The sequence below is a fragment of the Pelobates fuscus genome, chromosome 5, assembly GCF_036172605.1.
Source record: "Pelobates fuscus isolate aPelFus1 chromosome 5, aPelFus1.pri, whole genome shotgun sequence".
Taxonomy (NCBI): domain Eukaryota; kingdom Metazoa; phylum Chordata; class Amphibia; order Anura; family Pelobatidae; genus Pelobates; species Pelobates fuscus.
Window position 1 is genome coordinate 155,599,578 of NC_086321.1, and position 72,089 is coordinate 155,671,666.

The following is a 72,089-nucleotide window of genomic DNA, read 5'->3' on the forward strand; positions in this document are numbered from 1 at the left end:
ACAAAATTGATAAAATGAATGGAGCATTTTAGTTACGAAGAAAGGTTAAAAAAATTTAATTCTCTTTAGTTTGGAAAAATGGGGACTCAGAGGGGATATGATAACATTATACAAATATATTTGGGGCCAGTACAAACCATTATCTGGAAATCTATTCATAAACAGGGTTATACATCGGACACGAGGTCACACATTTAGGCTGGAAGAAAGGAGATTTCATTGAAGGCAAAGAAAATGTTTTTTTTTGTTTTTTTATTCTTTATTTTAGTCGTGCATAGAATGACACACAAGTTTGCAGTGACATTTCATGAGATTACATTTGACATGAGTAAACTATGTGAGCAGTATGAGATGTCAGAAATACTGCACTTTTTTTTTTTATTAATAAGAATAAGATAAGGACACCAAAAACACAATTCTATTAGGTCAGGTATAGAGAGAAGTCAGAGTGCTGTGGAATTGCAGATAGATTCAACGGGTAAGTAATTGCCACCAGGTAGTTGGAGTTAACTGTGGCAGGTTAATTAGGGCCCCCTTTACAAAAGTAGCCAGGATAAATCATGAGTGGTGACAACATTGCCAGGGTTTGGATTTGGCTACCTGCCATTGAAGACAAAGATGCTAAATATAAATGAAGTCTAGTGTCACCAGAAGCCCAGAGTAGCAAAGTCTATCGCATATCATGGAGTACCGCATTTCGAGTACTGGCATCATAGCTGCAGAGACTTAATGATACTGTCACGGAGCTGTTCAGCCGATGCCAGTGGATGGAGGAACATGAACACATTCAAGTGAGAGTCCACCGAGTTGTGTAGGGGCGCCCCACCAACTGAGAGCGCCGATGAGTGCCTGCTTTGTGTTTCCGTGGGTCCAACTGTACACAGCCTGGGTAACAGGGTTGTGGGACCGTCTTGCTACACGTGGTAGGCCTTTAAGAATGGGCACCTTGTGGCGGCGTGATATGCGGTTGCAGATTCGCCTCTTTCTGGAGCGCCGTACTGGTGCGCGGTGGTGGGGTGCATTGGTAAGCCTTTTGCAGGGTCTAATCGGCTCCGGCCCCTGTGATTTGTTCCTCACTGCCTGTAAGGCGCTTGCGGGGCGACGCGTAGGCTCAGCTCGATCCTGGCTGCACAGTGTCTAGCTCTGCTTGCCCGGACTTTCAGGTGGGGTATTTACTGCTCGGTTGTAGATCCTGCTCCAGGGCGGCTGTGTTCAGTCTCGTGGGATGTTTCCCATGCTGTCGGCCATCTTGGTGAGTGGGTCCCGGGTTTCCACGTGTCAGAGAACGGGAAGGGCTGGGAGGGTAGGCCAAGAGCACACTGGTGAGGACCGGGATAACCCCCGCGGTGCAAAGGGGGGGGAGAGAAGGCCCGAGTAAGGCTGGAAGCAAGTTTCCGCAGGGGGTCAGCCGCCCCCCTGCCTCTAGGTTTCCAACAGGCCGCAGTCTGTCCAGTACGGTCCGCTGCCAACAGATCCCAGTAAGCTCGAACCAGTCACTCAGAGAGAGGAATCTCAGGTAAAATAGTAGGTTTTCAGGCTGAATTTGAGTGAGTCTGCCAGAATATCAGCATTTTTGCAGGCTGAATCTGAGGAGATCCAGCCATGTGTGACCTGCTCTGTTGGCTGCCAGGCCCCACCCCCAAAAATGTTTTTTTTTATAGTAAGAGCAATAAGGATATGGAATTCTCTGCCTGAATAGGTGGTTTTATCATAGTCCATACAGATGTTTAAACAGCAATTGGATAAATACTTGCAAAAACATAACATACAGGGATATAATTTCTAATTAGTAGGGTAATAGCTGCTTGATCCAATGAGATATCTGACTGCTATTTTGGGGTCAAGAAGGAATTTTGTCCTAGTTTGTTGCAAAATTGGAAACGCTTCAGACTGTTTTTTTTTTTTTTTTTGCCTTCTTTTGGATCAACAGCAAAAACATATGTGAGGAAGGCTGAACTTGATGAAAGTCTCTTTTCAGCTATGTAACTATATAAGGCCTATTAAAATATATTTAAATTAAAATTAGAGGTTGAATAAATTGCTTTCAAATTTAGTTAGAAATGCAATGTTTGTGACTAGCTTACTCTTGTGGGTGTATAGCTTCCAATTTTGCCATATGAAATGCCACTGTAAACTCAGGCCTTTAAGATTTCGATTGACACTGTAATGTCACAGCATTATTCAGAACCGTTCATAGCCACTCCAATTTAAATGTCACTGTTAGGATTGGGGAATAAGGTTTTGTGGGTTTTGGGAATGTAATTGCCTGCACTCCTAGCCAAGTGAAACCTCATTAAAAGTTATAGGAGTTATCATCCACAGGCATCTCCACTGTCCACGAGGGTTAACGGAATGCAGTAATGGTAGGAATACATGTCCTATGGGGATTTAGTTGAAGATGCTGGACATCCTCATGCAAATAATTGTTCAGTGTCGTTTCACAGAGTTAAGCTCCATGAAAGCTAGGGACTGCCTCTAGTAGCTGTCTGGTAGAGAGCCACTAAAGGCAGTCTTGACACTGCAATAAAAAAAATTTAGTTTCTCTAAAACTGCAGTGTTTTCACCTGCGGAGTTATGACACAGGGAAACTGCACCCAGACCACTTAAATTATATGAAGTAGTCCTGTTGCCTATTGTGGCCCTTTAATGAGTGGACTTCTGTATCTCCCCACTGTTTAGATTAAAACCTGAAAAGAAGCATGTTCATTAACCCATGTTATACCGTGATTTCTATGCTATAACATTATAGCATTACTATAATGATGCTTGCCGAGATTTATAAAGGGATACTATAGGCAGCCACAGCACACAGCACTTCATCTCATTTGGTCTGGGTGCAGTGTCCCTGTTCTCATAACCCTGTTTTGGAGAAACTGCAATGTTTACATTAACGGAGCAAGACTGCCGTCATATTTAAAGGGACATCTAATTGAAGTTCTTATTGTGGCTGCAGTCCTGCCCTCCCCTATCCTACACCCCAAAACCCAACATTAAACTAAATAGAAAGTTTGGAAGAATGGCTTCAAGCCACGCCTCCAAGCCCTCTGGGTATGAGAGCTGGGAATTATTCCGTAACATACAGCGTCATCACGTCATGATTTGCCATATGTATTCAATGATTCTCTATGGAGGAATTGTAAGTGAATGCCATGCATGCGCCTATGTTCCCTAGTGCTCCTCTATGAGCACTAGGGAACTCTATGAGGCTCTTTGGATTGGCCTGTCATCTCGAGGATGACGCAGTCCGAAGAGGTGAGTAATTAGTTTCTTATTTTTTTAATTTTCTTTTCTTTGTTTCCCTTTTTTTTAATGTACAGATGGGGGGTGAGGGGGGGGGGTTAAATGTGTAAGGATACAATATATGTATTCCTATCGCTACAGTGTTCCTTTAACATTCTAACAGCAGCAGCTTATATCAGGGAATAAAGGAGTTAGTACTTATTAAGGGAGGGCTATGGGGGAGGGGCAATCACTGAATGGGTCACTTCTTTTGTAGCCAAAGGGTCAGAGTTGAAGCTGTGCCCAGCAGGATATCTACAAGAAACTTCCCTATGCAGTGAACATGTGAGAAGGTTGGGATGGAAGATGGCCATTAAAGGGGGAGGGGTGTTTTATTGACTTCCTTCTCCTCTGAAACTTTTAGATGGCTTTACGTTCCTTTACATGCTATATGATGTTAGGTGTGTGTATGAATTGCCAGGAACGTAGTACCACCAAAAAGCAAGTGATGTGCCACTCTATGAAAAGATGCATGCCAATCTGTGACCATCTGCCAGTGTTCACATTCTATACAATAGTTAATCTTTTTCGCAGTATTTGAGGTTTAGCGCTTCCTAAGGTTGGTATGTAATCATTCAACATGCACCCTGCAGTGTCATATACAAACACATCTATGTGTATGAAGCATCCTAGCTAGCGATTTGCTTGGAGTCATTAGAGGTTTTGCATCAGAATGTGAGTGGACAAAGTGATATACAAGGTTCTTCCTATTTTCATACCAAAATGCCTTTATACATAATGTGACTAGCCTGGAGATGTCTAGGTTTACTGAGTGATAGCTCCAGGCTACATTCACTTATAGACAGCAAAAGGAAATGTTGAGATAAAGACCATTATTAAAGTGTATTCAATGTCATTGAATACAGCCCTCCCTCTCTATCCGTAACTGCAGCTTGAATATGAGTGACCTTTAACCCTTTAAATGCCAGTTAGATACACGGTGCTTTGGTACTCCCAATTATCTTTGGCATGTAACTGCAAGTGATTTACAAATGAATGACTTTACATAGATACATTTGGCAAAATGACAAGACATAATAAAAAATATCCCGTTCATTTTTGCTACTTTAATAGACACAAATACATAATAGTGCACCTAGTATAGGGATAAAATAACAAGTACTTTTAAAGATTAATATTTAGAAAAGTCCCCTCCCGGGAGCTTGTGAATTTCATCAGCTGCTGGAAGAAAATACATTCATCACGGAATGCCTTAGGGGCTTTTTTTTAACAAATTGCTTTTTGTCTGCAGCATATGACTCCTACATACTTAATGGCAACACTTTTCATGTGTTGTTAACCAGAATGTAGACGTGAAATGTGTCCAAAAAAGTATGGTGACTGCAGCAACCTTATGTTTATGGCATATATTTATGCTTCATGGTGTTGCCTCTAAAATTATGCTAACTCTCAAATGCCAAGATGTAATTCTGACAACATAGTGTCATCCTCAGTTGTGTAAAGTACTACATAACCAGAGACTAGCACAATATCCAAAAGAAGTGCCTATCATCTTTGCTTTCTGTTATGTATTTTAGTAAGGTACAGCATGTGCTAAAGGGTTTAGAGAGTGAGGGCTTCCCCTAACTGTAGTACAGTACATCTGTCTTAATACATCTTTCTGTATTCTGATACAGCTGTCATTATGTTTTATAATGTGGCTACTATTACTTTTATCCTGTTTATTGTTACCTACACCAGTCTCTGTGCCTGTTAAATCCATTTACATCATTATTTCTTCTAACATCTACATAAACTTTTTTATTACTAGACTTTAATTTATCAGAATGCTTTTCTTCAGAAAATTCAGCCCAAACGAATTACATCCATGCTTTGATTCAGTTCATCTGAATTTCTTTTGAAAACAAAATTGAACTGCTTTCATTTTTATCCTCTTACTCATTGCCAGAAAGTGAGAATTTCAAAATGGAAGCAGGTTCGTTCCCCAAACCCCTGAGTCATAAATTAACACATAAAAGCCTATGGGGACCGATAAGAACTCCATATTAGTATAAGGGAGGTTTAGATGCAGGAGTTGTGGGTAGGGACATATCTTCTAAATTGTTAGCAGTCAGTGACTGCTTGCTGTCATTAAAGACTGATGACTGGACAGCTATTGCTGTCCAATCACTAATACAATAAAGTCTCAATAAATAATAATGTGGGGGATATTTAATAAAAGGAGGGGGGGGGCTAGTGTCCACCAGCCCTCCCCCCATCCCCTCCTGCATTTTGTGTGGTGGTTGGCACTCTATTTATAATAATGTGGGGGACTACCTAATGTCACTCCTAGTGAGCGGTTGTACAATAAACTAAGTTCCCCTTTAAGAATACAATTTATACTTACCATCAAATAAATGATAATAATAAAAAATAGTGGGTGGACCCTTCTCTTTATTAGTTATTTGTATTCTTTATTGTATAGTGAATGGGCAGCAATATCTGGCCACTTGCTAGTCTTTATGACAGTAAGATTGAAACCTGCTTTATGGTTCTAAAGATGTCATATTGGAATTTATTTTAACTTAAGTTCCCCTGAACTGAGCGTCCATAATTCATTTCACAAGGGGGGTTGGAAGTGGCAGGGAGCTCTGCTACTTCTATGTTTAAATAATCTAATTGCAATGAGGAAACTGGCAGCTTCAGTCTCGATCACTTTATTTTTCAGTCATTTTTGCCAAATTGCTATTGCAATTAATTCATTTGTGTTTCCCATTCAGGAACTAATTGCGCAAAATTCTGACAAATTCACATTCATACAAAACTAATGCCCAACTACTTCTCTTCGCTTCATCTTCTGTGTCAGTGTCTGTCTCTGAATTAGTCCCTGTGTTACTGCTGACTAGGTGATTTTCTATCAGTAATACCTGTACTTGTCTCTGTATATGGCCTGTTACTGCTACCTGTGTCATATTCTATCAGTGATACCATTGTCTGTCTCTACATTACTTGTATTACTGCTACCTACATCATATCCTGTAAGTGATACTGGTGTCTGTCTATTCATTACTGACTCTGTTATTGCTGCCTGTAACTTCTTTCACAAATATCTTCCCCTATTTCTGCGTTATTCCATTTTGCTGTGCCCTACACTATCTTCTCTCATAAAACCCCTGCATTACTCCCTGTTTGAACTACCTACATCATATACTGTCTGTGTCACCAGCATCTGTCTGTGCATTAGTGTTACTGCTACCTACATCATTTCTGTTACCAATACCTCCACCTTCCTTTTTCCACTGTGAACTTTATCTGCACTCAAATGCAGCTATTTGAATCAACTTCTGTCACTCTAATCAGCTGCTTGTTCTTGCTCACTTTTTTGCACCGCTCCTCCCCCTGCCCCCCCCCCCCCCCCCCCCCCCCATTATTATTTTTACCATCTCTTGTTGTACCTCCTACAAATATCAGTCTCGGTTTCTACTTTCTTTGGCTGCTTTGAAAATGCTCCAGTTTCTGTCTCTCAATAGTACATCCTTTTTACCTTTTTTCTCCTGCTTCTGTCTCGCTAAAAGCCCTCTGTGTTTCTTGGCAGTGTCTCTTTTATTTTCTTTCTTCAGTGTGCCATCTTACTTTTTGTTTCTTGTAACACTTAAAGTGAAACCTGACTCTCTGGTAATCCAGAAACCTGAATTATCAGGTGTCCCTGCTTTCATGGGGCAGCCCCTCTCCCTCCTCCTATCCACATCTGGGTGCTGTGCCCATGGGGGTCCCCTGGCTCACACGAAGCTGGCTGCTAACAGATGGGCGCTTGGATCAGCTTTCGAAATCCTGAATTATTTATTAGGAACAAAATAGTTGGGTCTGTGAACAGGGCCCTCCTTCCACTACCCTTTGTCTCTATAAAGTGCAATTGAGTGGCAGAGTTTCTAATTACAGGTTAGGCAGCACAGTACCTCCTCCCCATCACAGTGAGTTATTTATACACCTGAATTAAGGTGACGCAGCTTCTGCTGGAAGAAGTGGATTTAATTCACCTTTTAGAAAAGGCTGCATTCACTCAAACCTCGTGACCCAGTTTAGATTCAGAGACAGCCAGGCCCAAGAGGAGGGGCAAAAAGAGGGAGCTAGATGATAGAAACAGAGAAGGGGAGGGGTATATGGGTAGGTTGCATGTTATGAACTTATTTTATAAACCTATTTACTTACAAGTGAGCCCTTTTTATGTCTTAAGTGCCACAGTTGATAATATTAATTATTAAGTATATATTAGGTATGTAAAATGGGGACATTACCTTACAAGTGATAACCATTATATTTAACTCTTAAGTTGCCATAATAATGCAGTGCTTTGAAGGCCCATCAAACAACAAAATCAGTGTAAGGCTCCTGGCTGCTCTCTCTGGATGTAGTAGTACTGGATGTAGTTGCCACATCTTACCCAAGAATTCAGCAGGGACAAACTAATATTTGGAAGGACAAGTGAGATACTGGATGGCTTAGGACAGTAGATAGCACACCATAAATAATATCCTATACTGCTGTGTCATTCAGAGGACACCTGGGTTTGAGGCAAAGTCAGGCCCCAAAAGGATGGTAAGGAGAGGAACCTATAGATCACAGTGTTTTGATATCCCTGGAAGCGGCCTCTGCAGTTCTTGCAGAGTGAATGATAGATGGGAGGCGCTGGGCTATGGCTCTGGGTCTCTTTCCCAGCTCCTGTTTGCTGTCCGCTCCCATTGATCAGGCATGTGGAAACATTCCGCCTCCTGTACTCCCATTGTCAGACTCATGTTGCCAGGCTGCAGCTGCCCTCAATAACTTCACCACAACCCCCACTTCTTAGGGCACCAACATGTGCCATGAACCCATGTATATCACCTAAGTGATGGATATACTACATCATAATCAGTATAACCATAACCACACAATGTCACAATCCAGTACGCATTTATCAGGAATCAAAACATTAAATTATAACAGAGTTATTAGTACATGTGGGTGTTCTAAAGGTTTTAGGTAAATTCCAGGGCCTTATGTTGGATGACTCAGTCTAGCGGGCATGTGTTTTCATGATGTGAGCTATGAAGTGTTGGACCGGGGTCTTAGTTGGAGTGCTTTCTGGGGGGCTGTTGAATGTTCCCTGAGCCTGAAGGACACTGGAAGTGCTGAGCTCAGCTGATTAGCATAACAATCCCTGCAGATCCTCTTCATCCTGCACTAACGCTGGGCTTTTCAATCCAATTTCCAACCTCCTTCTTTAGCTGATTACATCAACTGGGAGGAGGGGTCTGACCTTAAATTGATGCAGCATCTCCACAAGCAGTATATAGGTCACCGTGAGATAGATGGAAACGGCTTTTAACAGAGGGGACTAGTACAGCACATAGTGATACTGAGAAGCTGTTTGTGTAATGGGGAGGGAGGGGGGGGAGACAGGAAGAACTGATTGTGTACATAAAATAGACAGAGGAAAGGGCTTAAGGCCTTTGCGTGACCAGGTTACCCTGATTCTTGAGCCCCTATTAGTTCTGTGTTCCTTTTGACTACTGAATCTGAAATTTAAGTGGAGGGTGCAATACAAACCTAATGTGTTCCTTACTCCAACACTTATTGTCTAATAAACAGGTTGTAAATAAAATGACTATGACACTGTTGACATTCATAGCATAAATGCTCTTTAACAAAAGGTCCTTGGATCAGTATTGTTAAGTTTTAAGATTTTTGGCTCTTGAGAAAATCCTAAATCCTGACACTTTAGACCCAGCTCCCCCACCTGTGACTCAATGAATTCTTGTGAATGCGTCTCTGCTTCCCACATGAGCTCACAAAGCCCTCCCTGCTCTTGTTGGCTGGAATAAAAGCTTCTATTCAGACCCTCCCTGTAATCTCGGCAGGTCCCTCTCACCCTCTGGAATTCTTATGCGAGGCACGAGTTAAATTCAGCCATCTAGGCTTATAGAGAGCTGGGAAGAAAGCAGCATGTTTAGAGTGACCTGTTAACAGGGCATCCAGCAAACCTCTTCTAGTGACAGTGTCTCCTAGACAGAGTGTTCCAATACAGAAAGAAGGCCTCAGTGTTGGGAAATAAAAGGCTCCCATAAGGATGGGAGGCACTATGGAAGACAGCTAGCTTTCTGTAAATATTCTATATACTACTGAAATTATAATACTCCACAATAAACTACTGCATACATTAGGTAGCAATGCACTTGGCAGGAATGTTACATGTCACCATTAGGCTTTGGGCCAGGTAAAGTGTTGTTGCACACCTGTAGGATATTACGTTTTTGTGAAACTTATCAGGACATATTAATCCATCTTATTCTCTGCCTTTGGCTGCACTTAATTCAGTTCAGTAGCCTTTAAAGCACAAATTTAAAATTATTTGCCAGTAGAGCCATAAGACTCACCCTCTAACCTATGGCATAAGAAAATTAGGTACAAGAAAATTTACTTTTGTAGATATTTGTAACTTTGAATGCATCTTTAACATTCTGGCAGCTCAGACTCTGTGTTTGGCACTAAATTGGAGCTCTAATTTTTAAACTATTTGCTTTTCATTTTTTTTTACAGCAAATTTCAATTGAACAGACCTCCTCCCCCAATGCAAGTGCATTTGGGTAAGCAATGCACAATAGATCTTGGTGTGTGCAAAGAAAACATTAATTTAAAAAAAAATCAGTCAAATAGAGGTAAACAAGGTAACACGTTAATTTACACACATAAAAATGCAGCTTCTCTGTGATCCCAATGTTCATGGATCCAGAGCACAAACCAGAGGCGTGGAGGATAGTTCTCAAAGAGATGGAGGAAGAGTGAGAGGGACAGATCAACAGTAGTAGGATGAAACAACTACAATAAGTTGTGTAAAACTCGTTGATACATATTTTTATTTTCTTAACAGTGTGTCTTTTTAAATAAGTTCTAAGTTCTGACAGAGAGATGTGGCTTGAGTGATTGACAGGGGAGTATAGCATATGGGAAGAAGGCACTGGGACAAATGAAAGACAGAAAGGACAACAAAGTGTTTTGACAGGGAGGTTTTAGTAACTAACATCCTACCTTTTCCCTCTATCCTTTTAGATACTTAGATTGAATAGAGGAGAGATCACAAAAAAAGACAAAGGGAGACAGTTGCAAATATTTCGGACACACAGACAAGATGACTTTCATGAGGTTGAGAGGACTCAGGACTGCCTTTGCGCGCTAGGAGCTTAACCCCTTAAGGACTAAACTTCAGGAATAAAAGGGAATCATGACATGTCACACATGTCATGTGTCATTAAGGGGTTAAAGGAACACTCCACTTCCCAAATACAAAATAAATAAAAATAACGGTTTAGTAAATATACCCCTAATGAAAACATACATGCATTTAATTATGCAGTTTTTCATTGGGGTAGATCTAAAAACATGTAGCAAAAACTGCAGTTATCTTGTCTGCTGCCTTTGCAAACCCTCCCCTTCTAACTCCACCCAGACTTTCTGTGGCTGCCCAATCACAGACAGTCCTTGCAGGTGCTGGTAAGTAACAGGACATGTTGTCTGCTTGAAGGCCAGGGGGTGTAACAAGTTTAATTTATGAAAGTGTTAATTTCTATTGAAATTAAAAATATAGGACACACTCTTAGGACCCATAAAGCTTTTCAGCAAGCTAAAGTGCATTAGGGGTCTGGAGTGAACCTTTAACTCAGATGAAAATGTGTCTGCCTCTTTGGAGGGAATAGCTGTTACTAAAAGTAAAAGGCCTGGGAAATGATGAGATGGCGCAAAAGGACTAATTGAGAATTGAGACTGTCCAAAATATTGGCAGAAAGACAGGTTCTGCAAACAAGGACTACTTCTATGAGCATGGGGAGGTTGCCGGGCAATGCTGCTAAAATCAGATGCGCATTTTTCTGCAATTACATCATCCTGGATGTCTCTTTATTCTTTACACAGGGTTTCTCAAGCATGGTCACCTTACCCTATGCAACATCATTGGGAAGGCTACTGACCACCTTTCCTCCAGTGTACAAAAGCTGAGCATTACTTTACATTAGGTGGTATCACCAACACCTCCTCATAGGATATAAATATTTTTGTATAGTGGGGAAAACACAGTGCCCATAACACTTTGGCCACTTTATCCTTCCTCCAGCAGGCAGTAGAGAGACAGTAATTAGCCTGGATCCCCAACACTTGGAAGATTCAGCCAACTGTTCGCTCTCATCGTAGTAAGTATGATAGACAGAAAATACTTGGTGATTCGGGTGGCTGCCGATCAAGTAGGAACATGTGACCGAAGGGCTAAATGACAACATTTGGGGCTCATTCACTATTATGTTCTCCGACATATATGTAGGAGAACCAAAAAGTTCACATGTGAGTTCTAAGGCATCCATAGCTGAACTCATATCTACCCCACACTGACATCCCAACACAAAGAACTCTAAAAAGGTTACATGCTCTCTGAAATGTGCCTATTAAGAATATAGCTGACCTAACTGATTAGAACTATCCTTAAACTCATTCCATGCCATATTTTCTGTCCTCCTCAAGTTAACTTTGCTTGTGAAATTCATTTCCTGTTAACAACAACTCCCATCAAGCTCAGTAAGAAAGCCCCCATTAAATTTTTTGGTTTAGTACCATTGAGTTAGATTTATTTGTCAGCTGGTAATCTGTTATGTGTTGCACTGCTGTAGTGCATATGGGGCATGGAGCTTGCTGGATCACAATTTGTGGCAGCGTTCCCTCTAATATATTATTTGTGCATGAAACAACTCTGAAATAGATATTTAGATTGGTAAGGATGCTAGGAGGGTATGAGTATAGTTTTGTGTCTAAACCATGTTTAAGGCTCTTTTGGGGAGATTTATCATGGAAAAGAAGGTGTTTTTTGCATATACAGTATAATTGGAGGTAGTGACTAGCAGCTTAATTCCTATAATGAAAACATAGCAATCAGGATTTGCTTTGAGTGAGCACTAATGTATTTCATGTAGACATGAAATCAAAGTTGCTAATAATTTAGTTGTTGTCTATTTGCTTTACATGCTGGCAATGTTAAATCATACCCAAAATCTCCTAAGTTGATTTATTTTATTTATTTATTGTCTTTGGTTCATCAGTTATACTTTGAAGTTTCGGGATGCTGCGTAAATAATGAGTTCTCTGAGTATTCCTTATCTCATGGTATGTGAGCATACCCGAGTATAGCCGAGCAGAAAGTCAAAACTTTGTGAATACACGGACCACTTGACTTTAGAGATGTTCCATGTTTTAGCAAAGTCCAATATATGTAGTAAGTCTCCAAGCACGATAACAACATATGCACCTTTTGGTATTGTTCCTTTTTTCTGATGGAATATAAGGACACATTTTTTTAAACTTCTATGCCAAAATATATGTGCATTAGTGCACATTGTGTGAGTGCCCACTCTCCCTGCAAACACTGTGTAGACAAGGCTGTCAATACAGCTGTCAGGAACATGATAGCAACCACAGTATGGCTACTCCCAGCTTATTCAGCAGTTCCAAGCTTCACACGTGATAATTGTGAATGCTGCTCAAGACTGAGGTAAATATCCAATAAATTTTGTTGGACAGAGATTTGTGGAATAAGATCAGATCAACCCACATAAACCAGAATTAGAGGATAAGTAGTGTTTGGCTGAGCCAAACCACTGGTAACCATCTCAGTTGCAGCAATTTGGTGCTAACTAGGGAGCGGCCAAATCCTGCTTACTCTATATCAAAGTTTTGGACTAATAAAAAGATAGTGATACCCCATTATCACATCCCAAGCATAAGTTTTGGGTGCTAGAAGTATAATTTTTTTTGTCAAACTACTTAAAAACCATGAAAGAATGCACAATAATTACTGTAGTAATGAGCTGTAGTTATGGTGCTTGAGGTGTCCCTTTAAACAGACCATCAAAACAGTGTGCTACAAAGGAAGTCTTCTCTGACTGTGTTTGTTTTATATGACCTACTCACTGATGCACACCATTTTATATTATTTTTGAGTTTGTTTTTTGTTTTTTTCTCACTGTGCATTGGATTTTGAAAGGGTGTAGGTTGCATTTAGCAAACAAAAAAGTACAATAGTAAAATATCAGTTCAGCAATATAAACATTAAGGCCTCAATTTAATATTTTTGGACAACCTTTTCAATGATTAAATATTTTTGGATAAATCGTTTGATATTTAGAAAAATATTTTAATATTTAGATTTGCAGTAACAAATATGTTTTATATATATATATATATATATATATATATATATATATAATTATTTTTTTGTTTTTTTAAGTTTATCCAAAAATATGAAATAATTAAAAAAGCTTATTTAACAATATTAAATCAAGGTCTTAGATGGTTAAAGTGATCTTCTTGATCTTTAAAAACAAACAAAAAAAAAACCTAAGATCTAATAAGGAATACACATACGGTGATGTCAGCTGCAGGTTTCCTTGACAGCAGTTGGCAAGACTGGGAGTCCTCTAAGCTCCAAGGATCAGCACCTTGTTATTCCTTTGCTACACTAGGTTATCAGAGGGCTGCAGAACCATATGAAACTTAGACTAGAGTGAAACTAATGTCTGCTTGATAATAATATTATTTCATATATCTCATTTGGGCACTGGAAGTAGCGTAAAGTACTCTTGTAGATAAAAAAAAAAAATACAATCAATTTTAAGCTTTACTTTGTAAGAAGTCTGTATCCATTTTGTATTGAATACTGCAATGTTTGTATATCTACTATATATATGTTAAAATAATAATTATTATGGAGTTAAAGTAAATGTAAAAGTAGAAGATAATCTTTTGAAATCTCAAGAAGGGTGTATCATTGATGATGCCAGTGTGACAACAATTGCACTTACTGCTAATTGAAATGTAATGGTTGAAAAAAAATCTGAACAAGGGTATCCTTCATAAGCATCCGTACACATTTTGAAACATATGTTTCTAATAGAATGTATCTCATCCTATTACATTTCATTTTTCTAAAATCATTATCAGTGACTTCGATCCTGATGAAAGTCCACATGATGGACTGAAACGTCGATTTTTATGGAACTTCATTAAAAGCTATATTTTAATAAGAAAACTTCCGTGAGTGCAGCCATACTATTTGTATTTTGGATATCTTTGGCCCTGGTAATGCACCCGGTTTTTGCAGCAATTGTTAGCTTGTGTGCAAGGTACAGTATATATATATATAAAGATCTGTTTACGAACTTAATGCATTCTCTGGGATGTTTCTTATTGTGAAACATTTGTAAACCGAAACGCGGTTTCCCATAGGAATGCATTGAAAACCAATTAGTCCGTTCTGGAGGTCAGAAAAAAGTCAAAATGAGCTGGCATGGAAATCAACCCACAATGCAGAACACACAATAAAAGGCATGCAAACGACGAAGCTCAGCTCCCTACCTTTCCACAGCTTGAGAAATGCACCAAAAAGTCCCAAAACAACTGAAAACTATTTCCAGAATGGCTCCAAAACTTGATGCAAAAGCCGCTCCAACACCTCCACACTCGACGCCACGTGCCACCCTCAGGCTCCAGCATGCAGGGGACGGTGCTATAAACATCCCAGGTGCAATGCATCCTGGGGAAACTTGCTTTGTATTGCGAGAAAAAAATTGTAAACCGAGGCATTTTTTTCTATGGATTTTCATTTGTAAACCGAAAATTATGTTGACCAAGGCGTTTGTAAACCGAGGTCCCATTGTGTATATATATATGTAGAAACTTTTTTTTGGGTGACTAGACTATGTAGATTTTTCTTGCCCATTATTGTTATTTTTTATTTTATAGGATTGGTCCAACCAAAATAAATGTGTTTTCATACAACAGAGTAACCATGCTGTGCTTGTCCACTGCCCCCAATTAAAAAAAAATAAAACACTAGAACTTTTTGCTCTTCCTTGTTTAGGCCAGGATCTCCCTGCAGCCTGATCCTCTGACATCACTCCCCAACACAGGGGGGAAGGGCGGGGGGGGGGGGGAGGAGAGAATGTCAGGGAAAGTGGGCTGAAGCAAGGACATAGGCGTCACGAAGGTGGTGTTCCATGCCGCCATTTTACAACTGTCACCACCATGCTGACATCAGACATTCAGTATACACAGTACTAACATTAGCAACTCAGAGTTCCAGGCTCGCTAATGACGCCCCACTTTTGCTACTGGAGGCAGAGTTATACATGTCTATCTGTCAATCCATATTTTGGGGATATGTTTAACAAACTTAATGTTGAGACGATTAGACATATCATTGGCAGTGTATATTTCGGGGACATGAAGTAAGATTACATTGGCATTGGACTTTGTATGGTTTCGAGGGGGAAGGGCAAGGCACCCATAGCCAGGGAACTAAAGATACCAGTGGGTCAAGCTTCCACAAATGGATAGGTAAACCATAATATGCACCTACATTTTTTTGACTGACTGCTTAGTAGAGGGTTACTTGTTTCAAATTAGGTATTGATTAACAGCCAACTTGTTAATTTCTTATAGCATTTACTCCTATTGAATATGTAAATTCAGTGGAAATAGTTGAATGTAATTATTTAGAAATTGTTTTACCAGAAAGAATACATTGATAGTTGTTTTGTTTTATAATATGTTCTGGGATACTCCTGCAGTACAGATGCAAAATTATAGGTTTAACCTCTTTAATACTTGTTATACCATCATAATATAATGAGATTTGCCTTTACTGTTGAAGGGAATCAAATATATATTTAAAACAAATATATAAAAATTAGCAGTTTGATTTTGGATATGGGGATTGTGACCTTTCCAGAGCTTTCAAACATATTGAAAGTTTTATGTTTTCAGAAAGTGTGTTTAACAATTATGAAGAAGGCTGCTTGACACTTTTCAACTGAGAATACAGATAAAAGTGCTAGTAGTGGACTCAGGGGTGTGGGCAGATGGAGTGCATTCTGCTTAGGTAGTATGGGATCTTTCGAACTTAACCAATTGATCAGACCCCAGCCAGGAACATGCCAAAAAAGACAGCCTCGACCCTTAATAAATAAATAAAACATTTATTTCTTGATAGGAAAAGTGACTGTAGACCACAGGGGATACAACAAAGTATGGATACCAGGTCCACTGTCTAATGCATTCCATACTTTGAACACCTCATCAGAGTATGGTGCTTTCCAGTTTTCCAGAGCTGTTCCAGAGATATGATTATGAACCTGTAAAGAAGGAACGTTTCTGTGGCTTTCAGATATTTTTCATCTTACGTATGTCAGCATATGACAATGATAATCACATAGTTGGAAAAATGAACCTAATGCATTATAATGTGCTGATTTTAGTAAGATGGATTTGCGGCACCAAATAATGTACTCTGTATCTTAACATTCCATAATTGGCATTAGAATGTGTTGCACAATTAATTTCCTTACCACTGTTTTGTGAACAGAGTACCAGTGGGGATAAAGGTTGGTTAAAAATAAAACAGTATTAAGTAAAAAAGAAAGAGTGAAGCTAATTGTGGCAGGTAAGACGCTGGCATTCCATCTTTCAGTATAAATGTAGAATCTGAAATACAAATGCTTGTATTCAAATCTATGGGTGCACCAGGAGTGTTTCAAATGCTCAATTATCTGTTGTAGAAATGCATCTTAGTGATTAACCTGGTTATTTATGAATAACCTGATATATTTCTTTCAGTTGGCCAACACTAACTGTGTTTTATGTGTTAGGTAAAATGTACATGTATGCAGCACGTTACAAGGTCATCCTGGTGAATATGACTTTTCTGCGTTGTTATTATTAGGTATACACAAGATACAGTGCTTCCAGATTGACTGCTAGCAGTGCATCTGTTTGTATAGCAGCTCAAATTGCTAAGGTGCGTATGGATGTAATTAATGCCCTAAGGATGCCATTGATGAGCTGTTTTTTCTCTTTCACTAATAACTGACATGTCTTCCTAATGAGTTAATGTGCAACATTTTGTCTATCATTTTAGTACCTACAGTAGGTAAATTCGTGTTTTGTAAAATATAACTACACAGTAACAACTGGCAAACACCCAGAAATGTAAGCATAAAAACCCAGTAAAGTATATTCTTATTCATCACTTTCTTAAAATGTACACACACTCTCAGTTTTCAGGCCCACAACCAATTCTGATTAAATTTCAGTAAAAATAATTACTATACTCTTTTCTTTTTAGCTTGGATTTGAATAATTTTCAAAGTAAAACTGTAATTTCCCATGATTTTCTTTTGATATGTCATGTCTAGGTATCCCCTATATTTAACAAATATATATTTGTTAGGTCAAGAAAGTAAAATTAAATGTAGAAATTCACACAACTTTATTCTACAGCTGGGCGCCTCCATCTTAGTTCATTGTTATAAGCTCTGCTGTTTGCACCTGGCAGCGAGCATAGACAAAGCATCTAGAGAAGAAGAGAAAAATAAAATGTTTCTATGTCTGCACATTTTCAATCTTTGCCCAGGTTGTTCCTTGACTGACCTGCATTGTGAAGAAATTTTCAAATGCTTTACTATATATTGAAAAGAAAAAGAAGCATCAGATGGAAAAAAAAGTTAAAAGAATACTGTGGGCACCATAACAACTTAATTGACAGGAAGTTGTTATGGTACCAAAAAGTACCTGGTGTTGACTTACCTTTAGGGGTTTAACCCCTGAGTCCTCTCTGCATTGCCATTTAGCCCTGCCCTAACGCTGCTCTCAGATTGTTCAAACAGGAAACCTAGGACTGCCTCAGACATTGCCCTGCTGATGTGCTGAGAGTGGCAGCTGACACTTTAAGCCAATCAGTAGCTCCCCACTGATAAAAGTGATTTGTGAAAAATATGTATGTATCTCAATCCGTTTTGAATGGGAAGCTACTGATTGGTTTAGAGCAGAAGCTGATGCTCTTTGTCATTCAGTGGCATCCCTGTTTGAGGATTCCTGTTTAAAGAGAGCAGTGGAGGGCAGAGGTGGAGAGAAGACTTCAATGTTAAACCGCTCATGAAAGATTTAACCCGCAAAGGTAAGCAGGTGTCTGGGACCTCCTGGCACGATAGGAACTTAATTCTGATGAAGTTGTTATGGTGCCCAGGGTTCTCTCTAACACAAGTTATAGGTGATTTTCAATGGTTTATTTAAGGTGTAATTTACAGAGAAGTGTCTGTTCCTGTTAAATGCATTATAGAGTTAGAGATGATCAAATTAAAGGGAACTTTAAGCATCATTAACACTACAGCCATATGTAGTTGTTATGGTGCCAGAAATACCCTGTCACCTTGATCTAATTCATTGGCTAAATGTGACCAATGGGACCTACGATAACATTTGAAAACACACATATAAACTTGGGACATCTCCAGGGAACTCCTGGCACCATATGTAATAAAAGCTGAACTAAAACACTCAATAACTCATACATCAGAATTTTTGGATCATACAATAAAACACTGCAGGTTGGAAGGGAGAGATGGCCATAAAGGGTAGACTTGTGGGTCTAAACAATTTAACAAAACCAAAATAAAACAACAAAGAAGTTTACTAAAAATTCACTAAGCTTAACTAACAAACATAACACACAGATGAAGGTATCATGTATGGGTGCCTGGAGTGCCTTTTAAAAGTTTTATTTATAAAACTGTGTAATTATCTAAACATCCTAAGCACACTTATGGGTTTATTTACAAGTCAGATAACTTTGATGGATTGCCAATTGTGTTACAAAGTCAAGGCCAAAAAATCCAACTATGTAACTCATATCCAACTATGTAACCCCTGTTTTGTGAGTGAACACTTTAGATATCAGATGCAGTTTACAAGATTAATACAAAATGAAGGTGTATTGTACTGGTTTATAAATTGCATCTAATGTTTTCCTGTAAATAAATGTTAAAATGGTTGACATCAATAAAGTTTATCAGCCTATAGAAAAAGATACAAGTTCAAAGCATTGCTTGTATTTGTGTTTAAATTCATCCTAAAATATTTTTCCTAAAATCCTGAAATAATTTTCAGGGTTATTCACGGAAGTGAGAATTAAAAGTGAATTTCAAATTTATAGCCCAAAAAAGCTATGCTTTCAGTACAGCTTCTCTGGTGGTAAATGTGAAGTTCACTTTGAATTCTCACTTTACTGAATACTCATGTTAGATCTGAGAATGGTGGAATTTGGGTCCAAACAAAAAGTCACCATTGTATAATATATTTGTTATAATAGAATTAACTAAAGATTATGTTGTATAGATAGGTGACTCAGAGTTATCATTTTGTTGTCCACTGCAATTATTATGTTAGTAATACTATCATGGCCATACTGCCCTTTTAATTACACGTTATGATAAAATAAATCAATGAATTTAGTAGCCCTAATTAGTAATGACTAGTTTGGGTGTTATTGATTTTTTTTTTGTTATCATTATATTAAGTTAATCACAAACAGTACATTTTCGTTACCTTCTGTTTACATTATATTTTGGATGTTAGAAGATTTGATTTATAAATATTGAATGCTTATCTGCAATAACACTCTAGAAATCTGTATATGTTGTAAGGTTTATCTTCCATGTCATAAACCAAAGACCACATTACAAACTGTAGGCCAAAAAGTCAAATTTGAAAACTAGTTTAGTTTTGCCACTTTTTGTTTTGTTTAGAATGTTGATAGTTCTCTCAAAGCCTCCTCTTTTATTCTGCTTTATGTCAAACTAAATAATGCTCTCCGCATTATTATCTGTGTCTTCAGAGTGTGTTGTTTCTATATAAAGAAATAATAATAATACTGTGTATATCATAAGGAGGGATGTTTTAATTTGAGCTGGTTTTTGTCGTTTCTACAATAAATAACCTCTTAGTAAAATATTCCCATTGCTAATCCCATTAGAATTGCTCTGCATGCACTTTTTTGGAGTTGTGCCCAAGTGCTGTGGCTGAGCACAGGATTTCAGTGATGGCACTGGAGAGAAGGTGGATATAGGTGTTAATGGTGGTAGTTTTTGGTTGATATGTTAGTGAGGGTGGAATGTCCTCCCCACCCCCACATCATTTGCAGTGGCTTTAGGGACAGTCAGTGGCAAGCTGGCTCAGTAGGGGAGGGGGGGGGGAGGCGGGCAGGTGCCAGGGCGGGGTTTATTGCACTGGGGGCGTGGTTTACATCCAGTCTGTGGGCGTGGTTAATAGGAATAAGCTCCCTGTGCTGCCTACCCGGGGTGGGATGTTCGGGCAGGGGGCGTGGCCATGCCGTCCCTTCCCATCCTCTTGTCCCGGGAGCTGCCTCCGCTCTCAGGAGCCGCCACAGACCGAATGGAGACAGAAGCGCCCCAGCCTGGACTGTCGCCCCCGGACTCCGCGCACGATCCTTGGTAAGGGGCCCCTGCAATGCTCCCTCTTCCCCCGTGCCATCAGGGCTCCCATCCCCGGGCTGGGCTGGAGGGGGGCATGGTGGAGGGGGAGGTACCTGGGCACCTCCAGGCTGCTGTGAGTGAGTGTGAGGGTCAGATGGGTAACTTTCACTGGGGAGGGGGAGAGCTCATTGTTACCAGGTATATTGTGTTTTCTGCCCGCTCTCTTAACAGGAACTCATTGTTACTCTTTGCAGATGTAAGCTATATTGTGAGAGCACAGCATGTAAGTGATGTAGCAGTGATTCCAATAGTGTGCATTTCATGGCTAACTGGGAACGAGGATCCTGCGAGAAAAGTCACTTCACTACAAGGGTGGCCGTAAGGTAGACACCCAGCTGCTGGAGAACTACAACTCTCATGATGCTTTGCCAGCCTAAATGCTGGCAAAGCATCATGGTAGTTGCAGTTCTACAACAACTGGAGAGGTCTGCCTTTGGCCACCCCTGCTTTTTACTCTGTGCTAACCAGGTGCTGCCTAGGATCTGTCTGCTTGAACAAAAAATGCAATTTGCTTCTTTCTCAGTTATCATTGAAGTTATCACTTTTTTATTATTCTTATTATTATTATTATTAGAATAAAATGTGTTAGCCTTTCTTTCCGCTGTTCTACTGATTAAGATCAGTCACCTTTCATCCCTGTTAGCCTAGAGTAGTAACAATTAATGACCCCCCACTGTGTTTAGTAGTAACAGATTTCTATTACTTTTAATACTGACAATACTTAGTTGCCTGATCCATCAATAGTTATTCATTGTCATGCAGTATATTTTAATTAGTACTTTATAGTCACCCAACTTGACTGGAAGTTCCCACTAGCCTGGCACTTGTGAAGAAAATAAAGTTACTGGGGGCCGTAAACGGGACATGTAAAAACTGAATGTACTACTAACAATCTCAAATTGAAGGCACAGTTCATAATAGACACTTATATAAGTGCGAAAACATTGGTGCGCTGAGGTGCTACATTTTAGGTTCTCTTAACCAGTGTTGTATTGGTAATACTTTATTAGCTTAACTTTCAGCTAGTGTGTTAACAGTACCACAGCCCATTGTCCTTGGACTATTTCCATGGCCGCTATGAATGTAGTAATTGTAGAGGAAAACAAAAATCTGAGTATCTGAGTAAAACAAATCTAATTATGCAAGTTATGCCTAATTAGCATGTTTCATTTGTAGTCCAAGCATTTGAGTTATAGATTTGTTGATATATTTCCTATTTACGATGGACAAAAATTCACCCTTGTGAAAAGAATGACCCATATAGTACCATACCTACCACGTTTTTCATTATTACAAGTTCCCTTTTTCTATAATTTTGAATTGTATGAGTGCCCAAGTTTCTCTCTTTATCACAATGTTCCACATACTTTAATGTAAGAATTTCTGCTTGGAACCTTATCTACTACTAATGCATATAAAAACTCTTTTTATGTGACATCTTTCCACCAAAACATTTTGGATTTCATGATTGCCTGCTGGATGGCAAACTTTTCCAGTTCCATCATGAAATATGTTTTTGTATTACTCATTGATATGTCTAGAAAGTTACGGTAGATTTTTTTGGAGATGCCTATATGATATTTAGGAATGTTGGGACCATATGAGGGTTACATCAGCCAGCCATTAAATTGATAAACTGACAAATGTACTGAAATTTAGAAAAAAATAAAAAATGTGCATGTTTAATATCTTGTTTATTGGATATTTAGTCATTCCACTACAATATTCCCAGATTTAAGCCATAATGAACCACTCAAATATTTTGCATTGCATATGTGTGTACACCTGGTACAACAACCCAGTTAGGAATATCAGTTAGTATAAGGTGGTGATGTGTATAGTGTGTATATCTGATTATATATTAAGCACATTTAATAGAAGGACTGCGCCCATTATGGTAATTATTATAAATGCACTGGAATAATTAAACACGGTTGCAGAACTTTCAAAAATGTTGTAAGCAACTTTCCCCAAAGTGTGACATTTTTAAGAGTATCATATTAGTCTCTACAGCACCAGCATTACAATAACTGGAAAGGCAAATGGATAAACTTAAATTTCTTTATTGGTGTCAAAGTTTAGCTGATAGCCAATAGAACCGGTCCATTGGTGTCGGTAAACAATTGAATGACCACCGTAAATTACTGACACCAAGCTTCTGAGGTTTTGGAATGTGTGTGTGCTTTTAAATACTTTTTTAAAATCTTTATATTTTTAAGTTTGAGCATGCTGTGTGTTCTGATAATAGGCAAGTAGCATGTACTAGCAGTTCATAATCTGTGTTAGAGGTTCATATTCCATTCGAATTTTCTCTCTAATTTGTACGCAAACATTTCACTTTTTAATGTTCTTAACTATATTTTTTTAACAAATATAGCATATTTTATGACTATAATTATTTCCTATCTCTTCATGCCTTGCTCTTGTTACGTTTCCAGCAAAATGTTCATCGGGGGTCTTAGCTGGCAGACAACACAAGGTAAGCACTGACTGGTTAACTGGGGACCATAACGGAATATGTAATGTGTGTTTAAGGTGTGAGATTGCTTCTTGCGTTTGCATGCCCCCTTGTCACGTACTTCCACCATTTTGTTTCTTAATCCCACTGCCTCCTTTTTGTGGCCTTCCATATATTCTCTCCATTTCTTTAAAATTGATGTTTTGGAGTTTGTGTTGCATTGTGGGATTTACCTCCTCCACTAAATTGGGATGCTCCCTTCCTCTTTTTAGAGGGCCTGCGAGAGTATTTCAGTCAGTTCGGGGATGTCAAGGAGTGTCTTGTTATGAGAGACCCGCTGACAAAAAGATCCAGGTGAGATTTAGCTCATGCATTTGAATAAACCCATGGAAATAGAACCAAAATGCCTTTTACTTATTTACAATTTTTTCACTTTGCTCCAGGGGGTTTGGATTCGTGACTTTTATGGACCAGGCTGGAGTGGACAAAGTTTTGGCTCAATCAAGGCATGAGCTGGACTCAAAAACGGTACGTTTGTAGTTCTCATTTCTTTACATTCCTGCAGATAGCGGGTAACCAATAAAAATTGCAGTGAGCTGTGCTGATGTGTTATTATTATTATTATTTTATTATTTATATGGCGCCAGCAAAATTCCATAGCGCTGTACAATGAATATGTTCATTATTTTTTTGTGACAGGCGGTTTAGTTGGTAATAGTTGAAATGGTCAGGGTGCTAGAGTATGAGTTTTATAAATTACGCAAAGGCTGATGGGAAACTCTATTGGTTTTAGAACGTTTCTTTAGAGTTGCATTAAACTTTATCATTGTTTTGTACATAAGATCTGTACACCACGTCTAAACCAAAGATGGCCTCCAATTGACAACAGGTATTTGAGATTAACCTTTGCTCAGTGCTCATTGACATAAAATATTAATAGAGATAAAGAGATATAAAAGCTTTGGTGAGATTTCATGTGTGATGTGAGTGTGATGCACATAGTGTAATTAAAATATATATATATAATTTTAATTTCTAAAATTTAAAATATGGTGCCTTACAAGTATGTAGAAAAACAAATGTGAAGTTCAAGACATTGGGATCAATCATGTAACTAATGGATATTTAGAACTCTGGAAAGTGTATGTCCTGTATTCTATACTCTATTCTACACTATTGCTCAGTGTTTGTCATATTCCTTTTTTAGTTTGTGCAAAATATTTGTTCGGATGATAAATCCTATTTAGTGAACATGGCTAAAAAATATTCCACCAGTTATATCTAATAAAACTGTGCTAACATGGTGTGCTTTTAGCCAGTTAAAACATATGTTTTCTGGCATAGCTCAATGTTTGTTGTAACCTGGGAAATGAATGCTTCAGGTCAAAAACATGACCTTCTTTATCCAGTAGTCTATTTGCATCACAATGTTTGATGTACATTTTTATACCCTTTGTAATTATTCACTATATATTTTATTTATTTGTAATGGTGTAAAATCTTATGAAAATGATAAGACATTTCACTAAATAAGCTGTGTTGTTGTTGTTCTTATGAAGGCACAGCCAGGCTTAAATTTCATCTTCAGGCCACGATGCTCACCTTAAATATTGTTTAGTTGTGCTCACAGACGGCTACATGGTCTTTGTAACATGACCTTCAAATATACCTTGTTCTGTGCAACTCAATTTTACCATCACAATAGTCTGCTAAATGGCATCGTTTTTTAAATCATACGCTTGGTTGGCCTTTTCCATTCATACACCTGCCTATACGTAAATCTAATATACTACTATGCATTAACAGACATAGGTGCTGTGATGTAGCTCAGAATCTAGTGGATGAATGGTCTATCAGTATTTTTAAGGTGACATGATTCCTGAGTTAGATCACATCTGTTTTGAAGTTATGTGATAGAAAGGGATTGCATTTCTGATAGACATTTTTGATCAAACGAAAAGATTTCTTAAGGGATGTAAATCCAGAAAATGAAGCATTCTGCCACGTTGTCACTATGAAGGATTGGGAACCATGGGGATGTGAGTGGGATTTTATCTACCGTATAAGGACGTGCTTATGCGTTGAGGCTCGTTAGTTGAAGATGTTCCCTCATGGGCCACAGGTAATTGAGTTTCTGCCGGCTGAAAGAGGTTACTAGAATACATAAATCACTTACTTTGCTTGTGCCCCCTAGTTATTTCTCAACCAGCACATTAACAAACCCCAAATGGATTTAAAGTGTGAGATTCCATTTCATATTTCCATCTGATTTGAGGATCACCACCGTATTGTTCAGGATTCAGGTGTTTACAGTCTTGTTTGGGGGAAATGTAGACTGTCACAGCTTAGGGAAACTGTGCAGTGCTTTGCAATTTTATTTTTAAATCCAGCTGGGTGCTTAGGTATTGCAGTCAGCACTAATTTCAAAACTGAATTAATTAATTTATAAAATGATTTGCTATGCCAGGTTTGTAGCTATCTAGCCTAGTCAGTGGTCTCTTGTTTGTCATTCGGAGCCAGGGAGCTCTGGGGATTGCATCTCAGCAGACATACGGGGGAGGGGAGCTGTGAGTCTCAGGCTGTTTGTCCCATGGTCCATGGATGTGAAGTTTTTTTTCTTTTGTTGCCTGGGAGGAGACAAGTGTATGTTTCATACAAAGAACGTTTGAAAGCAGAGGGGGACCCACCGGCAGTTTGAAAAGACTGTTCTTTATACTTTGTTTTAGGCTGAGGGGGTAGAGGGTCATACTAGCTGAGCTGGAGGGGGTTAGGTGAATAATTGAAATATATTGGGAACATGGGTTATGTGATGTGTTAGTCTGTCTGGATCACGGCTTGGTTGATTTGGCACCTCATTAGGTGAGTCTTTGCTTGATTTATGACTTAAGTCCATTTGCTTAGTGGGTGCTAACGTTGGTTGGGTGCTTTGGCAGTTGGGTTTTTTCCCTGCGGGTCAATTATTAGTGTGTGGGTCATTTAGTCTGTAAGAGCGCATATGCTATGCAAATGTTAGCTTTGTTTTATGTAATTTCAGTACCAAATGTATGATCATCTAATATAGTCCTGCATTCTACTTTTATTACCAAGAGAAAAATGTTTATTAATTAGTTAAACTATGTTATTTTTTTTTCTTCTTTTATTTTTATTTGATATTATTATTATTATTATTATTTTCCATAAAATTCAAATGGTAGTATTATAAATTGAATCAAAGCTCTCATAACACATTAGCCAAATGGCACACAGTATTAATCCAGAGCGGGACAAATGTATGTACAGTTTACCAATTTGGAATTAAACCATGAAGGAATACCTTTATGGCAATTAATATAAAATTAAAATGGCACACCATGTTTGGAATCACAGACACAGAAATGGGTCCAGCCCTGATCCCAAGTTTTGATATATTTAATTGTAAAGCCATGTGGTGTTCAGTATTTTCCTATCCAAGTTTAGTATGTGGGTCAGATTTTCAAGTCTGCAGACCAAGTATCCTGCTGTAAGAGTATTATTTAGTATCACAGCTGTATCTTTCAGACTTTGTCATTATGTTGTAAGCATAATGTGTGCTTTAAAAAAAAAAAAAAAAATGTTAGTTCCAGAGTAGCTAAATGAAACCTTTGCAGCAAGATCATTGCAGTACTCATCTTCTTCACTTTTGAGTTTTATTTCAGAGTTGGTTGTTGTAAAACTTTGAGTGTACAAATGAAAATATAACTACCGTATGTATCCTGGTTTGCAGAAGTTCATCTTTAATTTATTTTTAAAATCTTATGTCCTGATAAAGGTCTAAAAAGGTTATTTTTTTCAGCATTTGATTTATTTTTTTCCGCTAACATTTGAGATTTGTCTGCTATACTGAACTATATTGGCTAGCTTGTTGGTAGAATTGTATATGTGTGCGGTAGGTCACTGGTTCCTTAAATGGTTTGATCCTGCAGTAATACATGTTTTTTTTTATTTTGTTTTATGCATGTATTTCAGAGCATGTGTAGAACTACCAAATCTGTAATTGTTTAAAATAACTTGAAAGAAAGACTGCCATCATTTCCTTCCCTTATTACACTTTTTGTGTGAGTTTCTTGTATTCTCCTTTAGGTTTGTGCTCCTTCTAAAGTTGCTCTAACTGAAAAGAATTATGTAATTTATTGCAACATTGTAGCATATACTGATTTAACCCCTCTCCCCAAATATAGCTTGGTGTTACAGGTGTCTGTCCTGGTTCTCCATTTGCCATTTACCTGTAACAATAGTGACTTGTGTTTAGTGATGTGAAATTGGTGCTTTTCAACTCTGCTCGGAGCTGCAGTTTTCTGCTAATAGCATCTTCCTGGCCTTTACTGACATAGCAGAGAGGAATGTCATGACAAAGAGGTATTGTTGAAATATGCTATCTCCTGTTTAGATTTCTTTCCCTTGATGCCCAGAAGCACAAACATTCCCCAGTTCATCACTGCTCAGTGAGGGCCATGTAGACCCTGCCAAACCTGACCCCTCTTGCCCTTCTCTGATGTTACTCCCTAAAGACCTTGATTTGATTTGTTAGCTCTCTTGCAGCAATTATGTGAAAAAACAAAAACCACAATTTATCAACCTTAGTTATTATTAAGCTGGGAAATGATCAGTTGTCTTAAACTCCACCAGTATTTGATTTGTATTCTTCTATTGCTCTTACAAATGAATGGATAATTAATTATAAACTGGACTTTAACCCACTGGCAATACTTGTAAGCTTTAATGCAATAAATTATTATTACTGTTCTTATTATTTAGAACAAGTCTAAATAGTAATTTTGGTACCAAAGCATTCTAGCATTTTCCACATAAAGCATTGAAAGCTTTGCCTTGATAATGAAAAACAGCAATACATTTTCTCACTACAAACACATCATTAAGGCACATGACACTATTTGTGGGCCCATTTTCTGGTTGCAGAGTTCAATTCTGGGGTTCAGATAAATATCCATATTCCATATATAAGCTTGATATCTTTTTCTGTTTATATTCCTTAATTCCACGTTTTCCTTCCCCTTAGTATAAATATTATCTGTATGCATGCACCTTTGTAGAACCCTGTCTTCTTTAAAAAATATATATAAGTATTTTTTTATATTTTTTCAGGTTTTTTTTTTTTTTTGTGTAGTTGTTCATGGGATTATTTTTATATTCAATATTGTATATGTTATAATTTTCCATATTTCTCTAACTTGATTTCATTTTATATTCTAATTAGAAATTCTCAGTTCCTTACTGGGCTCTACTTTTTTGTTCTAGCCTCTGTTTTAGATGCATATTAGTTGTGTTTAACACATATTTTGTTGAAGGAATTTTGTTTTCTGCCTCATTCCTGTTTTTTTGTTTTTTTTACATTCAAGATGTGTACGTTGTAGAATAATGGCTCTGACATATAGCCATCATTCAAGTTACATTTGGCCACTGATATGTGCATTTACAGAGTACGTGTTATTTGCTTATGTGAATTGAACATTTAAACCTTTAAGTGATAACTTTGGAAGCCATATGAAAAACATATATATTTATTTTCAGAACCACTATTCTTGACCTTTATCATTTTTGCCACAGTTTTTCTAGTATTGGAAAGGACAGTAAGGCCTGAGCTTAGTTCCTAGAGGCAATGGGCAACTAGGTCAGATATACTGTTAAACAAGATGTATTACTGAAATGTGCAACTTAAGGCTTCCATAAAGCTTGAGACTTAAACAGGGTTATTCATTAAACTCCAAATTCTCATGAATTAAATCCAAACTGAGGTAGCAATAACATGTGACTGAGTTGGATGCTTTTTCCATATCAGCTCATTTTGTCTCAGATTCTCCAACTGGATTTAATATGCAAGACTTTGTGAGTTTGGTGAATAGCCATGCTGGTCTCCTAATTCTTGTCCCATGTGATGGCAAATATGTGAGCTTTATATCAGATATAAGCAGGGTTAGGTTTATTTCATAATGTGAGCTCCAAAACACATATGTATGTCCATAAGGCTTCTATGCCTTGTGCCATGAGGTTTGGTGGCATGATTCAGCTGTTCAAATGAATTCTTAGTGCATGCCCACTTGGGAGATTTCCTCTGACAGTCTATTCACTGAACTGGTGACATGTGAGGAGCTGGGGGATGAGTACACCAGCAGCATTTGAGTCGACGCTTCTCAGAACTCAATATCCCAGAACAGTGAATCAAAATGTTATTTGCTTCACTGATTCCACAGAACATTTTTGCTTACACAGCACAATTATCCTATTTCTGTAATTCCACTTGTGATGGGTGGTACCAAACAAAAGACTTCTACTTGTTTTATAGGCGAATCCAATTACACCTTTTGAACAGAACTTTGAAAATCACATGGGTTTTTGTTTTTTCCTAATGCTTCTGTTTCTTTTGAACATAAAGTATAGAATAGTAAAGGAAAGAAATGTACATATATTTATTCACAAATGGCAGCCAGTGATAGTCTAAGTGTGTCAGATGATGCTCTCAGCCAATCACTGCCATCCTTTCACTACTTGCGCTAATGCTTCTGTGTTAGTGCAAGCCAAAGAGGAGAACTGCACACCAGCAAATGTTAAACTGTAACACTTAAACGTAAAATGGCGCCAGGATCCCAATGCACCATAACAAGTTCATTGAGATTACATTGTCATTGTGCCCTGAGTATCCTTTTAAGTTTCTTTTTCATACCTTGCAAACACATACTTGCTAAATACAGGTTATAAGAAAATATATTTTGTAAATTCTGGGAAGTGTCCCATTAAATAATGTTGAAAACGCCCCTATAGTAGGCAACATTCTGAGGTCTAATTAAATACCACCCAAAATTTAAAATCGACAAAGGGAGACACTTTACTTTTAGGGGTGTGAGCGGGTGGGATGTTTCGATAAAGTTTGGATTACTTGCTTATAAGAATTGCTGTGGCACATTGCTGTGAGTATTATGGAACTCTGTTATACATTCAGACACACCAACAATATGGAGCTCCCAAAAAAGAGGGACATTAGGATAAAAAAGAAAGGTCAAAAGGATTTGGGCCCCAGACTTTGATTTTATCTTCCAAACATGGACATTTGGGAGTTATGTAACCACTAAAGTGATATTTTTTTTTAGATTTTAGGCCAAAAATAACCAAATTAGAAAAATTCTCCTGCTCAGCATTGTTTTCTGTCTAGCTGCTTTGGCATACAATTTTAAATCCACTTTGAATTACCGACAGTGGACATTTTATGGAATAACCATGTTTGTATTCATAACCGATGCTACTCATTACGACCTCGCTGATACTGTGCGATTTCTCCTAGGTTCTGATACCTCTAGTTTCCTGTATGCTTTAAGCTACATTTTAATTCTCTGTATTTATTTTCTGTATGTTTCTTTAAATAAAACTTAATATCTTACAGGAAAGCTATTTGTAGTAGTATTATTTCAAAATATACTAAGCCCACTACATATTTTCTCTTACAGATTGACCCAAAAGTAGCATTTCCTCGCAGAGCTCAACCCAAGGTGAGTCTCTGTGATTGGGTAGAACGTTACGCTTATTTGGGGGGGAAAGGGGACTTGATCTGTAAGATTCGGATACAGATTGGGTGTGGGAATCAAGTTAATCTTGTAGAAACCTGTAAGATTTCTACAGGCAACTTAGTGGCAAAGCCTAAGAAAGGCTGTTAAAGCTCTGGAACACATGTGTAGAGTGGGAGGGATATGTAACTATTGGGAAAAAATCGGCTTAAACCAATAACTAGCAGGTGGATCAAAATGGGTCTGCATGCACCAGCATAACTGGGTTAATTCCTTTAAGTAGTTTGTTGACAGACGGTCGCTGGTGTCAGCCAGGAAGATTAGTGCTAGGGTAATTAGGGGCAGCTGGGAGACCCTCTGCAAAGGGCCTGTTACTTAGTGAGTATCCTTATATGTAGTATTATACACTTTTGCTCCCTGTTATGTATGGCAATGTGTATTAATAACGGAGGAGATGGGATATATTTGATTGTGTGTGACAGATATGCAGAATATCCTGTCTCTTGCTAATACACCGTCTTCATCAATGGGAACTCAGCATCCATCATAGTCACTACAATGACACCTGTTGTTTAATAAAACTCCTTATACACAGCCCTCCCCTGTTAGCCAGTTTGTCTTTTGGACAGGTTGATTTTTAGGCTGGATATAAGAGACTATCTCCTAAGATCCCTGTTTATTACAGATGGTGACAAGGACAAAGAAGATATTTGTGGGAGGTCTATCTGTGAATACAACTGTTGAAGATGTGAAACAATATTTTGAGCAGTTTGGCAAGGTGAGTTTGACATTTTCGGTACCAGGGAGGATTGCACTCCTATAGGACAATGTGTATATATGTGTAAATATATATATATTTACTATATGTTCGTTTAGGCACTTTCCTTTTAAGGGATTTTTTTTTTAATATCCTTTTTAGCATTATTCAGGGAGTGTAACCAGACCAGTTTGCTTTATGTAACTAGGTAATTCACTTGATTTGTACCTTATGACGAAATAGTGTCGGCACAGGCCAGTGACTATTGTCTCCATGACAGCAGGGTGAAATATTTGCGTCATTATGATTTAGATCAGCAAGAGCTCAGGGGATATGTGTGTGTTTGTGGTTCAAAGGGAGCAATGGGTGTTGGGGGGGGGGTGGGGGTGGCAGGGAGTTAAGAGGGGTTAAGGTTTAATCAACTTTAAAGAGTTACTAAATAATCTGAAGACATGAAAACTTGTAAGGCAGTGGTAATCATATTGAGAGTATGTCAACTCCTCCTTTCTGCATGCAGGACACCTGAGGATGTACCTCCCTCAATATAAGACCCCTCACAGACACTGATGAACAAGCCTTGTTATAAGGCGATTAGATCCCCATTTAATTAGGAGGTTGGACAGATCACTGGATGACTGGGATTTCTCTCCCAGCGGCTGCAGATTATCTGCTACATTGTGGGAGGGGAAGGTGGGGGTGATTTGCACACTAAACAGAGATTGCAGAAACACACTATGTCCAGAAAGATTTACTGTAATAATGTGTCACCTGCACAGGAATGAAGGCTTGCAGCCTATGTACTGTGTATTCCATTCCAAAATAAAATAAAATACAGGCATCTAGTTTATCTAGTTCATCCTGTTACTTTTAATTTCTCTTGCTCTAATTCTCCTGTTGTTTCTCTCACTCTTTCCCTGTGTGTGTCTCTCCCCCTGATATCTGGTGGGGCCCTCTCCCCTCCCCCCATCTTTTCAGTTGCACACAAAGGCTTTTGCCTCTGTCCCTCTCCCCTGCGGCTCAGGACATACTAAGCTGCAGTCATAGTAACAGGACAGAGCTCCCAGAGCTGCTGATTCTCCAGGGAACCAAACGGTTTTGTTTGAAAAGCAAGAAACAGTTTGACCTGATGAGTAAATAAATATATTCTGTAATTTAAAGAGGCCTGTTATAAACCTTGAACTGAACAGTGAGCGCAATATCTTATCAGCCATATTTTCCTGCTTTCTGATATCCCCTGCATGTCTCTCTCTCTCTCTGCTTTCCCTGTACGGCCCCCTTTCTCCCCTGGATTTCTTTTCATTCCCTCTATTTTCTCTTGAGTACCTCCTCCCTAATGTGTGTCCCATCCATGCCCATGGCCTGGGTGATCTACATGCCCCTCCTCTGATAAAAGAAAACACCCATTTCACGTACATGATTCAAATTGTGATCCCCATCTTTTATTTAAGGTCCCCCATTTTAACTGCTGTGCCCCCACTCCTGACCATATGTCCTCTAAAAATAATCCCAGCTCCTACTATGTGGCACCAGTCCTACTTTAACCAACCAATAGTAGTATAATACACTACACTCCAAATGATCAATACAGGCTTAAATAGTACATCTAGCTGGAATATGTTTCATGTGTCTGTGTATTTATTTCACACAAAACAGGACATGCCCTGCCTTTATGTTATGTGTCTCTGATGATTGATTTGCCAATATCTGTCACACAGGTTGATGATGCCATGTTAATGTTTGATAAAACCACAAACCGGCACAGAGGTGAGTTATTTATTTATATTACAAAATCATTCATTGCAGATGTTTGAGCATGTTAGTGTTTGCACTTTCACAGTAATAGTAATGATTAGAAATTACAGGAAATTAGGAATTTTAGTAGGCTCCCAGTTGGAGATTCTTTTATGTTCTTTTGGCAAAAACATTTCAGTGGGCAGTACAGGTTTAGTGAATAAATCGGTGAATCAGACATTGCACTTGTACGTATTACTCCCTTAAACTCTAAACCTACTGGCATAGGGTTACTTTTTACATTTCTAGACTACAATTGGGAAAACTTGTGCAGTTATCACCTTTTGCACTAATATTGCTTTAACACCACTAACTGCCCTGTTTGCAGTCTTTATACTTTCAAATAGTAAAGCTCTACCATGACCATCATTACTGCAGAGAACACCAGTTGTAGAGATTGTGCTGTATTATGATAAAGTAACCCTTGACAAGGTGGCTGTTGGTTACTGAGAATCTGTTGTTACCTCAGTAAGAGACCCTTGCTTATATATGTAGTCAAAAGAACGTACCACATCGAGGCTCCTTTATTTATTTATTACTGGTATTTATAAAGCGCCAACAGATTCCGCAGCGCTGTACTTTAGAGAATACATGTAAAACTCAGTTGTTCAGCACAGACTTTTTGCAGTTGAAAAGATTCCTTGTAAAGGCAAAAGCATATTATTTTTCCTCAATAGGCACAAATTTCAAACTCTCTACTCTTTGCCCTCAGTTTAGTCTCAAAGTTTGTGTGCATTGTTGCTTACACCAAAATAACCTATCACGCAACACCTCTTGGCACTCTTGTTTCTGGCCCATTATTAACACACTTCTGTGTTTCTTTTTCAATACAGGTTTTGGATTTGTCACATTTGAAGGTGAGGATATTGTGGAGAAGGTCTGCGAAATTCACTTCCACGAGATTAATAATAAAATGGTAAGTGGAACGTTTTAGTGAATTTTAAGCTGTTACTGAATGCTTGTTACAATGTTTTTCTTTGCAGTCCATTGAGTGTTTGGCAGATATCCTATGTAGAAATAATAACGCTGAGCCTATAGGCATAAATAGTCCTGCCTTCCTTAGACTGGGCATTTAATGCAAATTCACCACAGCCTCAATAACGTTGTACCGGCAGCAAGTCAAAATTCACTGTGTTGAGTTGAACTCATAATTCGAATTCCCAGTAGGAATTAAGGAAAAAGTAAGCCGATTTGCATGACTAGCAGGAAATGTTACTGTTCCAGAATTTATTAGTGAGTTTTTACCACATCAGTCGGCAGTCTGTTTTTATGTACAGACATAAACATGGTTTACCTTGATAACTATATAATATCTGCATATAATAACATTTGTCATGGAAGCAAAAAGTTAGAAAACTTTGTTTTCAAAATATTCAGGCTAATTTACAGAGCCTGGATTGTGACTGTTTAACTAACTGGAATAAAAACTCTTTAAATACATGCAACCGCTTTGGAATCATTTTCCTTTATTATGTGGGAATTGGAGGTGGAGACCCTTAAAATGGAAATTGCCATGACTGGAAACAATTAATGAAAGGAAAATATGTCCTTGAATAATCAATATTATCAATTAATATTCTACAGATGTGACTATACCCTAAACTAAGTAAAGGAACAGTCCAAGCTCCATAACCACTACAGCTAGCTGTAGAACAGTCTAAAAACGTACCTAGATCCCAACAGGTACAATGCTGCATCCAGTCTTCTCCAGCAGTAGAACCCGGATGCCACATTCATTGGCTGAGAGAGTCAACTGAGCACTCTTGGTCAATGTTTGCAGTGCTGGATTGGTTGTGCTTTGCTGACATTCCGTTTCTCCTGCTTTGAAGACCTGATTTAGTGGATGTGGTATGGACAACTGGAGGGGCCCAGGTAAGATATCAAACAGTGTGATGGTGCCAGGCTCTGTAAATGCAGTGAGCTGTAGTGGTTATGGTGCTTTGATTGTTGATTTAAGAATGTGTATATAGCTAAATGTGTTTGTCACTATCAAATTTAAAGAATTTGCACTGTTATGACCTTGTCTAAGAAAGAATGATACCTTGCTGTTTTAGTAGCATATTGTGAACTTGTTATTAGTTTCACAGTAGTATGCAGCTTGGCACATGTACTGTATGTGTGTAAAGTAGTTGGACACAGATTTGGATAGGTAACAAAGCTGCTCTTGTAATTCAACAAATTCTAAGGTTATGCAGGCAATTTCAATGGATATCCAAGGCAGGATTGTTTACTTGGAGTGAGATCTAACCAATTTTTGTTTTCTAAATTTGTTAGGTAAGATGGATGATTGTTGAGGCCTTTGGTGTTTTTTGTTGTGTTGTGTGTCAGCCAGAGTGAGGGGTTGATGTCTATAAGTTAAAACTATTCTTTATCTGCAGGTTGAATGTAAGAAGGCACAGCCGAAGGAGGTGATGTCACCAACTGGTTCTGTGCGGGGTCGGTCTCGAGTAATGCCATATGGGATGGACGCCTTCATGCTGGGAATCGGGATGCTAGGTGATTGTTGCTTGTATGAGGGCATAGCTAATTAGATTTGTGAGCGGTTGGATATTTTTATGTCAGATCTCCACCTGCTGTTCCAAGGTGGTTATTGCATGTTCAGAAACTAGCCCCAGGTCAAGACTTATTCTTTATCTTGGTAGTATAGTAGCACAACACACAATAGTCAGTTAAAGTTCAATTACCGTAATTGGACCAAAGAAAATGGCTTTGCAATAAAAATGTTTTTTAAAAAAAAACACAGAATGTTTGCATGTAATCAAATAAAAAATTGAAAACTAAAGCCTTACACAGTTGAGGTTTTAACAATGAAAATAGTAAACACAATAAGTACTCAATATTTAGTGCTAAATGGTCTGGGAATTCAGTGTGTCCAAATCTTTTCTGGAAGTATTTATTTATTTATTTTCAATTTGTTACTGAGAATGTGAAGCTTGTTGCCATTCTCCATATGTGACACCTCAGCAGAATAAATGCCTACATATGGACTAGGGTCTTAGAAAGAAGACACAACACCATTAGTCACGTATGAATCAAAACCAATTTTTCACTTTCAAACACTGAATTGCTGCTTTCTTAAAAAAAAAAAAAAAATAGTTCCCTACAGTACACCAGCTTCAGCCACTATACAGACTAATTCCTTATTTCTCCAAAATTATATTGCATGGCTTTTAGCAACTCCTTTTCTGCCATCCCGCTTTGAAACATATTACTGGATTCTTCTGAGAAAGGCTATGAAAGTGGATCAGATCACTATCAATGGGGTTGTTTCTGGTGATGGTACTTTCAATGTAATGAAGGCCCCTTGACCTAATTGTGATGTTAGATTTCCTTATGAAAGAATAATAACATGTGTGCATAAATGTATAGGTTATTTTGGGTAAAATAATAGGAGATGGCCATCCGAAAACACAATTTCATTCCATAATAACCATGCATCATAACATTCTGGTCCTTGGAGATGTTTATTCTTCATGGAATATCCTTCTCATTTGGAATAAGAAAGGCACGGCAGAGCATCAAATTGACTTTTATGGGGTTAAAAATATCATGTAAGATTTTTGGTTCTAGTCAATAGGAAGTGACGTATGTCAAGTTAATTAGGACTGCACTCACCTGAACATGCATACGTTATCAGGGTGCTGATGGGCCTAATTCATACAGCATGCAAGATCCAGTGCACACTCACTCATTCACTAAACAGCAATTTCAGAGCTCACAGACTGTAACCATTGTTTTATAAACACCTGAAGCTAGGGAAAATAATAAGTTAGTTAAAGTATAAGATCATTCATTGCATAAGCCTGCCTAAACGTCCATGTATCCCGTTTTTGGCAGGTCCTACTCTACCAACCTAATGCCTGCTCTTATGAGATTAATCCACTTCCTTAGGAACTGCTTCCTCCTGGGACTCTCTGCAGGGCAAGGTTAAATGGGGCCATGGGATGAGGAACCTGTGACAGGAAGGGGTGCAAAACTGGGGAGTTGGCCTGGACTCCCAAATATATTTATATCTTGTATGAAGGATTTCATGAATGATATATGTTGCTGTGACAGTACTTTAGGTTTCAAAGCATGCACTTTTTTTGTATTTCCTGTCTTCAGGATACCCTGGATTCCAAGCTGCCACATATGCCAGCCGCAGTTACACTGGCATTGCTCCAGGATACACTTATCAATTCCCAGGTAGGTCTTTGGCGCACCTCTACACATGGTACTGACTGCATGCCTTTTTTGCCTCTGATGGAGGCACAGCATGAAACATTTGTGGATTTTTAGTTGCAAAAGACGTTAGTACTCTATGTATGTGTCCATCTGTGTGTTCAGTGAAGGGATGGGGTGTTAGCCTAAGTTTACCTTTCTTTGGATGTTGGCGGCAGTGGGTGGTTCTAATCATCTCCTCCCTACTCACTGCCTGCCAATCCTGTGGGCTGGGCATCCAGCCATTCTTAAGCTGTTTCACATTTCGTTTTAGAATTTCGTGTAGAGAGAACCCCTCTCCCGGGCGCCCCCGTCCTCCCAGAACTCACAGGTCAGTCCAGTTGATTTCCTGCACCTCAAATGAGGAGAACAAGATACACTGGGTGGGTGAGGGGGATCCTCTCCTGCAAAGTGGGATATGTGCAGCATTTCAGGGGGATTGTCGGATCTCTTCAGACCTTTGTGGATGTTTTAGGTTTTCCCTTATCTATGCACCAAACGAATGTTTATGACCTGATGTTTGGAGGGAAGGGACATAACCAAACATAGCATCAACAGTTTGTTTATCGTCGTTTTTAAGTTGGGCATGTGAAGCCCGTTACAGTGAAGAGTGGTATAACTGTGGCATAATTGTCATCTGCACAGTTTTAGAATAATATATAAAAACAGAGTAACTCAGTGCAACAGGTCACGAGAACCAAATCATCTTATGATTACCGTATTTTTCGCTCCATAAGACGCACCACACCATAAGACGCACCTAGTTTTTAGAGGAGGAAACCTAGAAAAAAATAATATTTTGAACAAACTATCCCATAGTGTTTTTTACTATGGGAAAGTTTGTTCAGAATATTTTTTTTTCTCCCCTGTCCAATAGTGTTCCTTACCACCCACTCCCCTCTCCTGTCCCATAATGATCTTTAACCCCCCTCCACAATCCCATAGTGATTTTTAACCCCCTTCCTCTGTCCCATAGTGATTTTTAACCCCTCCTCCCCTGTCCCATAGTGCTCTTTAACCCCCATCCCCTTGTCCAAGTGTTCTTTAACCCCCTCCTCCCCTTGTCCAATAGTGTTCTCATCCCATAGTGTTCCCCCCTCCCCTCCCCTCCTCCCATAGTGTTCCCCCCCTCCCCTCCTCCCATAGTGTTCTCCCCCTCATCCCATAGTGTTCCCCCTTCCCCTCCTCCCATAGTGTTCTCCCCCTCATCCCATAGTGTTCCCCCCTTCCCTCCTCCCATAGTGTTCTCCCCCCTCCCCTCCATAGTGTTCTCACCCTCCAATAGTGTTCTCCCCCTCCCATAGTGTTCCCCCCTCCCCTCCAATAGTGTTCTCCCCCCTCATCCCATAGTGTTCCCCCCTCCTCTCCTCCCATAGTGTTCTCCCCCTCCCCTCCTCCCACAGTGTTCCCCCCTCCCATAGTGTTCTCCCCCCCCCTCATCCCCTAGTGTTCCCCCCTCCCCTAGTGTTGCCCCCTCCAACAGTGTCCCCCCCTCCCCTCCTCCCACAGTGTTCCCCCCTCCTCCCATAGTGTTCCCCTCTCCCCTCCCCTTGTCCCATAATTACTTACCGGTCTTGTAGCGTGGGCCGGCTTCACAGCGCGCACCGCGGTACTGGAACTTCAATTTCAGGTTCCGGTTTCCGGCTGGACTGAAAGGAAGTGTGCACACTGAGTCACGAGAACCAAATCATCTTATGATTACCGTATTTTTCGCTCCATAAGACGCACCACACCATAAGACGCACCTAGTTTTTAGAGGAGGAAACCCAGAAAAAAATAATATTTTGAACAAACTATCCCATAGTGTTTTTTACTATGGGAAAGTTTGTTCAGAATATTTTTTTTTCTCCCCTGTCCAATAGTGTTCCTTACCACCCACTCCCCTCTCCTGTCCCATAATGATCTTTAACCCCCCTCCACAATCCCATAGTGATTTTTAGCCCCCCTTCCTCTGTCCCATAGTGATTTTTAACCCCTCCTCCCCTGTCCCATAGTGTTCTTTAACCCCCATCCCCTTGTCCAAGTGTTCTTTAACCCCCTCCTCCCCTTGTCCAATAGTGTTCTCATCCCATAGTGTTCCCCCCTCCCCTCCCCTCCTCCCATAGTGTTCCCCCCTCCCCTCCTCCCATAGTGTTCTCCCCCTCATCCCATAGTGTTCCCCCTTCCCCTCCTCCCATAGTGTTCTCCCCCTCATCCCATAGTGTTCCCCCCTTCCCTCCTCCCATAGTGTTCTCCCCCCCTCCCCTCCATAGTGTTCTCACCCTCCATAGTGTTCTCACCCTCCAATAGTGTTCTTCCCCTCCCATAGTGTTCCCCCCTCCCCTCCAATAGTGTTCTCCCCCCTCATCCCATAGTGTTCTCCCCCTCATCCCATAGTGTTCCCCCCTTCCCTCCTCCCATAGTGTTCTCCCCCCCTCCCCTCCATAGTGTTCTCACCCTCCATAGTGTTCTCACCCTCCAATAGTGTTCTCCCCCTCCCATAGTGTTCCCCCCTCCCCTCCAATAGTGTTCTCCCCCCTCATCCCATAGTGTTCCCCCTTCCCCTCCTCCCATAGTGTTCTCCCCCTCATCCCATAGTGTTCCCCCCTTCCCTCCTCCCATAGTGTTCTCCCCCCTCCCCTCCATAGTGTTCTCACCCTCCATAGTGTTCTCACCCTCCAATAGTGTTCTTCCCCTCCCATAGTGTTCCCCCCTCCCCTCCAATAGTGTTCTCCCCCCTCATCCCATAGTGTTCTCCCCCTCATCCCATAGTGTTCCCCCCTTCCCTCCTCCCATAGTGTTCTCCCCCCCTCCCCTCCATAGTGTTCTCACCCTCCATAGTGTTCTCACCCCCCAATAGTGTTCTCCCCCTCCCATAGTGTTCCCCCCTCCCCTCCAATAGTGTTCTCCCCCCTCATCCCATAGTGTTCCCCCTTCCCCTCCTCCCATAGTGTTCTCCCCCTCATCCCATAGTGTTCCCCCCTTCCCTCCTCCCATAGTGTTCTCCCCCCCTCCATAGTGTTCTCACCCTCCATAGTGTTCTCACCCTCCAATAGTGTTCTCCCCCTCCCATAGTGTTCCCCCCTCCCCTCCAATAGTGTTCTCCCCCCTCATCCCATAGTGTTCCCCCCTCCTCTCCTCCCATAGTGTTCTCCCCCTTCCCTCCTCCCACAGTGTTCCCCCCTCCCATAGTGTTCTCCCCCCCTCATCCCCTAGTGTTCCCCCCTCCCCTCGTGTTCCCCCCTCCCCTCCTCCCCTAGTGTTGCCCCCTCCAACAGTGTTCCCCCCTCCCCTCCTCCCACAGTGTTCCCCCCTCCTCCCATAGTGTTCCCCTCTCCCCTCCCCTTGTCCCATAATTACTTACCGGTCTTGTAGCGTGGGCCGGCTTCACAGCGCGCACCGCGGTACTGGAACTTCAATTTCAGGTTCCGGTTTCCGGCTGGACTAAAAGGAAGTGTGCACACTGAGTGCGCACTTCCTTTCAGTCCCACCGGAAACCGGAACCTGAAATTGAAGTTCCTGTACTGCGGTGTGCGCTGTGAAGCCGGCCCACGCTACAAGACAGGTAAGTAAAGCTTCATATTCGCTCCATAAGACGCACAGACATTTCCCCTCACTTTTGAGGGGAAAAAAAGTGCGTCTTATGGAGCGAAAAATACGGTACTTAAATTATCTATAATTCCTGGCATTGTTTGAACCATCGTTGAGAGAGCATGAAACATGACACAGAGAACTGGAAGTTTATTCACTAAACTAAAAATTGTGGGGTACTGACAAGGGAAATACAAAATGTCGTTCAAAATAGCGCAGTAGGACAAGTAGGTGATTTGTAGGTTATTTTTCAGCTCTGCTGTGTGTACGTTTTTCAGTTCTTTTGTTTATCCACCACAATGCCTGTGTTATTGTGTGGGGGGGAGCTCATAGCCTTGCTTAAAGGTACACCATAGTCACCAAAACAACTTTAGCTTAATTAATCCGTTTTGGTGTAAAGATCATGCCCCTGCAATCTCACTTTTCAATTCTCTTCCATTTAGGAGCTAAAGCGCTTTTGAAAATGAAACCCTTTTGTTTTAATGCAGGCTGTGCCAGGCTAGGGATGCATAAACAGAAACAAAAGTGATGTAACTCTTAAATGGCAGTGAATTAAGCAGTGAGATTGCATGGGGCATGATCTATACACAAAAACTGATTACATAAGCTAAAGTTATGTTGGTGACTATAGTGTCCCTTTAATATAAATGTTAGTCTTCCACTTTAATATCTTGACATGGGTGTTGTGGTAGATCAGGATAGAATGATCAATTATGAGATTTATTATCTTGGGTATTAAGAAAAACACATGCCCAAGTCCAGGTAACCTGAATGCTAGACTGAATTTGCAGAGAACTATTTCTTTCAATTTGCTAGGTATAATATAAGATGAGTTGCACCCAAGTACCGTAACTTGGTTTTAAAACTGAGTTTTACAATAATTTTTATTTAAAATAGAGGGTACATTAAAAAGACACTTTAAAGTTAAATATATGTTTTTTACAATGTTTTCCTGTGCATGCTTAGATTATTGGGCCTTCACTTAAAAAAAACACCCTGTTCTAAGTGCTGAAGCTATTTCACCAGCAGTGAGGTCAACAAGGTCGATAATCATCAAGCCAATCCAATTCTTCTCATAGGGAAGCATGAATGCCAGTTGTGTCTATCCAATCGTATGCTTCTCATGGAGAAACACTGAATCCAGTGCCTCTCTATAAGAAGCACTCATAGTGTTCCGCAATGCTGGACATGAAGATTTTTAACAATTGAAAGTATTCACAAGGAAGCGGATCTGGTTGCTAGTGATTAACAACTAGAGGCATCGTTAGTGACAAATGTAAACATTGCATTTCTTATAAACGACAATACTTACATTTGTGAGAGTGCAGTAACAGGGCCTTTCCACCAAAACAACACTTAGACCAGAATTTTAAAAAAAATGTGTTTTATGCAAATACATGCTTTATTTCTTTCTTTCACATTTTCCTCAAAATAAACACAAACTGTATTTACAATGTATTTAAAATCAATAACGAACACCACCAGTCATGCTTACTAGTACCCATTTTGTTAGTATACATATAAACCGGTGACTCTTCCTGTCCTTTATAAGAACAAGCCTGCGCCAATTGATCATGTACAGTGAGACTTATTTCTGTGTATATCTATTGTGTTGGGCAGGTTTTTTATTTTTGTTTGTGTTGTTATGCACACAGTAATGGTCCACTTGTTCGGCTGGCTTTGACTATACATCTTTGTGATGTTTCTCAGTTTTGTTGTAAAAGATGTTCTTCCCATGCAGTTGTTCTCACACTGTGGAAATGTATCCTGCTTTATTAATCTATCACTGTTTCCCATATATCTGCCATGTTCTTAAAATGTCCTCCTGTTTTTCAGCAATCCCTCTGACTGCTTATGGTCCAGTAGCAGCAGCTGCTGCAGCTGTAGTGAGAGGTAATGCCTCTAATTTATGTATTGCTCTCTTATCTTATCTTTCATTATTTACATATAACAAGATCTTTCTCAGGGACTGCTTATTAACACTGTTGCTTAATTTATACAGTTTCCAGGAATGTGTAACTGTTTGAAAACACACTTGTTTTAATGTTCAAGGCGAGAGTTATCTTTTTGTCCTGAATTATATTGTAGTAACGTGTGGAAATCTGAGCTACTATTATAACCTCTGTAGTTTTGGTTAATAGAGCACATAACATTTAATAACAAGTATCAACCAATCTGAATTGTTTTAGAATCAGGAAATTGTTATGCATTTCGATGTTGTGTAAAAATTGTTAGATTTAATTTATTCTATAATATGTATGTATACTGTCATACAAAATAATAAACTTGACATTTCTGAGTGAGGGTTTGCAGTTCATAGATTCTAGATATTGAAATAAAAGACTTTCAACTATTAGCAGGCTACAGTGCCCATAAATCATTACTAACCATTTGGTTTGTTTAGCTGCCATGGTTTCATGGGAGTTGTAGTTTGCTAATAGATGTCTGTTTTTTTTAATACCTCTGGTATAGACTGTTGGGAGATTACTTACTCCTATGGGGAACAGGATGAGTGTAGGGGGCTCTCTGTAAGATCTATTTTCTTTGTAAACAAGGCTCCAATCCAACCCGCACAGGGGGTTTTCTGGGTACCAGCAGCCCTGGACCAATGGCTGAGCTGTATGGAGCGGCAAATCAGGAATCAGCAGTCAGCAGCTACATCAGTGCAGCGAGTCCAGCTCCAAGCACAGGATTTGGACATAGTCTTGGGGTGAGTATGTATTTCTGAGAATTGGGTTCTGAACAGGTACTTGGGTGGGGTTGTAAGTGTGAGTTCATTCACATATAGGAGTGGCGTATGTCGATATTGTGTGTGTATAAGTTGGATAGGAATATGTAAATATAGAGAGCGAGTGAGTGAGAGAGTGTGCATGCATATGGTGGGTGGAGGTATGTAACGAGTGCATTTAGGCAGTTATTTGCTTGAATATTGTTGATGATGAATGAAACCTTGTTCCATTGTTTGTTGACAATCAAATTTGTTCTGCAGGGTCCTCTGATTGCCACGGCTTTCACTAACGGATACCACTGAAACTGCAGATCACTGAAGAGGTAACTGTGTGATTATTTATTTTCTCTGGGATGTTCCACGTGAAACAATTATTAATATGTTTGCAATACTATGTTTTGTACTATTAAATAGATTTGTGCAAAAATGTGTCTCCTTAAACTTAAACTAATCGATTTGTCCAGAAGATAAATTATTTCCTGGATTTATCTATTCATTCAGGTTGTGTTAAAAAGGTTTTGATTCATTTGAATCAATATGTTTATGGACAAAGCAAATATTTGCATACGTCTGCTATTATAAATGGACACTGTAAGGGCCATAACTGATTCATCTCATTTAAGTGGTTATAGTGTCTAGAGTCCTGTGGTCGCTGTCCTTCCATTCAGCATTAAACCATTTTTAATGTTTTAATGCTAAACGACAATTCCCAGCAGCCCATCCCCAGTCTGAGCAGCAAATGGCTACTGTAATTTGTCAGCTGACTGCTTTCAGCCTATCACGGTGGCAATTGTAGGTATGAATCGATATGGCTAGCAGCAATATGTGTGTAATCTCTGCCTTAACCATACCTCCGGTGTGGGCTGGGCCGTGGGCTTCTTGGGATCCTCATTCAGTGTTAAAATGATGGAAAATTATTTAACACTTAATGGAGAGACAGTGCCAGGGGACTCAAGACATTATAATCAATTTAATGAAATATAAAACAAGTGGAACGCAAATTCCAAATAATATTATCTTTGCCAGGAAAATCGTACAATGCGAACATAGAGATGAAACACAGAAAAGATAATAGTGCAATACTGTAAACAATATTTATATTTAAAAAAGAGGAACTATAATATATAATAACACTAAACAGGGGCAACTTCCATGTTATTTCAAACCAAATTTCTATCTTCAGTTAAATTCTCACAAGTAACCCTGAATAATATATAGTAAAATACAATATGCAGGGTGACTATGGAAACCCAACAAACCGAGGGCAAAATTTCTTCCATGCTCTGACTCAGGGGAGTCCCGTTTGGGGCGCTCTGCACTGGCAATCCGATGATCGACGCAACGTTTAGGGTCTGGCGCTCTACCTCATATTCACTAAAAATGACCACATCCACAAACCTATTGACACCCATAGCACACAACCCAGACCTTGCACGTGGCCTAGGTGTTTTCAGGCCACAGACCGGATATATATATTCACCAATGGTGCTCATCGACCCAACTTAAGACTCTTTCAGACTTAATCCCTGACAGGCAACCGACTTACATGGGACGGTACCGCTGTCACTAAATACGCTCCTACTAGATCTCCGCAGCTGGACGAACACAGTTCCACAGGCCCCTTACACAATTTGAGAGACTTTAGACAGCGAGAGAACTTTTATACAGAGGGATCTCTACCCTCTACAACATGCTACTTACAGGGTGTGACAAACAACCACTAGGGTTCACCATAAGGTGGGATGGAGTGACTGTGTCAAAATCTTCATACTGACACACACATGTTCCATCAGCTTAAAATTCCAATAATTAAGCTACAAACTTTTTTTTTTTTTTTTTAATTCTTTATTTTATTTGTGCATGAAATGAACATCTGTGTCTGCACTGCCACAACAGCTGGTGCAAGCACATATATAAACATACAACAATACTGATATGGCATTGAGAAAATATTACACATTTTTTTTTTTCCTCAGATTAGGTAACATGTAGGAAAGTAAAGTGGAGCACACTAATAGCTAGGCATGGAGAGCAACCAGTGGTGGCTGACATTTTGCACATGTGCACAGATTAATAGCTTGTAAGTTGTGTCAGTAAACAATCAGTAAACAAAAGTTGTGTCAGTAAACAATTGGTAGTAACCAGTTTAACTGCTTATATGCCTGATGTGCCTGATGTGTGTGGTAAGAGGTAATGCTGGTATAGTAAGCCCCTAAGCTTGAAGTGTTAGCATGCTGGATCTGAATAGTAAGCTGCTTGTGGCATGTCACCCTGGCTGACTAATATGCACGTTCTGGTACAGGCTATGGGAGTCCTCTATGTGTGTCGGGCGTGATATCTCGCCGATATGGACTGACTTGCGGTTAGCTGATATCCAATAGTATCAGTGTGGCAGGGAACGATTGTCCACCAGGGTAGGGATCCGGGCAAAGTCCATTTGCCGGTTTCTTGTGGGCAAAGGCGCGTTGGACCAAGACGGCCAATTCTGGTCATCAGGAGGATAGGATCTGTCGGAGTGGTGAGCTTAGCTCTAGGAAAGCTTGTTGCCGGTCGCCACATGGAACCCCTCTCTGGGGCTGCTGCGCCGCAGGACTTGTGTACGGTGGGTATGTGGTCGGACCCGCTGTGAGAATACTTTGCTTGGCGGCATAGTCGTAAGTCCCTGGCGGGAGTAGTCGCTGAGTGGTGTTCTGACTGTCTAGTGCCACGGCTGTCGACGGCTCGGCTGTGCCGCGGTTTGCTTGACTCGTTGATGGGACAGGTAAGGGTGGGTTGCTTTGTAGGGTGTTCAGAAGCCTCACTGAGTGCTGTGGGCTCTGTGGGAGAGCAGCCGTTCTCATCTACCTCGGCGCACATGGCGTCCGCCATCTTGTGTGCTGCGCCCGCTCCCCCAATCGGGTCGGTGGGGTCGTTGGGCCTGCTTTGCTTAGCCACTGGGTGAGGACCGGGATCACCCCCACCGGTCCATAGGGGGGGGGAACAGGGCCGGATCCACCTGGTGTTGGGCCTCTGGCTGGGCGCTGTCAGGCAGGATAGCGGGGCAGCGGCCGTCCGCCCCACTCACCGCCGGCGAGGTCCCCAACTGGGACATCGAAGACCTCACCTCCAGGGGACTGAAACTCGTAGAGCCGGCCTCGCCCTGGATCCAGTGTGCCCTTAGCATTGAGGGCCAGTGCTGTCGGTCCACGGTTGGTTCGGGTTGCATGTTTTTGGGCTTTAGAAGTTGGTGAGTTTCAGGAGCTGCTCAAACTTGCGACCGCTCAGCTCGGCGGTCCGGCCCCGCCCCCCAAGCTACAAACTTTTTAACACTCTGGAACAGGATGCCAGACGTCCTACACTGCATGAATGCGGTGATACCTGCAGTATGCAGGCGCTACAGGGGGAACAAGGGCACAAATCTCCATATCTGCTGGTCTTGCCCCATGCTTGCCTCATTCTGGGCTACAGTGAACTCTAAAATCCGTAAGATTACGGGCTTGGACTTCCCACTTCAGCCTCTTCCCATGCTCCTACACCACATGGACAGCCCTATCGTATCATGTAAATAATCCCTAACCGTACACCTGATTACAACAGCAAAATCCGTAATCCAGATGCCATGGAAACCAGACGGGTGCGCCTACCTTCCAGCAATGAGTCGCTAGGTTTGAAGAGATACACAATATGGAGACCATGAATGCAGGCCTAAGAGGTGATCTGACAAATGCGCCTTGATTTGGTTCCCCTGGCTGGACTACATTACCAAATCCAGTCTCTGAACTGTCGTGCCTCCTGACGCCCGGGTGTCCTCAACCACACTTTCCAGGGGACAGTTTAAAAAACACTCCTCATAAACTCACATAGACCACTGACATCTACAAAGGGCTGGACCACCAAATTACTGACAACACTTTACGCAACAACCACTTCAATGACTATCCACTTAATCTCAGATGGCTGAAATTCCATTTCCTATACCCCCTACTTTTTTTTCTCGTTACTCTCTTCTCTCTCTCTCCCTTTCCTTTACCCTCCCACCACTTTTCCATATCTGCCGTTCCTCAGAGCATTTCCCAGCTTCCCAACCCGACGGATCTCTCTGAAACTCGATAAACCAGACTCATAACAAAACGGACAACTGCCATACAATATATCACATACTCACACTACTGCTCTACCTATTACGAGCTCTCACAGCCCCTAGTCTGGACCTTTGGCTGACAAGTTAAGGCGCAGCTCAGATACAAGATCCCGTGTTGTAAACTGTTTAATGTACCTATTACAAATCTACCGCTATCAGTAATTATTGTTAAATAATGCACTCTGTCAACGTAACAATGCTTGTTATATCCTTTAACTCCTGTATAAAGATCGTAAAAAAATATATCAGTTCCCCTGCAGATTTGTATATCGGCACAGACTCCAGAAACAGTTTTCACAATACCGCCCAGCTTTAGAGGGAGATAATTGCCTATTACGAATCTTGTGGGTCAGACAATGTTCCTACCTACCCTATGGCATCGCATTTTACTGTAAGCTTCGCCAGGAGATAGTGTTGTGTATGCTTTCATCTTTGTCCAGGTTATTTAAAGGTGTCCAATGCCGCCCCTAACCAATAGTTTGCCTTTTAAGTATTTTATTTCCATTCCTGCCTATTTTGGTCAGTACACTACCAGGTTCTTTGAACAGTCCCATTTTGAAAAAACGAGAACTAACACTTCCATTTACTAACTTACTAATGCACCAGCATTAGTATGCCACGACCGGACATACTTGTGTATTAGGGAGGATAGGTAGGTTAGAGCAGCATTATGTAGGGACTCGTAAGCAAGCATCAGAATTTTAAATTGACCCCTATATCTAACTAGAAGCCAATGAAGGGACTGACAGAGCGGGGAGGCGTGGGAGAGGCGAGCGGACAGGAAAATGAGCCTCACTGCCGCTTTCATTATAGATTGCAGAGGTGCAATCTGGGAACACGTAAGACCACTGAGAAGGGTATTGCAGAAGTCAAGGTGAGATAGAACAAGAGAATGGACCAGCAACTTACCCACATCCGGGGTTAAATAGGGCGGATGCGTGCCATGTTTTTGAGATGGAAGCAATGGATTTGGCGATTGATTGGACATGAGAGGTGAAGGAGAGGTTGGAGTCAAAAAGAACACCCAGGCAACAAGTCTACAAGGTAGAGGTGATGGTAGCGCCGTTGACTTGGAGGGAGACAAACATGGGAGTAGTAACACTTGAGGGAGGAAAGACCAGAAGTTCTGTTTTGGACAGGTTGAGTTTAAGGCAGTCAGAGACACCAGTCAAGATGGGAGGATAGAGATCAGGAGAGGACAGGTAGATTTGCGTGTCATCCACATAGAAATTTTAACGGAAGTCAAAGGAGCTGATGAGTTTACCAAGGGAGGCAGTATAGATAGAGAACAGTAGGGGACCAAGGACAGAACCTTGGGGGACGCCGACAGAGAGTGGTTGGGGGGAAGAGGCAGAGTCCAAGAAAGAAACACTGAAAGAGCGCTGGGAGAGCTGGGAGAAACACTGGAAGAGCACCAGGAGAAAACAGTATCCCGTAAAAATTACGGAGAATGCGAAGAAGCTGTTGATGATCAACAGTGTCAAAGGCAGCAGAAAGATCAAGGAGAATTAGGATAGAGTAATGGCCGCGAGATTTAGCAGCAATTAAATCGTTGGTTACTTTAGTCACAGCCGTTTCGACAGAATGACCAGCGTGGAATCAAGACTGAAGGGGGTCAAGCAGAGAGTTGGTTTCGAGAAAGTCAGTCATCTGGTGTACACAACTCTCTCGAGGATCTTGGAGGCAAATGGCAGTAGCGAGATAGGGCGGTAGTTGTATGGGGAGTTGGGGTCAAGGCTGGGCTTTTTCAGAATTGGGGTTACAGTTGCATGTTTGATGGGTGAGGGAAATGGGCCAGAGGAAAGAGAGAGATTGAAAATTTTAGTTAGAGGAAGAACAAGAGAGGGAGACAAAGTGTGGATGAGATAGGAAGGAATTGGATCGAGGGAACAGATCGTGGGGCGGGAGGAGCGGAGCAGAAACCTCTTTTGCTCTTCTGCGGTAGCAGGTGCGATTGAGTGTAGAATTGTGGAGGGAGTGGGGTTGGGTGATGTATTGGAAGGGAAAAGAGAGAAATTAGTGATCTCTTCTCTGATTGTAGAGATCTTCTCAGTGAAGTGAGATGCAAAGTTTATGGCAGACAAGGTGTTAGAAGGAGGGGGGTAAAAGGGCGAAGAAGAGCATCAAAAGTGTGAAATAGGTGTTTGAGTTGATGGGACAGTGTACTTTAGAGGGTGTTAAAGTAATTTACTTTTGCAGCGGAAAGATCCAGGCTGTAGGAGCACAGCACAAATTTATAATGGAGGAAGTCAGATGCAAAGTGAGACTTTCTCCAGCAGCGTTTAGCAGTTGTAGAATATTTTTGGAGATAACGGGTCAGCTTGGTGTGCCAGGGTTGTAATTGGGGCGCTTGCTACATTTAATTGTAGGAGGTGCCATGATGTTGAGTTGAGAGATCAAGGCAGTTGAGATTTCTGCGAGATTGGAGAGTTGAGGGTAGTGAAATTTGGGTACGGGGTATGCTGATGTCAAATGTTAGCAGATGGTGGTCAGACAAAGGAAATGGAACAGTGGAGAAATTAGAAGTGGTACAGAGATTGGTAAAAATGAGGTCAAGCGTGTTTCCTGCTGTATAAGTTGCTGAAGTAGACAACTGCGTGAGGCCAAAGGAGGAGGTTATAGAAAGGAGACAGGAGGCATCAGGGCAGTTAAAGTTGTTGATTGGGATGTTAAAATCCCCAAGTATGAGGGAGTGCTAGAGGAGAGAGAGTGGGGTAGCCAGGAAGAAAAGTGTTCAACGAATAGCCTAGGATGAACAAGGAAGGAGGGGGGCGTGGGGGGGGGAGGGGGGGGCAATAGATGATGGCAATTGTTAAAGGAGTGGGCTGAAAAAGGCGGACAGTGTGAACTTCAAAGGAAGCAAAGGAAAGGGCAGGGGCAGGGAGGATAGGTTGAAAGGTACATTGAGGGGAGAGAAGAATGCCTACACCACCTCCTTTACAGTCGAGTCTGGGAGTGTGGGAGAATTGTAGTCCACCGAAACATAAAGAAGCAGAAATAGTGGTATCAGAGGAGGGGACAGCCAGGTCTCAGTGAGTGCCAGTATTGTGAGTGAGTTAGAGATGACAACGTCGTGTATAGCTGTTGATTTATTATTACTACAGATTGAACGGGCGTTCCAGAGTGCACACTGAATGTTGGTAAAGGAGGATAAACTACAGTGTATGTGGATGAGATTTGTGTGGTTTCTGTTTGTCTTAGTGTGAGCAGACGAGGTGAAGGGCCCTGGGTTGGGTGAGACATCACCAGCTGATAGATGTAGGAGGAGAGATAGTGACAGGAGGTGTGAATGGGTTTTATTAGTATTATGTTTAAGTTTCTGGGCCATCGCCCTGTTCACACACCTAGCAACCACTCAACAGCTCCGTGCCACCCCTCACATGTCCCGCCGCCCCTTCACCCCCCCTTTTGGACTGGCGAGGGTCATCCCGGTCCCCACTGGAGGGATTGGACACCTACTGCACTAGCCCTAAAGAGTTTAACCTGACTTAGGATTCCCGCGCTCTGACAACAAGATGGATCCCAAACGAGCTGCACTGGGCGCGGCTGCAAGCTGCCTCCACAGTGGTGTGGTTTGCTGGCCACAGCTCGCATGCCTGGACTGGACTGTCACACCAGCAAGCTGAAGTAGGCAGCTGGCTGCCCGAACCTCTACAACTGGTGGTCGGGTATGTGTCCCACGGCTGCCTTCCTGGGCCTTAAGCCCTGCGTGGACATTACTCCCATCACAGCCCTGTATCCAAATGGATCATCTCGTCTGGGACCTCCAATGCTGGCCCCTCAGGAAACCAGTACAGAGGGCACAGAATGCGGGCCCATGTAATGCCTAGGGCTGGTGGAGTGGATCCCTCCTGATGCACCAACCTGCCAGGACTTTACCAGCACTACACACAGCTGGGCAGGCAACAGATGGCTTATCAATAAACTGCAATCTTTAAGTTTGGATTCCAATATTGTTGAATGCGTAAGGCAGTGGCTGAGTGACAGGCAACAGAGGGTTGTAGTCAATGGAGTGTATTCAAAGCTTGGGCTTGTCACCAGTGGGGTACCTCAGGGATCTGTACTTGGACCCATTCTCGTTAATATTTTTATTAGTGATATTGCAGAAGGTCTTGATGGTAAGGTATGTCTTTTTGCTGATGATACTAAGATATGTAACAGGGTTGATGTTCCAGGAGGGATAAGCCAAATGGTAAATGATTTAGGTAAACTAGAAAAATGGTCAGAGTTGTGGCAACTGACATTTAATGTGGATAAGTGCAAGATAATGCATCTTGGACGTAAAAACCCAAGGGCAGAGTACAGAATATTTGATAGAGTCCTAACCTCAACATCTGAGGAAAGGCATTTAGGGGTGATTATTTCTGATGACTTAAAGGTAGGCAGACAATGTAATAGAGCAGCAGGAAATGCTAGCTGAATGCTTGGTTGTATACGGAGAGGTATTAGCAGTAGAAAGAGGGAAGTGCTCATGCCATTGTACAGAACACTGGTGAGACCTCACTTGGGAGTATTGTACGCAGAAGGATATTGATACCTTAGAGAGGGTTCAGAGAAGGGCTACTAAACTGCTTCATGGATTGCAGGATAAAACTTACCAGGAAAGGTTAAAGGATCTTAACATGTATAGCTTGGAGGAAAGACGAGACAGGGGGGATATGATAGAAACATTTAAATACATAAAGGGAATCAACACAGTAAAGGAGGAGACTCTATTTAAAAGAAGAAAAACTACAACAACAAGAAGACATAGTTTTAAATTAGAGGGACAAAGGTTTAAAAATAATACCAGGAAGTATTACTTTACTGAGAGGGTAGTGGATGCATGGAATAGCCTTCCAGCTGAAGTGGTAGAGGTTAACACAGTAAAGGAGTTTAAGAAAGCGTGGGATAGGCATAAGGCTATCCTAACTATAAGATAATGCCAGGGACTAATGAAAGTATTTAGAAAATTGGGCAGACTAGATGGGCCGAATGGTTCTTATCTGCCGTCACATTCTATGTTTCTATGTAGACCAAAGCTACGATACCGGGTGAGCCGGTCCCATACCTTCAGCAGCTGTAACGTGACACTGTGCCTGTGTGCTTGCGGCGGTCTGCCTCTTGAAGACCCAGTGGACTCTTCCTGTTTGTTGCTTTTGTTTATGCATTTACTTAGATTTATTTTGCTTTTAAATTATATCTAAGTGGACATAGGTTAGCATACACTTACACAAGTAAACTGCTCTGCTTTTTTCTGTGACAAGTATGCAGGCAACTTAATTAATGACATGGGTATAGATGCTTTATATGTGGCCTTTACATAGCTGATTCTGTGCTCTGCACTGAGGTCTTTCTAAGCCTACTCTAGGGAGCTGGGGGACGCTATTAGTCACTTGTACTCAGCACCTCACCTGTGTACTCACAAGTATCTTTTCATATCAACTAGATCTCTACTAAACAGCTCTCCCCTATTCCCAAACTCCAAGAATATAATTGTGCCTCAGTTAAGCTATTATTTTATTTTGATTTTCTTATCTTATTTAAAATAAAATAAAAAGTACAACAGCCGTGCCACCAACCTAGGGGCCTAATCTATCAAGTAGAGCGCTGTTATCCTTCCGTACTTAACTCTTTATGCCATATTGGGGCTAACTTTATACACACAGCATGTTAACTTTGCATCTAACACTATCTACCCTTTTGAGTTTAATCTTAGGCACACAGCCTGTTTATTCAATGCCATAACGTGTTATCCAATTTACACTGTGTTCCTCTACTTCATTTGACTTTAAAAAAAAAAAAAGTGCACTCAGAAGTATACATTTATTCTTTTTTTAATTTATTTATTTTTTTAAGGTTTTTATTGGTGACATATAATAAGCATTAAACATCGATACAATTGTATACATAGCAGGTCACATAGCATCGCTGGGCAAGCCAGTAAAGTATACAGTTTTTGTTGCAGGCTACAGATGTACATAGTATGCATTGTAGGTCGTACAGTAGGTATTTTCAGCTACATAGTGCATTTCCTTAGTGCAGGTAACTTGCGGGGTGGGGTAGGTAATAAGAGGCAGCCACTTGTCGTGGCTTCAGCGGCTTCTGTGTTGTTGGCGGTGTGTTGGTCAAGTTATATGCCTTGGCAAGCTGAGCACGGCATTCGGAGGTGGGTGGAGGAGGTTTGTGGACAGCAGGGAGACGCCGTCTTGGGTTCCCTTTTAGGTAGGTCTGCTTAAGGTCCGTTGGGCGGGGGGTAGGGTGCAGTTGTCGGTAGGTAGGTGCGTTTTGAGGTTGAAGGGTCTGTTAGTTTCGTCCTGTGTGTGTGGTTGTCACGGGTGTCTCTTTGGTGATAGTCGCTTTCCTCTGGTGTCCTTGGGTTTTTATCGTTTGGGTGTTGCGGGTCGGTGTGTTGTCCCATGGGGGTGTCTCCTATGTGTCTGGTGACTGTCTACGCCAGTTTGGTGCTCCGGTTAGTGTCGGGGGTGTCTCGATCGGGCAGAAAATACTACGGATTGTGAGGGTTGGGCGGTGTCTGATATTGTGGTATAGTGGTCTTGGGTATTGGGCGCCTGGGCAGTCCTGTTGGGGCTATTCACCTGTATCCATTTATTCTAACTAGACATGTTACCTCATTGCAATCGACATAATGTATACTGGCTTATTTCTGTTACCACCCAGCACAACAAAAATAAAGAATTATAAAAAAATAAATAAAAAAAAGAGTGCACAAGCTCAACCTTTATACAGAACAAGTGTAAAAGTGAAACAATTTGCTACAGGAGACGGAACAGATATAGGCGAGTGAGGGGGGGGAATTATAATAAAAATTATACTTAATGATTTTTATTACCTTCTTTAAAAAAAAAAAAAAATGACAGAGCTCAAAACCATTATTAATTCAGTTGTGAATTAAGGTTTTCAATAAAAAAAAAAATCCATCTCATCTCCACCTGTCCCATCCTTTTGATGAAATTTTCACCCCTCCAACCACACGTGACCTTTTGAGTAACTTGAAATTTTTAAATGGAAGGACTATAGGACTATAACTAATTTAATAAGATGACATTGAGATAGTGCTTACAGTATCCCTTTAAATATATTGTAGTATAATGTAGTAATTGTTACTACTTTCAGGTTTGTACTTTCTATACTTTTCTGTTTCTTTGAACCACAAATTGTATTGTTTTCACTCTTTTTGACCAGTTCTGTATGTACATTTTCTGTGATATCTTGGCACATCACTCTAAAGATTGACTTTGTATTAGTGGTGTTTTGGCTGGAAAGAAGACAAAGTATAAGTAATTGAACAAATACTTCATTGATACAAGTCAGACAATTACATTTATGTACCTATTTGTCAAAGAGCAACTACTCGTTCATTTGTGCTATTTCATAGAAGCAAGCCAAATGTTTTGCTTTACATTTATGCCAGTCTATACCAGCACAGCAAGAGCCTTCAGTTCATCTCTATGGAAGAAATGCCCAAGTATGCATGCATCCACCCACAGAGCTTGACTTCGATGGTGTTGCAAAGGGAGCGCTTGTAAGGCATAATGAAAGGAATGCCCAAATGTGCATGAATGCATCTAGAGCATCACGGGAAGGCCCTAGAAGTGATGCAGAGATATATTTTATACTTAAAGGGACACACCACTGCCCAAATACAAAACAAAATACAAATCACTGTTTTGTAGATATACTTCCAATGAAACTATGCATGCCTTTATTTATGATTTTTTTTTTATTTGGGGGTATGTCTAAAAACAGATGGCAAAAGCTGTAAAGATCTTTAAAAGCATTGCAAGCCCTGCTATTTTAACCTGGCCCAGACTTAATGTGGCAATCCATTAACAGACTTCCCAGTGCAACTCAATGAAAAGTCTTTGCAAGGCAATTGCCTGCCTCTTAAAGGGCCTGTTGTTTGATTGCATGTGGTGGTGGAGTAACAAGGTCAATTTATAAAAATGCCAATTTCTGTTGAAATCTGCATTATTTGTAAAATGGAAAAAATAAAAAGAGGACACACATAAAACTACTCAGCAAGCTAAAGTGCATTAGAGAATTTGGGTGTCCCTTTAATTATGCTGTACTCCACACTCCAGTATGCTTCTAATCACCTATCCAAGTGCATTGAGGGCTTGTATATTCAAAAGACTAGTGATATTAGCACATATTATGTGTGATTGCCATCTGCAATTTGACTGTAAGTGATGTAATACTACAGAGAACTATATTAGCAAGTAAAAAAAAAAAATTGATTACTTCAAAACTCTTGTAATGAGATTATTGCTGTCAAATTGTCAGTGGGCTGTTATTGTACAGAAACCTGTAGTTCTATAGAATGTAAGTATGTATGTGATTACATGACTAAATAAACCTTATGTTTTATCCACAGGTTTGGATTTGTCAGCTTCTCCTACCCATGACTTTGTTCCTCCCCTCAGATTGTCAGATGGCCTCACATCACTTTGTGTTCCTGCAGAGTAACTGGTGCCTCCTGAATAACTTTTCCTTCCATTCTATGAGTTTTTATTTATTTGTTTTTTGTTTATTTTCTTTTATCTTTTTTTTACCCTATAGTTTTGTGTTTTGTTTCGTTGTCATTGAAAAACATTCCTGTGACTTTAGATATTTTTGTTCAGCTAGGAAGCAGGGAAACATTGGTACAAACTGCTGGAGGGAGGGGAGGAGATATTATTTGCCCCGACTGTATGAGAATGTGATTCTATTTTTTTTGTTTTGTTTTTGTTTTTTATTTTATGTAAATTTTGGCTTTTAAGAACTGTAAAACAGATTTGGGGTGGCAATGCACAAGAACAAGACAAATGTATATTTTGCTAAATGAAAAAAAAAAATATTTGTAGAACAGAAATTATTTTAATTCTTCTCAAAACTGGTTTTCATTTTTTTTTTTTTAATTTTTTTCCTTTGTAAAATATGTAAATATTGCGGACTGAACGTTCTGCCACCTCCAGGTCTCTACTGGACCCAAACTACGCTCTGGCGATTTGGTGTCTGTATTTTAGCAATATTTTCCTAAAACCTGAATGGATTGGCAGTTTTTTTTATACATCTTTTATTACGACCAAAACTTCAGTTCACAACAAGCTGGGGATTATTAGTGCAGGAGAACACTGGTCCACAGCTTTAAAACTACCACTCGTTAGTCCCCAATCTAATTAACTCTTTTAAGTGTTATTTCATAACTCCTTGGAGAGAAAAAAGTGTTACAAGGGCAAAATGAAAATATTTGTGGATGCAATATTGTGATTAATTTATCACTAACATTTCTTTGATATCCATGCAATAAAGCACTCTAAGGTTTATTATCCAGACTATGGTATTTATTCACGGATATTGTGGAGAATTGCTTATAAAGGCCAATATACCTGAGTGGGAGTTTTTTTGTTTTTTTTTTTTACTTGGTTGACTATTTGGGGCTAGAATTTGCCGTTGCCTTGTCAGTTTTCCACAATTGTTGATTTACCAAATACAGCCAATTGTGTAAGACAAATTTAGAACTTTCTGTGTCAAACACAGCTTCAGTTATTAGATCGATTTTGCACTGATTTTGTTCAATTGGAATAGATTCTCACAATTATGAAATAATGGAATGGCTTTTTTTCTTTTTTCTAAAATGATCTTTGCCCTTTAGCTGTCTGTTCCTATGAGAAGTGTAATAACATAAGGGGAGTTAATTATGGGTGGGACAACATACAATGTTGTACTGAACATGCAAAGCAATAATCTTTGTTACTGCAACTGGAATTTTTTTTTTTTTTAAGATAGCTGAAAAATAAATGCTAAATTGTAATCTCTTGTGTTTGTTTTTGTGAAATCTTCTTTGTTTCGTATCATCATTTTCTCATTTGCTGGTAAAGCTTGATAAATCCATTTTCACTAATCGGCGCAGACCATTTAAACTAAACACTCATATTAACATCTTGTTTAGTGGTATTTTCTAGAATGGGCATAAAATCAGTATGGACACCTGGATTTTGGAAAGACACTATTTATATGCTCCGTTGAAGCCATTGAGCCCTTAATTGGAACAAGTAGGAAAAAAGAAATAGGAAAAAACTGTGTACCCAGTGACAGCCTCAACCATGTTTCTATTATTTATTTGCATTCTTAATTGAGTTTTGCAGGATAAGATCATGTATCATGTACTACAGTACTACACATTTTTACAATTAAAAAGCAATCACCATGCTGCGCCAGTTAGCACCTCCTTATAATAATTCGATATTTTCTCTAAGTGGAGCATTTGGCGTCCTCACGCCAAGCATGAAGAACAATTTAGGATTGCAAGAAGAAGCACCTCTAGTGGCTGTGTCAGTGATAGCTACTAAAGGTGTCCTTACCAACAGAAAAGACGGTGTTTAACCCCTTAAGGACCAAACTTCTGGAATAAAAGGGAATCATATCATGTGTCCTTAAAGGGTTAAAATGCTGAAACTGCAGGAAAAAAAGCAGTGTTCACAGCAGGGACTGTCTGCGCCTAGAGCACTACATTCGCCTATAGTGGTTTTGGTTTCAGGTTTTCATCATACTGCCGTCTTCTTATGATTTCTTTAACTTCTCAGAATAATTCTGAACTACCTCCTTTCTGCTCACACATTACTAACATGTGTTTTCATAATGTTTTAAAAATGTACACTTTTATTAATATTTAAAAATGTAATGGCACACTAATGTACCAGCCTTATTATTTTAATGTATTATAGTGCATAGATAATGTAAACCATTTACAGTTTCCATTCACTCCGCGGCACGGTTCTCTTTCATATTTCTAATGATTCTATCGTCCATGTTCATGCATCTCTTTTATTGACTCTGGGATGTGATATATGAGCCATGTTTAGCTACAAGCTTTGTAATAGAGCATCACTCAAAAAACAAACAAAATGTCTTGAAACATCTATTCGATGCATTTAAGATTTATACCTGAACTATTTAAGAATAGTTCAGTGTATTGTATACCTTTTTTACATTGTTGGTACATTTTACGGAAGCCACCATTATCCTGGCACCTGGAGGGGACTAAGTTCCAGACTCCTCCCCACCGACTATGGACACTGGCCTCGAAAGGGGTACTGTTTTTGGTGAGGTGGGTATACAGGACTACTTCTTCCCTATATATATATATATATATATATATATATATATATATATATATATATATATGGGCTTGCCAGGTTTCCACAATTACTAGTCTAACATATGGTACCGCAACTTTCAATTTCTTTGTATGCTGGAATTGAGTTGAATATATTTATTGTCCAGGCTGTATGTGCCTTATCCCATTTCTCTTTCCTGTCTTATTGTTTTTTCAGTAGAGCATTGTCCCATTGTTCCAGGGATGCTTCCAGACCAGTTCAAAGTGGCTACCCAGTCACTCCTTTTAAATCTCCCATGTGGTTCTTAGCCCTGACTATTGTCTGCCCCGACCCTTCCGTGTAACTTCAGTGCTCCATTCACACTGGTTGTAATACAATAAAGCTTTGTAGTGTAATTGATTGCTATCCCAAGTCCATACTGCTATTGGTTGACTTGGGCTCGCTGTACTGTTAGGGAGGAGGTTATGGTAGAGTAACTGAAGGGAAACTTTGTGTACAACTGTAACCCTGCTGTATGTAAATGAGGCTTTTGTGGGTATAAATAGATGTGCTGTTTTTAATAAAGCTCAGTTGTGTTTCCCCTTACGTTTTGTCTTTACTAGTAGTTGGTTGGAAGGAGCGATATAGTTATAATCACTTCCTAGCTATTACCACTGCTTTATAGGAGAGAAAGTCTCTTTAGCTCTAATCATTGCATTGGAAGAGGTCCTCAGATACCCTAGTCAAGCTTCAGCGAGTGGTCCCTGAGGTATGCCATGACACAGGATGAAGACTATGGGAGTAGAGTGTGCCTGGTTCTGGGAAATATGAAACGACAGATGGAGAAGTTGGTATCCCAGAGTTGGTATGAGCTGGTATGAGTTGAGGAAACTCATGATCTAGGAATCCAGGTTGGAAATAGAGGGCAGGAAGTGTCATGGAGAGGAGATAGCGGGCCTCGCTCCACAGTGGCAGAGAGAGGGAGAGGAAATCAGATTGTCGGCCTCTCTCCCCAGAGTCGGGAAGAAGAGGTAATCAATCTCTTTTACCAGCGGCAGAGTAAGACTCGGGCACAGGATGCAGGCAGGTTCCATACCAAGCGGCAGTTCGAATGCCAGGGAGGGGAGGTTATTGGCCTCTCTCTCCAGAGGCAGCATAAGACTCATGGACAGCATGTGGGTGGCATCCCTCCCCATCGGAGGTTTGAATGCTAGGGAGTAGAGATTATCGGTTTCTCTCCTCATTAGCAGAAGGAGCTCCAGGAAACACACTCACCCCAGTGGCAGAACCAGGACCAGGAAGAGAAAGTAGTTGGCCTCTCTCTCCACGACAGATTAAGACTCAGGGAGAGGTTTTGGGAGACTTCCCTCTCCAATGGAAGTTCAAATGCTAGGAAGAGGAAGTTATAAGTCTCTATCCCCATCAGCAGGACCAGGGAAAGGAGGTAGCCAACCTCTCTTCCCAGCTGCAGAATACCCAGTTTGAATACCAGGGTGAGGAGGTTGTCTGTCTCTCTCTCCACAGCAGAGCTTGGGAGAGCAGATAGTCTGGGAGTGGATGTAGATGGCGCCCTCTGTAACACTTGTGTGTGGCTCCTGAGCTTTGCATACAGCTCATCTGTAGGTCTGGGGCCACTCAAGATGGCCCCAAGTGATTGATACTTGGGTCTCTATGATGCAAACCCTGCTCGCACCAGAACGTTGATGTTCCATTCCATGCCAACGGCTTTAAAGCCCACTATTGTTAGGATGGCATTGAACATTCTAAGGCCCTTAAGGGATTAAAGATTTAGCAAATCACATTATCATCCAGTTCAGGCAAGGCAAATCCAGGGTAAACTTTGCAGATGAGGTGGTTCAATAGAAACATTGTTTAATTTCTCCTCTTCTCTGCATTCTCAGGAAGATAAACTAGATCAGGGGTCCTTAAACTTTTTAAACAGGGGGCCAGTTCACTGCCCCTTAGACACTGTTGGGGGCCAGACTATAGTTTGAAAAAAATATGAACTAATTCCTATGCACACTGCACATATTTTATTTGTAATGCACAAAAAACAGGAAAAACAATGCAATATTTAAAATGAAGAACGATTTTAATCAACATAAAATAATATAGTAATATAATATTTCAATGGGAAGTATGGGCCTGCTTTTGGCTAATGAGATGGTCAATATCCGGTTCCATATTTGTCACTGCTAGTCGTAGCAAGTGATGCAAGTGTTCATCAGTTAGTCTGGATCTGGTTGGAGATTTCAGATGTTTCATTCGGGAAAAAGTCTGTTCACAGATATAGGTGCTGCCAAAGATGGTTGCAATTTTGAGTGCATGGTTCCTGAGCTTAAGATATGTCTCAGAGGGGAGAGATGCATAGACATTAGTAAGGCTGCTTGATTTGAATGCATCTTCCAGAGAGTCACAATTCTGTAGTTTAGCCAATTCCATTTGGTAAATCGGATCAACAATTTCAATGTCAACAAAAAATGTATCTGTATGTTGAATTTCGTAGTGTCGACGCAAATTGTATTCCTTGAACACGGACACTAAATTCTGGCATATCAGATAAACAGCTACGCAAATAGTCAGCATTCAGCAGTAATGCAAATAGTCGGCGTTCAGCAGTAACGCAAATGGTCAGTGCTCAGCAGTAACGCAAATGGTCAGTGCTCAGCAGTAACGCAAATGGTCAGTGCTCAGCAGTAACGCAAAAGCTCAAGCACTAGCAGGCACACACACAAACTCATTCACTAGTAGGCACACACATACACAATCTCACTCACTAGCAAGCAAACACACAAGCTCACTCACTAGCAGACACAAACACACACTCAATCACTAGCAGACACACACACACACGGTCAGTCCAGCCCTGCTTTTGTGGCAAGACAGCGGCGGGTTCTGCAATTGCCGGGTTCAGGACCCTAGCGGGCCTGATCTGGCCCGCGGGTGTAGTTTGAGGACCACTAAAATAGATTGACAGGGAGTTAACACATCGTAGCCCAGTTACCTGATAAACGTGTGGATTTCTACATTTAACCCATGAAGGACAAAGCTTCCGTTTACTTGTTGTTTACTTGAGGACCAAAGCAATTTTGACATTTTTGCTATGTGTGTGTACAACTGCAATTTCTAATTTTCTCCTTTATTGGACCAACACATATTGTACACTTTTTTTTTAAGGACAAAAATGGCTTTAATTGCATGGGACATATACATTTATACATTCTCATTTATTTAAATAAAAAAGTAAAACCAAAACACCTTTTTAACAGTACTAATATTGTGTACGTAATAAGTGCATCTTAAGAAAAGTCATTCAAAATAAATTAATGTATTTGTCCTGATTTGCTGAGTACATCATATGTCAAGGATGTCAGTTAATTTTTAGTAGTTTCAGGTCACAAGGAGTAACATAAAATGTTAATGTGGAACTATTTGAGAATTTGGTATATATGTCTTCTAAGTTTAATAGCCATCATAAAAAAACAGAATTGCCACATTTAGGTATATATTTCTATAAAGTAGACATTACAGGCGGTTTATCCATTTTGACACTTTTTAACATAGCCATTTAACTTCCAATCTCTGCTAAATATTGTAGTAAAATTAGTTTCTGTTTATTTCAATACACACATACAACAAAGCTTTTTCATGTGTTTTTCGTAAACCTAGTGTGGATAACTCCTGTACAAAACCCCATATTGTGTTCAGCTACACCGTCTTACTATAATACCCTCAATGCATGCTTTTTTCACTATCCTGTGAAGCTGCAGCATCATATAAGAGACCTAAACTATTTCACATATTACAGTTAGCAATGTGATGGTCCAATGTCTAATTTTTGGGCATTATAGCAGTTTGACTGTTAAAATTATCCCATAAAAGGCCTACCATTTGTGAAAGCAGACACTGCATCATATCGCACATAGTCTATATTATGCCTTTATGTGATGACATTTTTTTTTCAGTTTCTATCAAAGCTGGTGTAAAAAAAAATTGGTTTTTTTTTTAAATATACATTGGATTTTTACTTAGCGTATTGCATATATTATGTGTCACTGTGATCAATCCCCAATATTACTACCTCTTCTGAAAAAAACAATATATCCAATGCATGGCCTTGCTAATATCTTGTTAATATAAAGTGCCATGAAGGAGACCTGACTCAGATTTTACAGTTACAATTTTGATAGATGGATTTGATGGCCCATGTCTTATTTTGAGGCATTGTAACAGCTTCACAATACTAATGACTTAATACATTCGTACCATTTGTGACGTACAAACCACAGGAAATGTCATATGAAATATATTAAACCTTATTGTACAGACATTGTTGCATCGATTTCTTTCAAAGTATTTTATTTTGTAAACTTCATGTGAGCTACTTTAATAAAAATGATTAAATTATGCTCAGCTACATCTACTGATTACAGAATGACCTACTTGACAAGATTTTGTGGGAGTTATAAGTGGGAATATAGTGCACTATGGGACATTTTAGTAGCTCACATATTTAAATCACTCCATAAACGCATACCATTTGCAAATGTACTTACCATGACTTACATGATATATTTTAATTTTTCAGCATTTTTTTCCCCCAAAGTTTGTCGTATTCATTTGTATTTATGTTTACATACATATTGTATTTTTGCAGTGTTTTCTTTTTTTTATCTCATGTGTGCCACTACAATAAAATTCCCTTAACTGTAACTAGCAATATCTCTTGAATACAACAGTGTTAGAAGGATTCCATCTGCTGATGTTCTAGTCCTAAAACTGATCCTAAGGGTTTATCTCTGCTACTATCAGTACTGACATTAGCAAAAAGATTTTTAAGTTAAACCAGTAGGGTGTGATTTGTGACCGCCATCTACTGGCTGTTTTCAGCATGACATGGAAATCTAACTATTGCTAAATCTCCGGCTCTGCCGCTCAAACTGTGATTGGTGCTGGTCAGCTGACAAAGCTCAGCAACGATCACAATTGGCAGGGTAGGCATGTAGGGAGACCGTGTCAGGGTCTCAAGATAGTTGTAAGTCCCTGAGACTTGCAATCACTGCGGCTAAATGAGATCATGCTCAGCCACATTGACATCAAATAATAAAAAAAAACTGCATTTAGCTATCCCCATGAGTACTGCACGCAGCTCATCTGTCAGTCTTAAGCCTATGAATATGGCCCCAGCTGACAGAGGGGTGCTACAGGTCTCTGGTGTGAGCAGGATCCAATCAACACTTCAAGTTTCTCTCTTTCGTCACTTTTTCTCTTTTAATTCAATTCACGTTTCTTCATATTCAAAATACATTTTCAGTTCAGAAGCTTTCCACTCGGCCTAAGCCTGGTTCCCAGAACCTTCTCAAAAATTCTTATTGTCCTCATAGCCTTTCTCAGAATGCACAAGAAACTTACACCCTAAATGGTAGTGAATTAGGGATAACAACACACAAGAAGGATTTGGGAATTATTATAGACAATAAACTAGGCAAAAATGTGCAAAGTCCATCAGCAGTGGCTGATGCCAGTAAGGTATTGTCATGTATAAAAATGGGATTGATTCTCGTGATGGGAATATAATTTTGCCTCTTTATAAATCACTGGTAAGACCACATCTTGAATATGCTGTGCAATTTTGGGCACCAGTTCTAAAGAAGGATATTATGGCACTAGAAAAAGTGCAGAGACGAGCTACAAATTAATAAAAGGAATGGAACATTTTAGTTATGAAGAAAGGTTAACAAATTTAAACCTATTTAATTTTGAAAAATGGCGCCTCAGAGGGGATATGATAACATTATACAAATATATCTGGGGACAATACAAACCATTGTCTGGAAAGCTATTCACAAACAGGACCCAGGCGAATGTATTCGAAATCCTGACAGAGAGGTGGGGCATACGGCAGATCAATCTCATAATAACCACAAGAATTCTCAAGTGGCTTGCTTCTACTCCCTGTCACGAGATCCACAAGCCCTTGGACAACATGGTCTTTCTCAGAAATGACAATTCGATCTGGGCTATGTGTTCCCTCCCCGCCTCTAATTTTCAGAGTCCTGAAGGAAATATGGGTGGAAGGGAAGAAACTTATTACCTGAGGCGAAACTCAAACATGAGGCCCCCACTAACACCCAAAGTGGAAAAAAATAGGGGTTGTATTGTGTGTATACAGTGCTGTAGTTGTATTAAAGGACACTCTTGCAGAGCTGGATACAGAGAGCTAGTCTCTGTATTCATTGTTCAGAGACTTGCAGTGTCGAGACTCCCCGTGCCGCTGCATTGTGAGCTCTCCGACTGTATGGCATTATTTGCAAACTAAATTAATTTGCAATAAACCAATTTAATTAGCAATTATGCTAATCATTTATACACAACTGCGGCGTATGATTACATAGCCTTGCAGTCGTGTATACATTACTGCCGGTGTGTGTATTTCTGAGTGCGTCTGGCATTGTCTACCTGTGTATGTGCATGAAAGTGTTTGTCTGAGTGAGAGTATCCTTGTGTGTGGATGTATGTCTTTATGAGCACGTGTCTGGGACCGTATGTGTGGGGTAGCTGCTTGCGATGTGTGGTGTCTATGGGGGCTGCCTGTGACCTTTGTGCATGTATATATGATGAATGTCTTAAGTTTGTGACTGTGACAAGGTGATTAATCGGGTAACTGTGGCAGTGTAAGTGTCACAGGGTGAGGGGGGTAAATAAGACAGGGTTGAGGGGGTGAGTGTGACAGAATGGGGGAGGATGAGAATGATAGGGGGCGACTGTGACAAGGTGGGAGGAGGGAATGTGACAGGGCATGGGGAAGTAATGTGACAGGATTGGAGGAGGTTAATGTGACAGGCTGCGTGTGGCATAGTTGGGGGTGTATCACAGGGTTGGGGTGAATGTGCCATGTTTGGAGGAGGCAGTGTAACAGAATGAGGGGAGTGTGACAAGATTGAGGGGGTTAACATGGCAGGATTAGGTTAATGTGAAAGTGTGAGTGTGGCAGGGTTGGGGGGAGTGTGGCACAGTTGGAGGACAGGATTGGAGGGGCTTATGTGGTAGGGTGAGTGTGGCAGGGTGAAGGGGGTGAATGGGACAGACTGATAGAGGATGAGTGTGACAGGGTTGGGGACCGTGTGCGACGGTGCAAGAGAAGTCAGACAGGATTTGGGGGGTTAATGTGATAGGGTAATTGAGGTAAAGCAAGGGCAGGTGAGTTTGGTATGGTTGGAGGGGGTGAGAGTGACAGGATTAGGAGGGTTTAATGTGAGTGTGGCTAGGTGAAGGGAGTGGCACTGTGTGGAGGTTGAAAGTGTTTGGGAATGGTGGTAGTGTATGTGTATGGGGTGACAGTGTGCGTGGGGATGATAGGGTGTGGGTGGGGGTAACAGAGTGTGTGGAGGGGGGCTGTGACAGGGTGTGGGGGGGGTGACAGGGTGTGTGTGTGTGTGGAGGGGTGACGGTGTGTGTGTGGAGTAAAGGGGGCTGTGACAGGGTAGGGAGGACTGTGATAGGGTAGTGGGGACTGGGGCAGATTGGAGGGGCTGTGACAGGGTGGGTGTGGGGCCTGTGACATGGAGCTAGCTGTGAAAGGGAGTAGAGGGTATGGAGGAGCAGTGACAGGTGGTAGAGGAGCAGTGACAGGTGGTAGAGGGGCAGTGACAGGGTAGGGGGTGGAGGAGCAGTGACAAGGGGTAGACGGACAGTGACAGGGGGTAGAGGAGCAGTGACAGGGGGTAGGGGGTAGAGGGGCAGTGACGAGGTGGGGGTAGAGGCGCAGTGACAGGAGGTGGGGCTAGAGGGGCAGTGACAGGGGTAGAGGGGCAGTGACAGGGGTAAAGGGGCAGTGACAGGGGTGGGAGTAGAGTGGCAGTGACATGGGGTAGGAGGGTGGATGAGCAGTTACAAGGGGTAGACAGGCAGTAGAGGGGGTGGAGTGGAAGTGACAGGGGGTAGAAGGGCAGTGACAGGGTGTAGGGGGTGGAGGGGCAGTGACAAGGGGTAAAGGGGCAGTGACAGGGGTAGAGTGACAGTGATAGGGGTGGGGGAGTAGGGTGGCAGTGACGGGGTAAAGGGGCAGTGACAAGGGGTTGAGGGACAATGAAAGGGGGTGGGGGGCAGAGAGCAGTGACAGGGGATGGGGTAGAGAGGCAGTGACAGGCGGTAGAGGGGCAGTGACGGGGTGGGGGATAGAGGGGCAGTGACAGGGGGTGGGGGATAGAGGGGCAGTAACAGGGGGCAGATGGGGTGTAGGAGCAGTGACATGGGATAGAGGGGGTTCATAAATATACACACATTGCCGCACATGCTGATTCACACACAGCTACACCCACTGACACACATGCAGATACAGACAAACAGAAACACCGATATAAACACTCACACAAACGCAGATACAGGGCCGCCATCAGGGGGTGACAACTGTGACGGTTGTCACGGGCCCGGCGGTCCTGGGGGGCCCGGACTGCTTTGGCAGTCCAGGGCCCCACAATTACACTCTGCACATATATATAGCGATCATCGCTATATATATGTGCAGCCGCGCCCCCCTCCCCCCCCTGGCTCCCTGTATTTGCAGAGGGGGCCCAGCGGACTGCAGGAGCACTTTCCAGCATTTCCCTGTCTCTCACTCCCGCAAGATGTGCTGCCGTTAGAGCGTTGCCATGGGTTACCATGGCAACGCTCCGCGCGCACCCCATCTCGCGGGAGTGAGAGACAGGGAAATGCTGGAAAGTGCTCCTGCAGTCCGCTGGGCCCCCTCTGCAAATATAGGGAGCCGGGGGGACCCCACAATGGCTCCGGACCGGACCACCAGGGATCAAAGAATCTTCCCCACTCCCTGAACCAGGTAAGAAACAGGGAGGGGGGAATAACTTTCATTACATTACATACATACACTAGTAAACACACTAACACACACACACTGCATCCACTACACTAACACACACTCTGCATTCATTACACTAACACACTGTATTCACTACACTAACACACACACTGCATTCACTACACTGACACACACACTGCATTCATTATACTAACACACACTGCATCCACTACACTAACACACACACTGGATCCACAACACTAACACACACTCTGCATTCATTACACTAACACACTGTATTCACTACACTAACACACACACTGCATCCACTACACTAACACACACTCTGCATTCATTACACTAACACACTGTATTCACTACACTAACACACACACTGCATTCACTACACTGACACACACACTGCATTCATTACACTAACACACACACTGCATTCACTACACTGACACACACACTGCATTCATTACACTAACACACACTGCATCCACTACACTAACACACACACTGGATCCACAACACTAACACACACTCTGCATCCACTACACTAACACACACTCTGCATCCACTACACTAACACACTCTGCATCCACTACACTAACACACTCTGTATCCACTACACTAACACACACACACACTGCATTCACTACACTGACACACACATACTGTATTCACTACACTGACACACACTCTGCATCCACTACACTAACACACACACTGCATTCATTACACTGACACACACACTCTGCATTCACTACACTGACACACACTCTGCATTAACTATACACACAGCATCCACTACACAAACATCCTGTATTCACAGTACACACACTACATCCACCACACATTTAAACATTCTACATTCACTATACAGAGACACTGTGTCTAATACACACACTACATCCACTAAACACATTGCATCTAGTACACACAAAAACTACATCCACTACACAAACACACTCTACATCCACTACACACACTGCATCCGCTACACAAACACACACTCTGCATTCACTGCCCAAACAGTATCTAATACACACAAACACTACATCCATTACAAACATTCTAATTCACTTCCACTATACACACCACATTCAGTCCTGCATCATTGTCTGCGGACTAGGTAAGAGTCCTGTGGGCGGGCCGGGGGGGATGGGGCGGGCCGGGGGGGATGGGGCGGGGTGGGGGGGCCCAGACCTTGTGCTTTGTCAGGGGCCCCAAAATTTCTGGTGGCGGCCCTGCGCAGATACACACACACTCGTCAAAATGTTAACTTTTTTGGACACCCTCCCATTTCCTACATTTTGCTTATTTGCTGGCTGAGGCTGTTGGGAGATGGACTCCTCTCCCTCCCATGCGGCTTAGTCTGTTAACCAGGAGAAAGTGACCAGCTCTCAGTTAATCCCAACGTTGCCTATATAAGAGGGGCCTGGTGGCACTGTTAAAGCGGCACTGTCATGCCGAATCCCGTTTTTTTTTTTTTAACCCCCCTCCCGCCTCCACTACATCCAATCGACCCCCTAGTCACCCCCAAATGCCCCTAAGCCCCCCACATTACCTATTTTTAATTCTTTATTTTCTGCCCGATCTTTATTCAGGGCGCCGCCATCTTTGTGTGGGTAGGTGAAGTCCCTGTGGGACACGTCATCTACCCACACTACACAGACTGTGAGATTCTCGCACATGCCCAGTGAAACACCTGGACATGCGAACGGGAATTTCACCTATTCATTCATTCATCAGACAGACGAATGAATGAATAGAAACATCAGACAAACAAACTAACACTGAGTATCAGTGTTAGTTTGTTCGTTCAGTTTATTACAAGGAGGGAGCTACCGGCGTGCAGCTCCCTCCTTGTAATATGTAACTATAGAAGCGGCAGGGAGCAGTGCTCCCCACCACTTCATAAGCCCCCCAGGTCCCCCCCCTCACTCTATGGGGGTCAATATGACCTCCATAATAGCACAAGGGAGATTAAAATCTCCCCAATGCCCCTACTCGCTATACCGCGAGTAGGGGCATGTCCACTAAACAGTGAGCAGCCTGTGGCTGCTCACTGTAAAAAAAAATGGTAATAAGGGGGGGGACCTACTGTCCTCCCCCCTGGCCCCCACCCCTGCGCGGTGCGTGGGGGCCCTAATAAAACAAAAGGGGGGGGACCTACTGTCCTCCCCCCCGGCCCCCACCCCTGAGCGGTGGGTGGGGGCCCTGATAAAACAATAAGGGGGGGGACCTACTGTCCTCCCCCCCGGCCCCCACTCCTGCACGGTGGGTGGTGGCCCTAATAAAACAATAAGGGGGGGACCTATTGTCCTCCCCCCGGCCCCCACCCCTGCGCGGTGGGTGGGGGCCCTAATAAAACAATAAGTGGGGGGGACCTACTGTCCTCCCACCTGGCCCCCACCCCTGCGCGGTGGGTGGGGGCCCTAAATGAACCCCCCCCATTAAGGTGACTAGGGGTCCCAAGCCCCTAGTCACCCCCCCCACCCAAAACATTCTATCCCCTACCTACCCCCCTCACCCTAAAAATAGTGAGGGGGGAATAAAATAACTAACCTGTAAAAAAAAAAATTAAACTTACCATTTGACGTCTTCTTTTTTCTAAATTCTTCTTTCTTCAGCCCCCCAAAAGGCCAAATAAAAATCCATCATACCCGTCGCACTTTAAAAAAAATAAAAAAATTAATCCATGTTCACCCATGGAGGGCACGCCACGTACTGAGCTCCGCAGGGCGGGTCAAGGCTTATAAAGCCTTGCCCCGCCCTGCAATTAGGCTTAGAACATCCAATCACAGTGCTCTGTGTCATTTTACACAGCGTGGGAAAGTTCAATTTTCCCACGCTGTGTAAAATGACACAGAGCACTGTGATTGGATCGCTTGAAATCCATCCAATCACACTGCTCTGTGTCATTTTACAAGCGTGGGAAAGTTCTTTGGAATTTTCCCACGCTTGTAAAATGACACAGAGCACTGTGATTGGATGGCTTGAAAACCATCCAATCACAGTGATCTGTCATTTTACACAGCGTGGGAAAGTTCTTTTGAATTTTCCCACGCTGTGTAAAATGACACAGAGCACTCTGATTGGCTTAAACCAACCAATCAGTGTGTTCTAAGCCTAATTGCAGGGCGGGGCAAGGCTTTATAAGCCTTGACCCGCCCTGCGGAGTTCAGTACGCGGCGTGCCCTCCATGGGTGAACATGGATTAATTTTTGTTTGCGCTCGGTTTTTTTGGGTTTTTTTTTTAAAGTGCGACGGGTATGATGGTTTTTTATTTGGCCTTTTGGAGGGCTTAAGAAAGAAGAATTTAGAAAAAAGAAGACGTCAAATGGGAAGTTTCATTTTTTTTTTACAGGTTAGTTATTTTATTCCCCCCTCACTATTTTTGGGGTGAGGGGGGTAGGTATAGAATGTTTTGGGTGGGTGGGGGGGTGACTAGGGGCTTGGGACCCCTAGTCACCTTGATGGGGGGGGGTTCATTTAGGGCCCCCACCCACCACGCAGGGGTGGGGGCCGGGGGGGAGGACAATAGGTCCCCCCCCCATATTGTTTTATTAGGGCCCCCACCCACCACACAGGGGTGGGGGCCGGGGGGAGGACAATAGGTCCCCCCCCTTATTGTTTTATTAGGGCCCCCACCCACCGCTCAGGGGTGGGGGCCGGGGGGAGGACAATAGGTCCCCCCCCTTATTGTTTTATTAGGGCCCCCACCCACCGCTCAGGGTTGGGGGCCAGGGGGGGGAGGACAGTAGGTCCCCCCCCTTATTGTTTTATTAGGGCCCCCACCCACCGCGCAGGGGGGGGAGGACAATAGGTCCCCCCCCCTTATTGTTTTATCAGGGCCCCCACCCACCGCTCAGGGGTGGGGACCAGGGGGGGAGGACAGAAGGTCCCCCCCCTAATTGTTTTATTAGGGCCCCCACCCACCGCGCAGGGGTGGGGGCCGGGGGGAGGACAATAGGTCCCCCCCCTTATTGTTTTATTAGGGCCCCCACCCACCGCTCAGGGGTGGGGCCCGGGGGGGAGGACAGTAAGTCCCCCCCCCTAATTGTTTTATTAGGGCCCCCACCCACCACGCAGGGGTGGGTGCCAGAGGGGTAGATGAGTAGGTCCCCCCCCCATCTTTAACCCCCGCGCAGGGGGGGGGTGTATTAGGTTTTTGTTTTTTGTTTTTTACAGTGAGCAGCCGCAGGCTTACTAGACATGCCCCTACTCGCGGTATAGCGAGTAGGGGCATATTATTTACTAATACTAAGTAATCTTTACTTAGTATTAGTAAAGTTGGCTGAAAGACCAATTTAGGTCTTTCAGCCTTTTAGTAGATAGCTCCCTGATACCGTGGGAATTAGGGAGTTATCTACTAAGCGGCTGCAAGATGCAGCCGTGGCAATGAATAGG

At 41.3% G+C, this 72,089-nt stretch overlaps 1 protein-coding gene across 6 annotated transcripts; it reads left to right on the forward strand.

Annotated features, from left to right (window-relative positions):
• The first annotated feature begins 20,459 nt into the window (after positions 1 to 20,459).
• On the forward strand, positions 20,460 to 57,085 carry MSI1 (musashi RNA binding protein 1). Of its 6 annotated transcripts, XM_063454585.1 has the most exons (16): positions 20,502 to 20,576; positions 20,813 to 20,841; positions 23,057 to 23,097; positions 23,349 to 23,430; positions 23,520 to 23,604; positions 30,552 to 30,593; positions 31,294 to 31,386; positions 33,081 to 33,129; positions 33,990 to 34,072; positions 35,535 to 35,652; positions 37,261 to 37,341; positions 37,631 to 37,687; positions 42,763 to 42,819; positions 43,482 to 43,636; positions 43,916 to 43,977; positions 56,152 to 57,085. In XM_063454585.1, exons 3-15 carry the CDS (start codon positions 23,061 to 23,063, stop codon positions 43,955 to 43,957), a joined length of 981 nt encoding a protein of 326 aa, XP_063310655.1. In that variant the 5' UTR covers positions 20,502 to 20,576; positions 20,813 to 20,841; positions 23,057 to 23,060; the 3' UTR covers positions 43,958 to 43,977; positions 56,152 to 57,085. The 6 variants fall into 6 exon arrangements, with proteins under 6 accessions (XP_063310651.1, XP_063310653.1, XP_063310654.1 ...); XM_063454581.1 differs by lacking the exon at positions 20,813 to 20,841 and having other exon boundaries at positions 20,460 to 20,576; XM_063454583.1 differs by lacking the exon at positions 20,813 to 20,841 and having other exon boundaries at positions 20,460 to 20,576; positions 43,503 to 43,636.
• The last annotated feature ends 15,004 nt before the right edge of the window (positions 57,086 to 72,089 follow it).

Excerpts from the sequence above, each read along its gene's own strand:
- MSI1 (XM_063454581.1), top strand. The coding sequence starts at position 20,518 with ATGGAGACAGAAGCGCCCCAGCCTGGACTGTCGCCCCCGGACTCCGCG. Across the intron at positions 35,653-37,260 it reads GCTGGGAATCGGGATGCTAG|GATACCCTGGATTCCAAGCT; the intron begins GTGATTGTTGCT and ends TCCTGTCTTCAG. Across the intron at positions 43,637-43,915 it reads GATTTGGACATAGTCTTGGG|GGTCCTCTGATTGCCACGGC; the intron begins GTGAGTATGTAT and ends TTTGTTCTGCAG.